The sequence below is a fragment of the Urocitellus parryii genome, chromosome 9, assembly GCF_045843805.1.
Source record: "Urocitellus parryii isolate mUroPar1 chromosome 9, mUroPar1.hap1, whole genome shotgun sequence".
NCBI lineage: Eukaryota > Metazoa > Chordata > Mammalia > Rodentia > Sciuridae > Urocitellus > Urocitellus parryii.
Window position 1 is genome coordinate 30,643,352 of NC_135539.1, and position 72,089 is coordinate 30,715,440.

At 38.6% G+C, this 72,089-nt stretch overlaps 1 protein-coding gene across 1 annotated transcript; it reads right to left on the minus strand.

The window, feature by feature from the left end:
* Nucleotides 1-19,318: 19,318 nt before the first annotated feature.
* On the minus strand, nt 19,319-49,672 carry LOC144256852 (cytochrome P450 3A9-like). The gene is made up of 13 exons (XM_077802499.1): nt 49,602-49,672; nt 47,400-47,493; nt 46,313-46,365; nt 44,782-44,881; nt 42,466-42,579; nt 42,114-42,202; nt 41,288-41,436; nt 34,955-35,082; nt 33,326-33,392; nt 30,907-31,067; nt 29,328-29,554; nt 20,039-20,201; nt 19,319-19,414 (listed from the first exon to the last, which is right to left on the minus strand). The coding sequence occupies exons 1-13, from the start codon at nt 49,670-49,672 to the stop codon at nt 19,319-19,321; spliced, it is 1,512 nt and encodes a 503-aa protein (XP_077658625.1).
* Between the last annotated feature and the right edge of the window lie 22,417 nt (nt 49,673-72,089).

The following is a 72,089-nucleotide window of genomic DNA, read 5'->3' on the forward strand; positions in this document are numbered from 1 at the left end:
ATGGCCAAATTTTTTTTATGGGGGAGGAAGCAACTACCTCCATTGATGGTCTCACTGGACTGATTATTGCACTAAACAGGCTGAGAGAAACCGGAAACAAGGCTTTGATGCCCCTTTGAAGATGTTAACTGAAACTGGAGAATTTACAGATCTGGAAAGGCAATTAAATTATGATCTGGCCATATATGATCAAATTACTGCATGTGCCGAAAGGGCATGGAGAGAGCTACCTAATCAGGGTGAATCAACTTTGGATTTTAGTCATATCAAACAGGGATCAGAGGAGCCATTTTCAGATTTGGAGGAATATTTATACCAGGCAACAAAGAGATCAATAGGAGACTTGGATGCCTCTGAGTAACTAGTCAAGCAGCTAGAATTTGAGAATGCTAATAAAGTTTGTCAGGAAATCCTTCAACCCCATTGAAAAAGGGGGATGAGCTCCACGTTCATTCGCCTTTGTGCGGATGTGGGTCCCACACAGCTACAGGGCTTAATGCTCGCTGCGGCTTTGCAGCAAGTATTACAACCTCAGTCTCAGAGGTGCCATTCTCTCAGGAAGTGTATCAATTGTGGTAGAACTGGTATAGGGCTTGGGACAGTGGATTTCTGCACAAAAGGGCAGAGACCTCTCCCAGTTTGCATAGATGCACTACCAGGGAGATGACCCCATGGCATGGGAAGATTTGGATAGATATGGTGGCAGCGGTGATTCACAGGCAATTCTGCCTTCACCTCTGCCTTGTTTGGGGCCAGGAAACTGGGAGCTGGGCCTTTCCTGGGCCCTCCAAACAGTAGGGTCACAGCAATATACACTGGAAGAGGAGTCACAGGCTCTGACATCATCAGGATTGTCCATGCCTGTTAGCCACTTTACCAGCCAACTCCATCAAGACTGTACACTTATGGCCAACCTTGGGAATTACTTTAATGCCTGAAATGTGGCCAACTGAGTCCCTACTAGGGTTCATGGGCCATTACCCCAAATACCACAGGCTGATTTTGGGGGTGAAAAACTTATAAAAGGGAATTCAGGTGCTGCCAGGAGTGATTGATTCAAACTTTAGAGATAAAATTGAAATTATTATGCAGTCAGAGCCTGATACTCTTTAAGAGATGATTGGCACAGCTAATATTCCTGCCTTGTCACTCCATGGGAGGCCCAGAGTAGACCTCAACTTCTGGGTCCCCAGATCAAGTGTACTGGGCTCAATTAGTTCAGCAAGAATGCCCTCTACTGGATCTTAAAATTAATCATAAAAAATTCAGGTATCATAGATACTGGGGCTGATAGATCTGTTCTATGTAATAGATTATGGCCTAAGGGCTGGCCTTTACGTATTGCACCTGCCAACATGGAGGGGATAGGTCAGACCTCTCAGCCAGCACAAAGAGCTCAATATCTTCACTGGGGTGATAAAGATGGTAACTCTGGAATTTTCAAGGCTTATGTTTTAGACATCTTGCCAGTAAATTTGTGGGTCTGTGATATTCTAAGCAGCTTAGGTTTTTATTAGTAACTTCAAATTTTATCATGTTTTTTGAGAGACTTAATACAAAAATTTTGCTAGGAAAATTTACAAGGGTATTTACCTACAACTCAATCTTCCCAAGAGAGACTTATTAATGTATCCAGTCAAAACTTTTGATAGGCCTCCTAACTTGATCCTCAACCCAGAGAACAGCAGAAAATATTCGTTGGCTCATAGAAGAGTCAATCTGTGTTAGTCAGTAGCCCTTAACAGGGGAAGAACTTAAAATAGCCCACATGTTAGTTCAGGAACAATTTTAGGCTGGCCATTTACAACCTATGCTCAGTCCTTGGAACATCTTTGTAATTAAGAAAAAATCTGGCAACTGGAGATTATTACAAGATCTCAGGGCAATTAATTGTGTTATCAAGCCCACAGAGCCTTACAACCAGGGCTTCCTTCTCCTACAGCTATCCCTTTGGATTTCTTTTAATAGTAGTAGATTTTAAAGATTGTTCTTGTATTTTTTTTGTATACCATTATGCCCAGACGACTTATCTTTAGTGTCCCAGCAATAAATTTTAAAAACCAATTAAAAGATATTGCTGGAAAGTGTGGCCTCAGGGAATGTGTAGCAGTCCTACCCTTTGTCAAAATTTTGTGGCATACACCATCATGCCTGTGAGGGAGAAATTTCCTGATGCATATATTATTTACTATATGGATTATATACTTTGAGCTCATATTAATCCAGATGTACTCCTAAATTTCTTTACCCAATTATAGACCTCACTCACAGCAATGGGTTTGTGCATTGCACCTCAAAATGTACAGAGGATATCTCCTTTTCAATATCTAGGTCATATGATTGAAGGGCAGACATTCTGTCCTCAAAACATACAAATTAGAGTCAAGGAGTTTCACATTCTTAATGATTCTCAAAAACTATTAGGTGATATAAATTTGCTGAGGCCATCTTTAAAGCTAACTCCTTCTGATTTAAGTCCTTTATTCCAGATATTACAGGGAGAGCCTTCTCCAACCTCTCGTCAGCTCAGAGCAGAAGCAAGAATGGCTTTGAGGAAAGTTAAAATTGCTATTTAAAATGCTCACCTTATTAGAATTAACCCACAAGGGCCTATATATTTATTGATATTCACCACTACTTAATCTCCTACAGGGGCAATATAGCAATCATTAGGAGTTATTGAGTGGATTCATTTAGCCTACACTTCTAAAAGGTCATTAACTCCTTTTCATGATTTTGTTCCTCAAGTAGTTATCAAGGGAAGAATTTTATAGCTGGTTGGATCAGAACTTAATATTATAATCATTCTATTTTCTGCTCAACAGAATGATTGGCTTTTCCAAATTTAATATTACTAGAGAGCAACTTTGTCAAATTGTACATCACTGCCCCCAATGTGTTGCACACACTCCATTTTTACCATCTGGGGTAAATCCCCATGGATTAAAACAAACTCAGTTATGGCAAATGGATGTAACTCACATTCCTCAATTTAGTAGGCAATTTTATGTACATGTAATTGTAGATAGTTATTCTAGGTTTATCTTTGCCATGGCCCATGCAAATGAAAATACTCACCATGTTATTTCTCATTGCTAGCTGCTTTTGCAGCATTAGGATATATTTTACAAATTAAAGCATAATGCACCAGCTTCTGTTAGCTCCTCTTTTCAACAATTTTTCCAAGGGTTTCATATTGACCATAAAACACATATTCCTTTCAACCCTCAAGGTCAAGCTATTGTAGATTGAGCTCATTTATCGATTAAGCTGCAATTACAAAAACAAAAAGTGGGAGATAGGACTAAGACCCCCCCCCAAAAAAAATAACCTCAATCAGGCTCTGTTCAATTTTAATTTTTAAAACTGTGACTCAGAGTGTCACATTTCAGGTGAGTGACACATGTCTTCCACAGCAACAAGCTCTTTAGGCCAAGTTTGGTGGAAAGATTTACAAAGTGGTCAATGAGTACCAGATCCAGTCATAATGTGGGACAGAGGCCATGCTTGTATTTTCCCAGAAGTTGCTTTTCTTCCTATTTGAGTACTTGAATGTGTCAATCAGGCATGGAGGACCTAGAACCAAGGTTCAGATGACTGAGGATTGACCCAGAAATGCCAGACCTGATTCCCCACCAAGAGAAGCTCTTAAATGTAGAGGCGAAAGAAGATGGCCCAGAGAGACCAAATGGTGAAGCTACCTTCATGGAAAGAGCTGAAGAATCTGTTGCTGCAGGCTGAGCAAATGATTCAGCAGCTAGGAAAAACCAAGTCTCCAACAATGATGCTTGTCACAACACTAGCTCTATTGAGCTAGGTTTCCAAGACCTGTTGAGTTTTTAACATTTATATAAATTGTTGGGAGTCACACTGGCTCCAAAGACTAACATCCCCATCCCCGAGAAGAGCCGTCCAATGGTGAGCCCTGATGGCTCACATTATCCTTACCCACAAATCAGACTAGCCCTGCTGGCTCACATGATCCTTACCCACCAATCAAAATAGCCCTGCTGGCTCACATGATCCTTATCCACCAATCAGAGTAGCCCTGCTGGCTCACATGACCCTTACCCAACAATCAGACTAGCCCTGCTGGCTCACATGATCCTTACCCACCAAAAAGAAAGCACCCCATGACAACTGTCAAACCGTTCAACCATTAAACTGTCATAACTGTCAAACCACCCCCGGATCTATAAATATACATAGCTGTTACTCAATAAACGTGCATTTTCTCAGATGATGAGCCTTGTTTGTTCTTTCATAAATGGCATCAGGTTGCATGCATGTACTGTCAATTGTTTTTCTTTTGTGAACATTACAGCTTTGAGATTAATACATTTTAAGATTTTCAAATCCAGCTCATTCATTTTTAATGGCTGGGATATGTAGTACCTCCCATGATAGGAATAAACTGCAAAAAACTAAAAATTTTGTGCTTCAAAGGACACTATCCAGAAAGTTAAAAGATATCTATAGAACAGGACAAATATGCTACAAAGCATAATCTGATAAGAAACTGTGTAAAGAATATATGAAGAATTATTTTTCAATTAAATTATTTAAAAATTCTTTTTTCTTTTATTTTAATTTATTCCAATTAGTTACACATGACAGTAGCATGCATTTTGACACATTGTACACAAAAGGAGCACAAGATTTCCTTCCTCTGGTTGTACATGATACAGACTCACACCAGTAAAATTCTTAAGCCTCAAAACAAAAAGACAATTTCTTCAGATATATGTGGGCAAAAGACATGGATAGTTATTTCTTCAAAATAGTGAATCTGACTTATCTTTCCTATGGATATAGTTGAATACCTCATAGTGAATCTCCACATCATGTACATCTACAAGCCTGGGATTCGAATTAGAAAAAGGTATACTTTATGTTTTTATAAATATATCATGTATAACTAAAAAGGATAAATAGAAAAAGTGATTAACATTGCTCAGTATCAGTTACCAACAAGAAAATGCAAATCAAAACCACATAAGATGCCATCTCACATCCACTATAATGTCTAAAATAAGAGATGGAAACATGAAGTATTAGGAAATAAGTGAAGTAATTGGAAGTTTCAGACATTTTTGGAAAGAGTATTAAATGATACAGCTATTATGGAAAACACTGACAGAAGTACTTTGTAAGGCAGCAATTTCACTCCTGAGTATACACTCAGATGAAATTGAAAACTAGAGTTCACAAACAAGTTTCACACTAATGTTCATAATGGCACCACTCACAATAGCCAAAAGGTGTGAATAACACAAATGTCTACCAACTGATGAAAGGATAACTAAATTGTGGTATATCTATACAATGGAATATTGTTTGCCATAAACAGGAAGTACTGATATATATTTCACTTGGAAACAAAATGCTAAATGATATCACTTTGCATTACAAAAGACCACATATTACATGTCTCCATTTTTATAATGTATACATCATGTGCAAATCAACAGAGACAGAAAATAGAGTAGTGTTTGTTTCAGGAAAATGATTTTAGAAGCTGAAAGTTAAAAGATATTAGTTTTCTGAGTTTTGACAATGATGATGGCTGCATATATCATTCAACATGCTAAAAAATATGGAATTTTACATTATAAGGAATCATATAGTATGTAAAAATTTTTAATGAAGTTGTTATGTTAAAAGAAAAAAGAAACGGTAATCCACATACTAATTATAAGGAAAAAATAGATGGAGAACATCTGAACCAACGATGCTCTTGGCTTTTTTCACAAATAGATCTTGTGGATTGTTAAGGGAATTGACATTAACTCTAAAGAATGTGCTAATGATCACATCCATGCAGTAACTCCCAAACATTTTAAGTAGAGAAAGAAATGTAAAATCAAATCTGTACCACTTTACTTTCCTACTACACATGCTGGAAGAAGTGCTACCAGGAAGTACACACACAGTTAGAAATATCTGTTGATCAAATGACTAGTCCATGCTCCTGTAAAATGCCATGAGGCAGCTGCCCCTGTGCCAGGGGAGTTAGGGACACTAGGGTAGTGAGCTCAAGGAGTTCAGTCACAGAGAGACAGACACCCATAATCAGATAAATTACATCAGTGAGTGGAGTGTAGATGATAAAAGATGATTAAGTATGGAGCTTCAGCAGGACCAGAGTGTTATAATTGACTCCTGGTAGGGGATCCAAATAGGTGACCTTGACCTAGGTCCTGCCTAAGCACAGTCTGTACCCAGAGCTGATTCCTCTCTAGCATATCATATAACAGCAACACCCTGTTCTAAGAGGCAGAAACATTGTCCTCCCTTCTCTGCACCCACTGCTACAGCTCCTGAGAGGTCCTGTATTCCAGGACCCAAGGTGGCCCCAAGGGCAGAATCCTGCAAATAGGAAAAAGTAAGAATATCCTCATTTAAAACATTGAAAATCTCCTCCAAATGTACTTGGATGGTCTCACAACTTGATGAACATATTCTCTCAGATTTCCCAAGACAGTATCAGAGGTTGTACATGGGTCAAAATAACCCATTCTATGCAAAAAATTATGTGGTAATTGTAATCCCTATCTTTTCAGGACCTTATCTCTGTTGAGACTGGAGGAAGAAGTGGTGGGAATATTTCATATTTTGTATTTTGCTGATATTCTCAGTGCAACCATGAAGAGATTTACTGTTCCATAGCCTGCATTGTATCTTTCTATCCCTGCTCAATAGGTACCAGAAACTTCCCCCAACCAACATTCCCTATGTTCTACCCTTAACTTCTGAGTTATCAAGTTCTTCATTGTAAAACATGTGTTTTGACTTACATAATATCCACTTTGACGATCAAGCAGATAAACTAATTCTGTTTTCTGTACACAGATGTCCCAGCTAACCTGCCTTCTCCTGGGAACCTCTCCTTCTTGGGTAGTCCATTGTGGTTATGACACCACACACTTACTTTTGTCTGGTCAGGGGAGTAGCTCAACAGTGGTAATTTCAGTTCCCTCGCAGACTGCTGGAAGGTCTTAAAACAGCTCTGAACCCCAGAGCTGCCTTCTACTTACTCCTTCACAGTGACAGAATTGCATTTCTTCACTTCCTGGCTCAGGTACTTCACCAATGCATCTCCATATTGGTTTATGATGGGGAACATCTAAGCACAAACACAACTCCACCCACAGTTAGAGTAGAATCGAGTCCCTGAGACAGTGGTTTTCCCAGGATTATAAAGTATGAGATATTTATAATGAATTAAAAGTATCTCTTCTAGGACATAAAGACAAAAGGTCATTTGAAATTTTTCATTAGTTCTTTTTATTTATACATAACAATAAGTTTCATTTTGACATAATTAAAAAAGCATGGGAAACAATTTTGCACTTCTCTAATTGATATATATTCATTGATCATTTGTATTTATTCTTTTGAGAAGGGTCTGCTCAGTTCTTTAGCCCATTTATTGATTGGGTTATTAGGGTTTTTGGTGTTAAGCTTATTGGGTTGTTTGTATATGGTGAAAATTAATAAAATAAATGAAGTCAGGTGGAAAAGATTTTTATCCTCTTCTGAAGGTTCTCTTTTTTAGGCTTTCAATTGTTTCTTCTGCTGTGAAAGGATATTAAATTAGATAAAAATTGACTACAAGTAAATTATTAAGTTCTTACAAGTGCTTAAGATGCAAGAGACAGCTGAGCTTGTATCAGTGGGGACTCAGCCATGTGTGCTCTTTCCACTCAACCTTATGGCCTTTATGGGCCACCAGTGAGGCAGGATGCTGTGTCCAGCTCTGCAGATTTGAGGAGTTGATGAGAGAAGATGAAGAAGGAAGAAGAGGCAAAGCCATCTCCCACTTGCTTATAGAACACAAGAACAACAATAATACCTCTGGAGCTTCTTTCACCAAGCATTATTAAGAAAACGGCTGCTGAAATTAGCTGATTTACACTAGCAGATTATGACATACACAAGGTCATGGGAACACATAGGTTTAAAATATACTGGACATACATTCTTCAAAGCCAGTAGAATGAGGTAGGCAGAGAAATTCCTGTGTACGCTTCTAGTGAAAACTTCTAATTGACAGAGAAAAACAATTGAAATCCCCAAGACTTTACACTTGCAGACAAAGTTAAAATAAAAGAAAGCAGAGGTTAAATCATTTACCAATATGTTCATCTCCATCTCTTCTTTTCTTTAAAATGTACAAAATAACCCACAAATTTATAAAAAGGTCGCTTTTACTAAAGTGACAATCTTGAAAGGAGATAAAGCCATATATGGTGCACATTTTAGAAAGGTCTGAATTAATGCCTCCTATGCAGTATTAAAGGCTCCTAATAAAGAAAAAATTTAACAGGGGGTAGAGGCTGGACACTGGAAAGAAGGTAAGGCCAAGAGTTTTGGGGTCATCAGAGACTGAGAAAAGTCTGAAGTGAGACATTCTTGGCCATGAACCTTGACACCTGGTGAAATATGGGACCCTTGGCAGGAGAAGGAGCCTCTAAAGCTTTATGATAACTAATTCCCAGTAACAGGAGAAGGAGCCTCTAAAGCTTTATGATAACTAATTCCCAGGAACAGCTCTGGGCTGGCATTGTCCTCTTTCCCTGGAGTGCCTTATCCAACAAGTCTACCCAAGGGGAGTTTCCAAAATACTCACCCCCACATTTTCCCATACTTTTCATGACATTGGGGGTCATATTGCCAAAAACCCTGGGAGGAGAAACAAGATAATTTGTATTGTTATAATGAAAATATTTAACCCTGCTTCTAATTGAGGAACCAATGATTACAATCCCTTGAAATCAGACTGGAATATGGTCCATCACTGGCAGTTAGAGGGAAAATCTTATTCTAAGACCTCCAAAGGCAAAGAAGAGAAAATAAATGAGATATTTGAAAAGGGAATTTAGAGTCCATCTTGAATTTTCTTGAAGTATTGTACATATTGAAGAAATTATCCTTCTTTTTTTGAGACAAGGTATTGCCATGTTTCCTATATGGCTCAAGCTGACCTTGAATTTGTGATTCTCCTGCCTCAGCCTCCAGAGTGGTTGGGACTACAGGTGTGTGCCACAGTTTCACTAGTTATCCTTGAGTATGAATATGAAGCAAGCCTGACTTTCTGTATCATTTTCTCATGTGCATGGACTATTTATGATATCCTGCCAACTGTGAATCATTCTCTCCACCTGGATGTGAAAAACCAAAGCTGAGAGAAAGTGAGTGGGTTTCCCAGGGACATTCATAAGGACACTTCACTCATTTTTTCCCCAGATCTTTTTCATTTCTTTCATGAATCCTTCTAGAATACTGGGGAAATTAGGAAATTCAAGGCACCAGTCACCTCTAAGTTGACCATGTTGATGTGATTAGTTTAGCTGGATTTTCACTACTGTGACCCTGATAAGAACCATGTAGAAAACTAAGATTTACTTGGCTCACAGTTTCAGAGGTCTCAGTTCATACATCGCTTCTTCTGTTGCCGTGGTCTGAGGTGAGGCAGAATAACATGGCAGAAGAGTGTGACAGAATAAAGCAGCTCAGGACATGGCACCAGGAAGCAGACAGAAACTCCACTAATCAGGGACAAAATGTATGCCCTGAAGCCAGGCCCTAGTGACCCACCTCTTCCACCAACACCCTACCTGCTTACAGTTGCCCCCAGTTAATTCTTAATGAGGAAATAGTGTACCGAGTAGATTAAGGCTTTCACAATCCAATCACTTTATTTCTGAACTTTCTTGCATTGCCTCACATATGAGCTTATGGGGGACACCACCACCATAACAGTGGTTCTCATGCATGTTGTGGAGTGAGAAAGAATGAGTGAGGATTGACAAAATGGAGTCACCTTCCAGTTTTCCAATTCAATGTGAAAAAGATGGGGAGATGCCACTTCTACACATGAGAGTCAATAAATTAAGTACTTGCTCTAAGTTTTTGCTTCTAATACTTAAAAAGAAATTTTTCTGTTGCTATGTTTCAGGGATGATGTTTTCATGAAGCAAGGGGAGACCCCAATTATGTAGACCTTACAGCCTGTCTAATAAACAGTTTATCTGGGAAGTGTGAGGATTCAATGATTGTTTTTCCAAAGGGAACAGCAGTTAGGCATTCTCAGGTGGTCATCAGGCCTCCAAATTGTAGAAATAGAATCTAATCAAGAAGCCTCAGCCTTTGAAAAAGATAATCTAAGCAGAGAGCAGTGTATCCTCTGACCATCTGGATTAGAGCTCATGGATTTTTATCCAGTATTCAGGCCCTGAGTCAAATACCTAACCGGGTTAATCACAAATGCAAGCCATAAATTCACATTTCTTTTGGAACACACCATTCAATTGACTTACATTTTAATAATTTTTTAAATCAACCAATTTCTGTTCACTTTATATCACTAAATATGACCTTGTTGAAAAACAATACTCATCTTGTGGTTAATTATGTGAAGTCCATAGATAAGAGCTGTCTTATCTCTTTCATATTTTTTCCCTTCTAAGATTAACAGATAGGGTGTTATCTTTGAAGGATAATAAAAAATGCAGAATGCTTTTGTTTCATCTCTCAAATCCTCTACATGTACCTTCAGTAGTAAAATTTGGATAGTGCCATGGAAATAACCACAAATTTAGACATTAATAAATATTTGTGTGCAAATATCAAACTATGAATACTTGCATTGCTCAAGAAACTGTAGTTTCAAATATATACATGAACAGATTTTTTTTTAAAAAGCTACTCATGAGATTGTGTTATGAATGGAATGTTTGAATGTGCTTGACAAGTCTTCTCTTTCACAGATTTTTGCTCAAACACTAGGTACAATATAAACTTCCTGGAAATGTGCAAAGGCAAATTAAAAATCCCCTTTATGATATGAACAAGTCTGAACAACATCATGAGCATCAAATGCAGGTGTACTAGGAATCTGAGTATTTCCACTGAGGCTCTTGGAGCATTGACAGCAGAGCCCCAAGGAAAACCTGGCCATGCTCAGGTTGGGGCTTGCACACTGTTTCAAAAAGGATGAGAGCTGGGATCTTCCTCCCAAAGACGTGCATTTTTACCAATGACATTAAACTGGCATTGTCTTCTTGCCAAAGAAAAAGAGGGAACTCAACCATACTCACTTTGCAGTAGTGCAGAAGCATTTCAAAGAAAGGCAGATGTGTTGTCCCAGAAATTCCCAGCTTCTCACATAGCACATGTGAATAGATTCCATCTCTATAAAGTGAGAGAGAAAGCCAGGTCACTATGATTGTCATTCTGTAAATAAGGGCCTGACAAGTCTCTGACTCAGAAACTGGACCAGGCAATGAGGAAGGTAACATGTAGGTGATACATAACAAAAACTCCAACAGTACATTTGCTCCTTCCCAACTCCATTTAGAAAGCTCCAAAGGCACAATGATGAGCTAAGAGAAGTTGAGACTTCATGCCCCAATTCTTAGGTTCATACTCAATACACATTCCCAAACTTGAGTGCTCCTGCATGGTCCAGCCTGGCATTCTGCCAGGGCATTTCATTTGCATGTCTCTTTGGTATGTTGGCCCTTCCTTAATGTAGTATTTCCCAGTCTAAAAAGGGGGGTGATATTTTCATGTTTCTTTGATGAAAAGATTTTTGTTAATATAGTCCACTCAATCACAGAGGGTCCACTGAGAGCCTCTGGTGACATTTTTTTCTTACAACTTTGTCATAAAGCTTTTGGGCTTTTCCTTCTTTCCATGCCACACTCCTGGTTCAGCATCCAGCCCTTCTTTAAAATTGACTTTATATGTATCCTTGGAAGCAGTAATAATATTCTTCTGCTGAATGGCAAATGTAGCATTTTGAAACAATGAGACTTCCCTCTACCTCACACAAATGTGAGCCATGTTGAGTGTCACCAAAGTCTGTTGTCATACAATCTGGTTGGCTTGAGCCAGAGGGAAGGTTGAGTTCCCTATATCCTCTGAGTGCTACAACAAGGAATGAATGACTGAGGAATCATCTCCAGGGCATTCTCCCTCTTGTTGAGTCTGTTTCTCTGGTGATGCTCAGATGGCAGCGCAGAGCCAGGCATGCTCATGTTCACCAAGGTGGCCAGTCACAGTACAGTTTGTTTATTGCCTCCATGCATCAACTCCCTTTGTATGAAAACCCACAAAGGCTGGTGCTCTTTTGACCTGGCTGGAAAGCAACCCAGATGTGTCATACTCACAGCCCCATTCCAGAGTGTTCTGTGTCATACAACCCCTGCCCCACTGTTGAGAGCCACAACCAAGTCAAGATGATGCCTGGCACTTTGCCAGAAGGAGTGGTTTGAGAAGTAATGCCAGCAAGCCATTAAGATGATGGAGATTCCTTAATGACTGATTGCTGTAACTGGATGATGCTAAATTGAAACAAGCTGTGTATTCAGTTATGTATATATACCTCTGCAGTTTGACAGTAAAGGGGCTCCCGCTGTATTAACCTTCACCAGTTGCTTGTCACCCCCCAGTTACTTTGCCCAGCCAGACTGTGGCAGATGGTGGCCCATACAGGGAGCTCCGGGACACTTGGTGGCAAGTGACAAGGAAAAGCTGCCCGTCCCTAGAAATAGATAGGACGGGAGCAAATCTGCTCATCCCTAGAAGCAGACAAGGTGAGAGGAAGGATGGCCATTCTAAAAAAATGAAGAAGATTGATACAGTATGTTTTTGTCTTGTTTTGTCTTGGTGTGTTGTATTGTCTTTGTTACAAAAATATGGAAGGGGTGTTAAGTAAATTTCGAAGGGAAGGAGGCACTCCAGTGGAACCAAGAACAGTTAGGGCATACGTTGATAAAAGCCTAGGAACTCTAGTCAGAAAAAGGAAGAAAGTTCAGAGGAGGAAAAATTATCAGGGAAGGAATTATAACAGGAGGCTGGTATTAATCTCTTTTTGTCACCAGACGGTGTGTGAAGCGGCGCTGTTCGGGAGACTGCCGCATGCGCAATCTGGTGACAGGCGCAGCCAGGACTTTCCAGCTGATGGCAACAGTGGCTGTAGGCTCTTCCCCACCCCCTGCCATGGGGCTGCCAGAGGATGCTGCAGCTGGTGGCGGAGGACGCGCCTGGTGCCCCTGAAGTTTGGTCATTTCCAATGTTAATAACTACAATGGTTCTTCCACACCTAGAGGCTAATTAATAATGAGCACCACTAAGGCCTATTTCAAATGTAAAAAACCTTGAGATAATGTACTAAATTGTTTAGAAGGTTGCTTTCTTAGTGCCTGCTGGAATGCTATAGGATTTTCTTTTGCATCATTACTGGAGTTCCTGCCTTCATTCCAGTGCCAATGAGGACAGGGGTGGAGGGATTCCCAGTGTTGCTAAGAACCGGAGGAGACTTTGGAAGTTAGCTGCCTGCAGAACTTACCTAAACTGTGATTTAATTACCTGGACTGTGAACTTGCCTGGACTGTGATTTAATTAATCTATTGAGCTTTGAAGTTACCTGGACTGTGAATTTACCTGGACTGTGATTTACCTGGACTGTGATTTAATCTACAACAAATTGTAATGGTGCCAGTGTATCTTTGTTGATGGTGTCATCTGTGGTACAATTTTTCCAAGGACTTCTTACTTGGAGCCATCAGTTGGCTTGGTATTGTGGCATTTTGTATCCTCCCCTTCTGCTTGTAGCAGGTTATCCACAAGTATGGCTGAGTGTGTTGGGCCGATAGTCAAAGATGGGTAAGATCCAATTACAATGGTACCAACCTAAGACAGGAGGCTGACGATTTGAGGTCAGAAAATCCAATGTCGGGTAAGAACCATATTTAGTATTGGATAACCTAAAATAAGCATGGTCCCTAAGCCACATACTTGTTGTTTAATTAAACAAAAGCGGGGAGATGTTGAGAGCCACAATCAAGTCAAGATGGCACCTGGCACTTTGCGAGAAGGAATGGTTTAAGAAGTAACACCAGCAATCCATTAAGATGATGGAGATTCCTTAATGACTGACTGCTGTATCCAATGATGTTAATTAAGTTAAGCTGTGTATAATTATTAAGATGATAAGGATTCCTTAATGACTGATTGCTGTAACTGGATGATGCTAAATTGAAACAAGCTGTGTATTCAGTTATGTATATATACATCTGCAGTCCGACAATAAAGGGGCTCCTGCTGTATCAACCTTCACAAGTTGCTTGTCATCTCCCAGTTACTTTGCCCAGCCAGACTGTGACACCCAACCGTCCCAAAAGATGAGAGAAATACGGAAAAAAAAGAAATGGTGTTCAAGAGAGTCCTGGCCTATTTTAACCATCAAACAGCTAGTTCTGCAAAAGTGGCCCCATAGTGGCAGAGGAGAAAACTGTGGCATGGATAAATGGCCCAGTATGCCCTGTAATTCCTTTCATTTATGTGGAGAGGGACCTTCCAAAGTTCAGGAACTATTCTGTTAACTGAGAAGAAAATATGCAATACAAAATAAGAACCCATAATGTGTTCCCGACAGTTGTAATAAGAACTTGCTACTGCTTTTTAGAGGTGACTGTTTAAGGCAGTGTATGTTTCATGTATTCTGTACAAATCCTGTCATTTAATACAATAATATTCAATTGCATTAATTCATTAGAAAATGTCATCAGAGAGGATTATGTTGCCACAACACTCTGAATTCATAGTTTTCTTTTAGAGACTAAAAACCAGATCTTGTTTTCCTTTTCCATGATATTGTGATTCATTATTCTTAAAAGTGAAATTGAGCCAGAAGTCACAATGACCTGTGAGGAATCTCTACTACCCAAGCATCAAAATATCATCTTTCCCTCTGCTTCATGATACTAGCATCCTATCAAGAGCAATTTCCCTACCAGAGGATATAGATTCATGCTTTCATGCTGGAGTGTAGAGGGAAATAAAAAAGAAAAGCCCAATTGGGTTTGGGGTGTTTTTCAGGCTGCTAGTAGATATTATAGGGGGGTAAATAAGTCTCCTTACTGATGCTAATCTCCCAGAGAGATGAAGGATAATACAAAAGGAAAGAATAAAATTTCTGAAAATTTCTGTCAGTTTTTTTCTAATCTAGACACTCATCATTTAGACGTTAAAAGGTCTGTGAATTTCAGGATGGAAGAATTGAGTTCTAGGAGGGAGAGATGTGCTAGGATGTGCTTTTTGCAGAAAAGGGGGCATTGTTCAGTCAGACTCCCAGAGAGTCTGAGGAGCTATGGTGCATTGTATAAATGGTTCTGCAGCCAGGAGGGCACAGGAATCACCATATGAACAGGTACAGTCCTCCAGAATGTCTTTTTCCAGAAAGCCCAGAAGATGAAGAGACAAAATCCAATTAAGTGGTTTTCCTCAGAATTCCCAAAGCTTGAGAGGGTGAGGTTCCCACTGCATGTGATAAGAACTTATGCATTTGCTGTATATGGTGAATTCTGGTTTATCACACTATGTGCAAACTCAGAGCCAATCAGATTATTCCTGGGAACACACCTCACCCTGAATCCCCAAAACCACAGGAATATGGATTTCAGGACAGGGAGTAGCTCAAGCAGTGTGCCTAAGATCAATAGGAACTTCTTAAGGGTTTATAGCAATTTCAATTTCATCATCTATTTTGATCTTCCAAACAATTAAGGCAAACAGGAACCTGATTAAGCCACCAACTCCAGGATTCTGGTGGATAAAAGGCTGGACAGTGACTCACAGATAAAGAAGCATAAGGCTGATAGCCAGGAGGACCTGGGTCTCTACAGAAGAATTCAGGGTCAGGTTCTTCATCATTTTCTTTCATCTGTTTTGAATTATGTATTTTTCTTTCAGCTATGTGGGCTGCACTTTGCAGAACTGTGCCTGCAGAGTGTCCCTTCTGTGACAAGCTATGATTCAGTGAGGCCAGCTTTTGTGCTGGGGAAGAAGGTTGCACCAGGGACAAAGCCAGTGGAAAGGCAACTTTTGCATCTCCTGGAATTGGAGGGGTCAGGTGTCCTATTTGCAGTTGGCAAAGAATCATACACTCTCCTACTTTGACCTTTGTTTGAAAACAGGGACTTAAACAGGCTTCCTTGGGTAAAGACAAATGACTCTGAGGCCTGCAGCTGTACAATGAGTAACTAAAAGCAGGATAAAGCTTAGCATTCTGCCTTCATTCAGTATCCTTTACTAACTTAACATTTGTGACTGCTCAGCTCTGCACATAGACACGTTAATAATTTAAGGAGTGCTCATATAAAACCTAGCAATAGATTACAAATTTATCTAATCTATCTTATCCTCCTTGAAGACTGAGGAAATTTTGAAGGGACATTCAACTATCAGCTTTTATAAAAATTTTCTTTTTAGTTGTACATGAACAAAACACCTTTGTTTAATTTATTTATTTTAATGTAGTGCTGAGAGTCAGGCCCATTGCCTCACACATACCAGTCAAGTTATCTACCATTGAGCCACAACTCCAGCCCCTCAAGTGTCAGCTTTTACAGTATCCTGTTTCAGAACCCCAGGGTGGTTCCCAGAAGTCTTCAGTCATTATTCATTTCCTTCCAGGAAAGGCAGAGCATTTAGACAGATAAACACACGAATTTATTCCCTCAACAGGAGCAATCATCTCATGGGACCTACCCTGCCCCTTTTAGGATTCCAGATCTGGTAGATAAACATCTGGAAGAATAAATAAAATGTATTCCTTTCAAGTGATAAGGACTTCTCAGGAGCTACTTTACAGTGCTAGAAGTGAGATAGTAATCCTCAGACCTCAGTTTGGACAAGACTGCTCAACAATGCATACCTCTTCCCCACTGTCCCAATTCTGCTTCTATTTAAACCTTTGGGTCATGATAGCACCCGGAAGACATGACTTAAAACCTGATACCCCTGGTCTTTCTGGTGTGGCTGCACTGACTAAAGTTCTTTTCTTGATTTTTGCAATTACTTTTTGGATTTTTGGTGTGTGTGGGGGGGGTGTGGTGAGTGGCCAGATCTGGATTTTGTACCTGGCATGGGACTCCTGTAATTCTTTCAATTATTATGTTGTGGTAAATCAATAAATCACTGCATAATCAATAATGCCAAAAGTTATGTGATATTATGAGAAACTCAAGTGTAGTCACAGGCGTTAATCTCCTGCTGCTGTCTTTTTTTTGTTGTTGTTGTTGTTTAAGTGGACACAATATTATTATTTTATTTTTCTGTGATGCTGAGGATCAAACCCAATGTCTCACACGTGGTAGATGAGCATTCTACCTCTGAGCAAACCCAGTCCCATAGCTGCTGTATGTACAAATCATAAGACCTTTGTCAACACAAGCTCCATCCATATATCTTTGCCCACACAGGTTCCTCTGCCTAGAATACTTTTGTGCCTCATAAAAGACTCCTGCTGAGCCTCCAAAAGCCAGCTCTTATAGCACCTATTTTGGTAGAGTCTTTCCTTACTAATCTCAAAGAGTAGGACAACTTATTCCTTGGCTGTAATGTAGAGAATCAGATGTGACTGCGTTACTATTAGTGTCCTTGATGGAGTTTGCCTGCAAACAGGATACTCTGTCGAGATATAGAAAGGCAACAGCGGACATGCTTGCAAACGAGGTGTCTGCTGTCCTTGGGAGGGCTTGCTCGCAAACGAGGGGCCCCTTCAAGGTTTAGATAAAGTAACAGCTGACATGCTTGAAAACGAGATGTTTACTGTCCCTGGGAGAGTCTGCTCGCAAACGAGAGGCTTCTTCAAGGTTTAGATAGGTAACAACAGACATGCTTGAAAGCGAGGTGTCTACTGACCTTGGGAGAACTTGCCTGCAAACGGGATGTTCTGCCAAATGGGCTAGGAGGGCGCTGAGAAAAATTTTTTATCTGTTCTAAACAAAGAGCAGAGCTCAGCATACTCCAGGCAGAAAGTAGATTAGCCATGAGAAGCGGGTCACTTCTGATTAGAAAGTAAAACTTCTATGCTCTATGTTTAATTAGCTGAAAGACCTGATTTATTGATGTTGGAAGGCTGCCTTCTTTGTTCACAATACTATAAAAAGAATGCTTATACACAATAAAGGACTTTTTTTCTGCTGCTGCTTTGCTTGCTCTGCTTCTTCTTTTTCTTTGTTTTCCCATGCTGACCTGCAAGTGAATTACTGCAACACTGTAATCCTCAAGATTCTGTAGGCTGAGGCAGGAGGATCATGAGTTCAAAACCAGGCTCAGAAACTCAGTAAGACCCTGAGCATCCTAGCTAAAACTTGTATCAAAAGATATATATCATATAACATGTATAATACATAATATATAATATATATATATATATATATATATATATATATATATATATATATGGAAGGATAGTAGAAAGAATTGGTCATTACCCTATGTGCATATATGGTTACATGACTGGTATATGTCTACATCATGTACAAGCAGAAGAATAAGAAGTTTTACTCTATTTTTGTATAATGTGTCAAAATGCATTCTACTGTCATGTATAAATAATTAGAACAAATAGTAAAGTATTGGAGATGTGGCTCTGGATTCAATCCCCAGTACTTGAATAAATAAATAATAAAATATATGGATAAGGGCTGCACCATTAGGAGTTGAATATGGACTACAACTATGTTTCTTGCTTTCCAGAATCAACAAGGGAGATAAAATGGGAGTATTAAATCTAAGCTAGAGATATAGTAATAACTACACCTCAGTAAATTGTCACAAATTTTTTACTTCAAAAATGGCAGAAGGACACTATGAATATACTTTTCCAGTAATGGGAAAATTCACAGTGGGTTAACTTTATCTACCTTACTATTTAATTTGAATTGCTGAAAAAGCTCCATGTATTCACTGATTGTGATGATCAAAAGATTTAGTTTTGACTCTCACTGATTCAGTACTATATATCCCCTTAAATGGGCATAGAGGCTTCAGATAAACTTCTACAAGGACATGTTTATTGACTTTCTCATTATAAAACTTATCACAGCATATTTCAAAGAACACATCATATATCAATGTCACTACAAAAGCCACCACAACCACCCTCATTTTTATTAAAAATTGTTGACAAATTTGCTGATAATTGTTGATTCTCTGATCAGAGCTCAGGAGGAGCTGCCAGGACTAACTGTCGGTGAGAGGAGAGAGCCCATTAGACCCAGAAAAGGTGAGTTTTCACGTCTGGCACTGAGGTGCTCACCTCCTTACCATCAGAAAATAGATAATACTCTGGACAGACCCTGAGAAAGCTTAGGAAAGGTCCAGCATCTCTTATCATTCATCAATTGAGGAATATAGAGTCTATCTTCATTTTGAGTTTTCTTCACAAAATAAATTTTTGTTCTCTGATGTTCTGTGTCCCAGGCTCTAAGGACAACAATGCACAAGTCCTTAGGGAATTTCAGGCTCCACTTATTATCCCATCTCTGCACACAGCCTTCAGAATAATGGGCTTTTCAGATTGAAGAATTACTTGATCAGCTAATTTCAGGGGAATCTGAAACATTTCGACAAGCACATGGAGAAGCACTGAATGAAACACCAAGAACCAAAGCAGCAAAGTTGAGAAGATATATTAAGCACAGTGATGCTTCACAAACATAAAACTACTTTTAGTATCATGTACTTTGAATTCATCCTACTCATTCTCTAAGGTGGGTCATGATTAAATAGTAAAATTATTCATTTATCTGAAAAATTATTTCATAACATTTATCCTATACAAGGCCTGAGATGGGGAGGTTCTGTAAGTTCTGGTGAGGAGAGCTTCTCTCAAACATCAGAACCCTGTGGTCACCACACCTCACGACTGTGCACAGGGTCTCTCCAGGAGACTTACAGCTGAATTTACACTGTGCTCAAGTTCACAGTCCATACATACACATGGCACACTAATCTGCATTGAGTCCATACATTTTTTACACTTTGTTCTTCATAAAGCCATAGATTTAGAGCCCCCACAGTGAAGAACTCTAAAATCTCAAAGATGGTGAAGAAGAGATTCACTGGACTATACATCTAAGAATTAAATGATGAATGAGCATATATTTTTCTGTGACTAGGCCCCTCTGTTTGGAAAAACATCTTCAAATAAACATTATTTATATGAAAATCTACTGACCTGTGTTTCCTTACAAGGTTGGAAGGAGAAGTTCTGCATTACTTCGACAAGAGCAAGTTTCATGTTCATGAGAGCAAACCTCATACCAATGCAGTTTCGGGGTCCATTTCCAAAGGGCATGTACACATAAGGATCGATGCTGTCCTTGTTCTGCTTACTGAACCTGGTCAACAAAGATGACAAGTCAACAAAACATTAAAACTACAACAGTTACTTATTTCAGTTTGTGCCTTAGACATCCCCAAGCAATGGTGTAAAAGATTATTTCTGGGCTGGTTATTGAAATACAGCTGTGGTTTTGCTATAAGAATTGTTAAGGTATCGAGTTTTTCCACCTTTCTCCCCCTTAGCCTATAGGAGTTATTCCACCTTTCTCCCCCTTAGTCTATAGGATCTTTCAGTCTTTTTGAGATGAGATAAATTTTGTTTCAAAGGAAATCATGATAAGTTGAGACAGTAAAGGAAACAACACACATAAAAAATATAAGGAGTATTAGAGTGAATACATAAAATGAAATGAGATAGTGGTTATGTCAGTTATGGGACATGCTATGAAATTTGAAAACACAGACACACACACACACACTCACACACACACACACACATACACAGAGTTATGGTGCCATATCTGAGGAGAATTAGTTTTAGCATCAGAATAAACAAGATCCTGGGTGTTGAAGTCTCTTACAAAATAATGAGAAAATACTGGTATAACCTAGGCACATCCTGAAATATATTTTAAATCATCTCTGGATTGCTTATATTAACTAATAATATGTAAATAGTATATAAATACTTACTGTATTAGACTGTTTAGGGGAAACTGATAAGAAAAAACGTTTATTTAGTTAGTTGAAATTATAGATCCAAAAACCATACGTACAGGCTGAGCACAGTGGCACACGGCTGTAATCCCAGCGACTTGGGAGGAGGAGATAGTAGGATCCCAAGTTCAAAGGCAACTTCAGCAATTTAGTGAGGCACTAAGCAACTCAGTGAGACCCTGTCTCTAATAAAATACAAAATAGGGCTATGAATGTGGCTCAGTGGTCCACCGCCCCTGAGTTCAATTCCTGATACCCCCCCAAAAAAACCACATACATGCAAGAGGTTGAATGCAAAAATTATCAAGTGCTAGCAAAAATCATATAAAATGTGATACAATCTAGTTTTGCAAAAATATCTATATATGCATAATAAAGTTTATGAGAACATGGTCATATTATTAATTCATAATTATTTAGAGAATTTAACAAACTAAAAAGTTTATTCTCAGCATAAGAAATAATTTGTGAGGTGAATAAGGAGCCTATAGCTTGGGAGAAAAATTTTACCCCTCACACATTAGATAGAACACCACTCTCTAGAGTATATAAAGAACTCAAAAGCAAAGCACCACAAAACCAAATAACCCAATCAATAAATGGGCCAAGGACCTGAACAGACACTTCTCAGATGAGGACATACAATCAATCAACAAATATATGAAAAAATGCTCATCATCTCTAGCAATTCAAGAAATGTAAATCAAAACTACTCTAAGATATCATCTCACTCCAGTTAGAATGGCAGCTATTATTAGGACAACAATAAGTGTTGGTGAGAATGTAGGGAAAAAATGTACACTCATACATTGCTGGTGGGACTGTAAATTGGAGCAGCCAATATGGAAAGGAGTGTGGAGATTCCTTGGAAATCTGGGAATGCAACTACCATTTGACCCAGCTATCCCTCTCCTTGGTTTATAGCCAAAAGACTTAAAAAACAGCATGCTACAGGAACACAGCCACATTAGTGTTTATAGCAGCACAATTCACAATAGATAAACTGTGGAGCCAACCTTAGATGCCCTTCATTAGATGAATGGATTTTAAAAATGTGGCATATATACACAATGGAATTTTACTCATCATTAAAACAGAATAAAATCATGGCATTTGCAGGTAAATGGATGGCATTGGAGAAGATGAAGTTAGCTAATTCGAAAAAAACCCCAAATGCTGAATGTTTCTCTAATATAAGGAGGCTGACTCATAGTGGGGTAGGGAGAGGGAGCATGGGAGGAATAGATGAACTCTAGATAGGACAGAGGGGTGGAAGGGAAAGGGAGGGGGCAGGGGGTTAGCAAGGATGATGGAATGTAATGAATATCATTATCCAAAGTACATGTATGAAGACAAGAATTGGTGTCAACATACATTATATACAGAGACATGAGAAATTGTGTTGCATATGTGTAATAAGAATTATAATGCATTCTGTTGTCATTTTTTAAATTAATTTAAAAAACTTTAAAAAGAATTTAGGATAGTGAATGGACATAGCATTCGTTTTGTTCCTTGTCATAAATTCATATCATTTTGCAAGAAAATGTTATATTTATAACAGGAAAACTGCTTAAAATACAAAGACATATATGAAAATGATTACATAGGGAGAACCAACATGGTGGTAGGCATGGAGAGATCAAGTCTCTGACCTCTTCAGCTGTGCAGGCATAGGGAGCCTTAAACAGTCTAAATGCTGTTTGCTCAGGATCACTAGTCAATGCTGAGCTGACATGGATCTGGGGCGAACAGTCTGGGCCTCTCAGAACACACACTGAGCCCGGATTGGCTGAATTCAAGCTCCCGTTCGCCTGCTTCCCGCAGACAAACAGCTGTGACTCAGCACTAATCCATCAAGCTGAAACAACTGGTCAGCCCTTCTGATCCTATGGAGGTAAATGCCAACCGAGCCTTCATAGGTAGTGGCCACAGGATTGAAACGGGGCTTGGGAGAGACAGTAAGGACCCACCCGTTGCATTGGTCACCCGGCAAAGGGAAACAAACTGTCGCCATTTGCAAGAGATACCACCATGGCAGAGAACTGACGTCATCAGACTGCGGTGGAGGAGATAACTTCATTGAAACCTGTGGCTACAGGTGTGTAATCCCCTAGCCTTCCCTCTCCACACATTGGGGAAACCTTAAGGGCCCCTCCCAGCTCTCCCATGAGTGCCATGGCCAGACCCAGGGAATCAGAAGTGGTGCGGGACCCACGGTGCGGAACCCCCGGCTACTGCTCCCACCAGTGCTGACAACTGAGTTCTCTTGCACCAGCTACCGGGGGCATGGCTACCGGAGGGCAAGTAAAATTCGCTGAGGATTCTCAGCCCCAAGGTCTACAAACTTAGGGTCTGAGGGAATGGCAAACAGAAAGAGTGTGCCAAGTCATTCATGAAAACAGGGCTCCCAGGAGCAGCAGACCTGGCGTGTTGCCAGTATTGTGGTGAGCGTCACCGGTGAGGGGGGCCTGGCTAGAGGAAAAGTGGGGAAGTGACTAGACACAAGAGGAGGCCGTAGGCACTCAGGATTGGAGACTCGCCCAGTCTGAGAGGAGGGGCTTCTGCACAGTGATTGGTTCCCGCGTATTGACAGGAGAAGCTTGGCCTGGTGGGCAGAGCTCCACCTACTGGAAGAGAAGTTAATCAAACTCTAAGACTGCATTTATTAGTTTTTTTTTCTCTTTTTTTGATTTTTTTTCATTTTCATTTTTCTTTCTTGTTGATTTTTAAATTTTTTGAAAATTTTTTTTTTAATTTTTTTCTTCTAAATTTAATTTTAATTTTTTATTATTGTTTTTAAATTTTTTTTATTTCCTATTTTTTCTTCTTTTGTCTTTTCATTTCTTTTCAATTTTCTTATTCCCCATTCCTTGAATTCTACCTGCTTACTCTCATTCTCTTTAGTGACTTCTTCCCTTCCCTTCTAATACCTTTCCTCTCAAGCATCAAATAAATTTATAGGAGTAAACAGTAACTCAGCAGTAAAATAGAACAAGAAGTAACATGAGCAACATGAAAAAGCAAGAAAGAAAAGGAGTACAAAAAATGCAGGGCAGCCTAAATATTCAGGAGGACCTAGAGTCATCAGAAAAATGGTCATATAAAGAACTCAAGGAACACCTTAGACAGATGGAATGGAACCTTAAAGAGGATATGAGACAGCAAATTCAAACAGTGAAAGAACACATTGAAAACGAATTACATAAACAGATCAAAGAAGAAGTTAAGCATCTTTATCAGGAGATAGAGATTATAAAAAAATCAAACAATAATTCTAGAAATGAAAGAAACTATAAACCAAATTAAAAACTCAAATGAGAGTATCACTAACAGAGTGGAGCAAGTAGAAGCCAGAACGTCAGATAATGAAGACAAAATATATCATCTTGAAAAGAGTCTAGCCAACTCAGATAGGCTGGTTAAAAATCATGAGAGAAACATCCAAGAGATATGGGATAACATAAAAAAGACAAACTTAAGAGTCATCGGGATAAAGGAAGGTATAGAGATTCAAACCAAGGGAATGAGTAACCGGCTGAATGAAATAATTACAGAAAACTTTCCAGAAATAAAAAAGGAAATGGATATGCAAATTGTAGATGCATACAGGACACCGAGCATACAAAATCACAGTAGACCAACGCCAAGACACATTGTTATGAAGACATCCAATATACAGAACAAAGAGAAAATATTTAAAGCTACAAGAGAAAGAGGGCAGATTACATTCAGGGGTAAATCAATAAGGTTAACAACGGAGTTTTCATCACAGACGCTGAAAGCAAGATGGTCATAGACCAATGTATTTCAAACACTGAAAGACAATGGATGCCAACCAAGAATTCTGTATCCAGCAAAATTAAGCTTCAGGTATGACAACGAAATAAAAATCTTTCATGATAAACAAAAGTTAAAAGAATTTGCAGCCAGTAAACCAGCATTGCAAAGCATCTTGAGCAAAACACTACATGAGGAGGAAATGAAAAACAATAATCAAAACCATCAGGGGGAAGTGTCTCTGTAAAGACAGAGGGCGGGGGGAAAGCTAATCATGGAGAAACAAACTAAATTTAAAAAAAAGGATAAATAATCAAACATGGCTGGAAGTACAAACAATATGTCAATAGTAACTCTAAATGTTAATGGCTTAAACTCTCCAATAAAGCGACATAGGCGGTATCATGGATTAAAAAAGCAAATCCAACAATATGCTGCCTCCAGGAGACACATCTGATTGGAAAAGACATACACAGGCTGAAGGTGAAAGGATGGGAAAAAATATACCACTCACACGGTCCTTGTAAGCAAGCAGGGTTGGCCATCCTCATATCGAATAAAATCGACTTCAAGACTAAGTTAATCAAAAGGGATAAGGAAGGACGTTATATACTGTTAAAAGGAACCATTCACCAACAAGACATAACAATTATCAATATTTATGCTCCAAATAATGGTGCTGTGACATTCATAAAACAAATTCTCCTCAAGTTCAAGAATCAAATAGACCACAACACAATAATTATAGGTGACTTCAGCACACCTCTCTCACCATTGGACAGATCCTCCAAGCAAAAGTTGAGTAAAGAAAATATAGAACTCAATACCACAATCAATAACCTAGACTTAACTATCATATATAGAATATATCAACCATCATCAAATGGATATACTTTTTTCTCAGCAGCATATGGATCCTTCTCAAAAATAGACAATATATTATGCCATAGGGCAACCCTCAGTAAATATAAAGGGGTGGAGATAATACCATGCATTTTATCTGATCATAATGGAATGAAACTGGAAATCAATGATAAAAGAAGAAAGGAAAAATCATACATCACATGGAAAATGAACAATATGTTACTGAATGATCAGTGGGTTACAGAAGACATAAAGGAGGAAATCAAAAAATTCTTAGAGATAAACGAAAATACAGACACAACGTATTGGAATCTATGGGACACAATGAAAGCAGTTTCAAGAGGGAAATTCATCGCCTGGAGGTCATTCCTCAAAAAAAGAAAAAACCAACAAACAAATGAGCTGACACATCATCTCAAAGCCCAAGAAAAGGAAGAGCAAAACAACAGCAAATGTAGCAGAAGGCAAGAAATAATTAAAATCAGAGTGGAAATCAATGAAATTGAAACAAAAGAAACTATTGAAAAAATTAACAAAACTAAAAGTTGGTTCTTCAAAAAAATAAATAAGATTGACAGACCCTTAGCCATGCTAACAAAGAGAAGAAGAGAGAGAACTCAAATTACTAACATACGGGATGCAAAAGGCAATATCACAACAGATGCTACAGAAATACAGAAGACAATTAGAAATTATTTTGAAAACCTATATTCCAATAAAATAGAAGATAGTGAAGACATCGATAAATTTCTTAAGTCATGTGACTTGCCCAGACTGAGTCAGGAGGACACATACGATTTGAACAGACCAATATCAATGGATGAAATTGAAGAAGCAATCAAAAGACTACCAACCAAGAAGAGCCCAGGACTGGATGGGTATACAGCGGAGTTTTACAAAACCTTTAAAGAAGAATTAATACCAATACTTTTCAAGTTATTTCAGGAAATAGAAAAAGAGGGAGCTCTTCCAAATTCATTCTATGAGGCCAACATCACCCTCATTCTGAAACCAGACAAAGACACCTCAAAGAAAGAAAACTACAGACCAATATCTCTAATGAACCTATACGCAAAAATCCTCAATAAAATTCTGGCGAATCGAATCCAATAACACATCAAAAAAATTGTGCACCATGATCAAGTAGGATTCATCCCTGGGATGCAAGGATGGTTCAATATACGGAAATCAATAAATGTTATTCACCACATCAATAGACTTAAAGGTAAGAACTATATGATCATCTTGATAGATGCAGAAAAAGCATTCGACAAAGTACAGTATCCCTTTATGTTCAAAACATTAGAAAAACTAGGGATAACAGGAACTTACCTCAACATTGTAAAAGCTATCTATGCTAAGCCTCAGGCTAGCTTCATTCTGAATGGAGAAAAATTGAAGGCATTCCCTCTAAAATCTGGAACAAGACAGGGATGCCCTCTATCACCACTTCTATTCAATATAGTTCTCGAAACACTGGCCAGAGCAATTAGACAGACAAAAGAAATTAAAGGCATAAAAATAGGAAAAGAAGAACTTAAATTATCACTATTTTCAGAAGACATGATTCTATACCTAGAAGACCCAAAAGGGTCTACAAAAAAACTACTAGAACTAATAAATGAATTCAGCAAAGTGGCAGGATATAAAATCAACATGCATAAATCAATGGCATTTCTGTATATCAGTGACAAAACTTCTGAAACGGAAATGAGGAAAAACACTCCATTCACAATATCCTCAAAAAAAAAAATAAATACTTGGGAATCAACCTAACAAAAGAGGTGAAAGATTTATACAATAAAAACTACAGAACCCTAAAGAGAGGAGTAGAAGAAGATCTTAGAAGATGGAAAAATATACCCTGTTCATGGATAGGCAGAACTAACATTATCAAAATGGCGATATTACCAAAAGTTCTCTATAGTTTTAATGCAATGCCAATCAAAATCCCAATGGCATTTCTTGTAGAAATAGACAAAGTAATCAGGAAATTCATATGGAAAAATAAAAGACCCAGAATAGCAAAAGCAATTCTAAGCAGGAAGTGTGAATCAGGCGGTATAGCGATACCAGATTTCAAACTATATTACAGAGCAATAGTGACAAAAACAGCATGGTACTGGTACCAAAACAGGCGGGTGGACCAATGGTATAGAATAGAGGACACAGAGACTAATCCACAAAGTTACAAGTATCTTATATTTGATAAAGGGGCTAAAAGCATGCAATGGAGGAAGAACAGCATCTTCAACAAATGGTGCTGGGAAAACTGGAAATCCATATGCAACAAAATGAAACTGAATCCCTTTCTCTCGCCATGCCTAAAAGTTAACTCAAAATGGATCAAGGAGCTTGATATCAAATGGGAGACTCTGCGTCTGATTGAAGAAAAAGTTGGCTCCAATCTACATATTGTGGGGTCGGGCTCCAAATTCCTTAATAGGACACCCATGGCACTAGAGTTAACAACAAGATTCAACAAATGGGACTTACTTAAACTAAACAGTTTTTTTCTCAGCAAGAAAAACAATAAGAGAGGTAAATAGGGAGCCTACATCATGGGAACAAATTTTTACCCCTCACACTTCAGATAGAGCCCTAATATCCAGAGTATACAAAGAACTCAAAAAATTAGACAATAAGATAACAAATCACCCAATCAACAAATGGGCCAAAGACCTGAACAGACACTTCTCAGAGGAGGATATACAATCAATCAAGAAGTACATGAAAAAATGCTCACCATCTCTAGCAGTCAGAGAAATGCAAATCAAAACCACTCTAAGATACCATCTCTAGTATCTCACTCCAGTAAGATTTGCAGCCACTATGAAGTCAAACAACAACAAGTGCTGGTGAGGATGTGGAGAAAAGGGTACACTTGTACATTGTTGGTGGGACTGCAAATTGTTGCAGCCAATTTGGAAAGCTGTATGTAGATTCCTGGGAAAGCTGGGAATGGAACCACCATTTGACCCAGCTATTGCCCTTCTCAGACTATTCCCTGAAGACCTTAAAAGAGCATACTACAGGGATACTGCCACATCGATGTTCATAGCAGCACAATTCACAATAGCTAGACTGTGGAAACAACCCAGATGCCCTTCAATAGATGAATGGATAAAAAAGTGTGGCATTTATACACCATGGAGTATTATGCAGCATTAAAAAATGACAAAATCATGGAATTTCAGGGAAATGTATGGCACTAGAGCAGATTATGCTTAGTGAAGCTAGCGAATCCCTAAAAAACAAATACCAAATGTCTTCTTTGATATAATGAGAGCAACTTTGAACAGAGCAGGGAGGAAGAGCAGGAAGAAAAGATTATCATTAAACAGAGACATGAGATGGGAGGGAAAGGGAGAGAAAAGGGAAATTGCATGGAAATGAAGGGAGACCCTCATTGCTATACAAAATTACATATAAGAGATTGTGAGGGGAATGGGAAAATAAACAAGAAGAGAAATGAGTTACAGTAGATGGGGTAGAGAGAGAAGATGGGAGGGAAGGGGAGGGGGGATAGTAGGGGATAGGAAAGGTAGCAGAATACAACAGTTACTAATAGGGAATTATGTAAATTTGTGGATGTGTAACCGACATGATTCTGCAATCTGCATTTGGGGTAAAACGTGGGAGTTCATAACCCACTTCAATCTAATGTATGAAATATGATATGTCAAGAGCTTTGTAATGTTGTGAACAACCAATAAAAAAATGATTACATAGCTACCTGTATGTCATCTGTGATAAGAAATACAAGGACATGCTTGGACAACCCTAGCCCAGAGCAGTTCCCTTTCCCAGAGGCCCTGTACCTTTCAGGGCGGAACTCCTCAGGCTCTGGCCAGTGCAGTGGGTCTCGATGAAGAACAAAGCTTGGTATCATCACCACTGTCCCCTTCCTAATGGGCACTCCATTGATTTCAATATCTTTCTTACAGACCCTCTCAAGTCTGCCAGCAATTGGGTACAACCTGAGAGTTTCATTCACCACCATGTCCAGGTACTCCATCTGTAACACGGTATCATAGGTAGCAGGTGCCTGAAGAGAAAAAATAAGATTTTTTGGAAATGCATGTTTGGAACTAAATTTAAACTCAATCTACATAGTTTTATTAAAGTGTTACACTGTCCCAAGAATAAAAGGATGGTGAAGGAGAATAGTGCTTACAATTGACTAAGCATTATAATAACAATCATGTCCATTTGACAACCATATACATACGAGATCTTTGGGACAATCCCAAGTTCAGTGTATAATATCCTCAGAATCATCATGTACTACTTTTTCTCATACTTTTTTTCAAGTAACTAATAGAATATGACAATTACACTCAGGCAAAATAATGTAAAAGTCACTGTTACCTTTCTCTAGAAAAGTCACATGCCTATTTCAGGGAAACAGAACATAGAAAAGAGAAAATAACCCATTATACATCTGTTTTTTCTTGAATAATCCTGCTTTGAATATATATATATATATATATATATATATATATATATATATATATATATATATATTTTTAGAGATAACACTACATCATGTAAAAAATGAATGTTGGGAGAAACTGGTAACTTCCACCCTAATACCACCAAAAGAAGGCTAAGATTCGATGGCACCATGTCACACAATTTCAGTTTCAGAGGACATTCTAAGGAGAACAGAAAACCACTCTCAGCCCCACCCTCTGTTTCTGGACCATTCTCCTGATTGTTCTCCAGGGCTTCATTGTGAGCTCTGAAGAAGAGGCTTTGTGCCCACTTCACTGCCAAACCAGCCATGCCAGCCCCAGAAACCATGTGTCTTCAGATATGATAGACTCCCTGTTTAGGAAGAGGTGTGAGGACAGCAGGCACAACACGTGGATAATGCCTGATGTGACATTGGAGAGGACACAAGGTAGAAGTAAAGTGTTTGGCTTGGGAGCCAGAAAACCTGACTCATCCCTTGGCTGCTTCTCTCTAATACATGACTAGAGTGTGAAGATGTGTGGAGCAGAGCATAGTAAGCCTGCCCACCAAGCCAAGGATCACTCAGCAGACAGCCAGGCAGGAGCTCTTGCCATAGTTCATCAGATCCAATGATCTGGACACTTGAGTGACACATGCTTACACTTGCTAGGTATCATCATGGTAACTGGTAATGGATATTACTGAAATTACACTCTTCAAAATTCCTTGTAGTTTTGAGAAATTACACTCTTTTCAAAATTCCTTGTATTTTCCCCTCAATACTGTGTTTTACCTTTCATTTCTCTCTTCAAAACCTTTCCAAAAGAGCTGGTGAAAAGAATCAGTGACTATATTTTGGATAAAGCCTCCTAGGAAGTGATGAGGAGGCAGTCTTGTTGAGGCTCCACCTCTCTCCTCCCTCTCCAGGTACCATCTTCTCACCTTATTGGGCAAAGCCGCATCAATCTCCTGCTGCAGTTTGGTCTGGGCATCAGGATGGGTGGCCAGTTCATACAAAATGAAGGAAAGAGCACTGCTAGTGGCCTCATAGCCAGCAAAAATGAAGATAATTGATTGAGCCACAAGCTCCAGATCAGACAGGACTAACGGAAGAGGAAACACAATTTAGATAAATCCAGCAAATCACAACATCAGGGTTTAGATGAAGAGAAATCCCATTAAAACCCACCGATCACTAGGCAGGACCGTGGAAAAGCAATTCAGGGTCATTCTCAGAGTGGTTTTCACTCTCATGTCTATCCAATAGGGGAAACAAAGGAAAACTTTTTTAAATCCAGTTTTCTTGAGGTCTACACCACTCTTGGACTTAGCTACTAACTGTGCCATTCTCAGCACCACCAAAGATAGGTAATTTCAAGAGATACAATTTCTATCTAAGATACACAGTATGATCAATATGGACTTTTAGATACCTGGGCCCTGAAATAAACATGGTCTCTGTGCCAAACATGCAATTCAAGATAAAAAAGTATACATAAAACAAGTGTTTGAATGGTCTACAGAGTTCAGATTTACTGATTATGATTTTCTATGATGATGTCATGAGAGCATTTAATTATCAAATCTTTTATCCCAGTGAGTATGGACCCCATGAAATAGGACTATAAAGTCAAGGTTTAGGCCAGGTGCAGCGGCACACACCAGTAATCCCTGCAGGAGGCTGAGGCAAGAGGATCATGAGTTCAAACCAACCTCAGCAACAGCAGGGCACTGTGCAACTCAGTGAAACCCTGTCTCTAAATAAAATACAAAGTGGTTGAGTGCCCCTGAGTTCAATTCCTGGTAACCCTCTCAACTACACCAAATAAAAGTCAAGATTTGGAGCGCAAATGTTGGCATTCATAGCTACCAGCCACCTGTGGGGGTTTAGATTTTAATTAATTAAAAATCAATATACTTCAGTGGCACTAGCCACATGTCAAGTGCTAAGTAGGCACATGTGTTTGGTGGCTATTTTATTGAAGAGTTAAACTATAGACTGTTTCCTTTATCTTAGAAACCTGAATAGAACTGGGTAGATACATTCAGGATAGATGGATGAATGGATGGATGGATGGATAGACAAATAGATAGATAGATAGTTAGATATATAGATAGATATATAGAAAGATAGATGATAGATAGATATATGATATGTAAATGTGAACATAAAAATATGTACACTGGGTCTGGGGTTGTAGCTCAGTGGTAGAACACTCACCTAGCACATGCGAGGCACTGGGTTTGGTCCTCAGCACCACATAAAAATAAAATAAAAGCATTGTGTGCACCTACAACTAAAAAATAAAAATATCTTTTTAAAAAATATGTATACTGTCAGGCTGTAGTAAGTCAAATGTTCATCTTTAGAATTAATTGCTCAACATTCAGGAGTTGTCAAGGCACTAGGTACCTCAAATTAGAACTGCAATGGGAGTATTTGTGTATTACAGAAATAAGCAATAAACTAGGAAAAATTTTTTGAAGGAGAGAGAAAAATAGTTTATATTACTGGATGTGAGTAGATACAGAAATATTTCTTTCCTCTGTTCCATGTAGAAGTATTTCAATTTAATAATGTTGTCTACTGAGAGTATCTAAAAGCAAAAATTCACAAGATGATCACAAATTTTGATTTCTAAATTCAATTAATTGGAAAAACAAAAAAACAAACCTGTCAGGGGAAACAGAGCAGAAACCTAGAATATCTTAAATTAGAAAGCAAGAAAATACTTAGAAAATAAATGAAAAGAGCACCGAATACACTGTGTGCTACTATAATGTGGATACATGTCATAGAATGTACAAGACCAAGAGCAAACCCTAAGGAAATCTGTGGACTGTGAATGATAGAAGTGTGTCAACACAGGTTCCTGAACTGTAATAAATATAACTCTCTGGTGGTGGATATTAGGAGTGAAGCAGTGTATTCAAGACTACATGAAGAACCTCTGTGTTTTCAGCTCAATATTGCTATGGCCAGAATAAACAGAAGCTACTTTTAAAACAATCATTTAAAAGGTGACAATAATAATAGAAGACTCAGGAGCCTACATGAAAGGGATTCCAGTGGACAAATATGGGAGAATTGAGCATCAAAATAAAAACAGTAAGAAAATATGTTGAATGAAAATACCATGCTGGTAAAAGAAATACTTGTTTAAATCAGCTTCAACATTGAACATGGCTCTAGGTGTGCTTCTCTAGAAAGTTCCTCAGGCTACTGTATATGATATCCAAGCATGCACTTTATGCAACTTGGTAGAAATACTCTTCTTCCTGGAAAATCTCCTGCACATTTCCAGAACAATTCTTCCCTCTGAGTTTCCCCATCAGTAGACGAGATAGCAACCTTGTTTACCTTTATGAGACTCCACATCTTTGGAATTCTGAGAATTTATCAAAAGCTGAAGAAAATCCACCCGATGCTAGAAACAGAGAGATTTCAAAGATAGAAGATCAATTATGAAGTCAGAAAAAAATTAAGTGTGCAGAACTTATCTTCCCTTCTGAGGCTATGACTTCTTCAAGTACAAAAGTCCAGCTGGAGTTTTCTAAGTCATCTTTGAAGAAAAGCATCCATCTATAAACTTTGGACAGTAGGACGTTTCCCTGAGTGAAAACAGGCTATGGTGTCCAATAGCTACTGGCCTTTGCTCTCCCTGCTTGTGAGCTCCTGTGGATTCTGAACACAGCCTCCTGGCCAGAGAGTGGCTGGCTTTGTCTCCTGTTACATTTATTTGCTCAGGGAGAAGTCCTGGACTGTACTACTCTTCACCAAAGACATCACAAATTAATCTCCTGCCATTTTTAGAGTTCACCATCAGATTTTGAGCAAGCTTCTTGAAAGATCCCACCATGCTTGAAGCTATGAACTTTGTACTGACACCTGGAGGGCCCATCCTGGTCCCTGGCCTGCACACATCCTTGTGCTGGGCTTTGTACATGAGGCAAAACCTTCACCTAAAGAACCCCATGCCTGCTCCATGAGGGGCCAAACAGTGCCAGCTAGCCTGAGGATGCCTTCTGTGGAGAGTTTGTAAAGTGAGAGGTTTGGAAATGCAATGATTCTTGACCATATAAATCTGATAAAATTAAAGCACCAGGAAAAAAAAATTATGTTGAAATTGTATCTTTTGAGGAGAAGAAATATGATAAAACTTTTTTCCTCTATTTAAAAAAATTATTTCAAAGAGCAAACCCTAAGGTTTATAAAAAAATTAAGTTCTACATATGAACAAGGTACCCTATTACTTTGATATATGTATATGCTGTTTGATGTTTATGTCAGTTTAGACACATCTTTAACTGCATTTATCATTTCCTGATGATGAATATTTTCAAAATAGATTTGGCTCAATTAATAAGAACAATTTTAACATAGTGTTGCAATAAACATGGGAGTGCAGATTTCATTTCCTGTGATTATACACTTAGTAGTGAGATTGCTGGATTATACCGTGGGTCTGTATTTGATTTCTGAAGGCCCTCCAGACAGTTTTCCATAAAGGCTATCCTAATTTACAGATCTATTCAACAATGTACAAGAACTCCTTTTTAGAGCATTTGGGACTTTTCCTATCAGCAATATTTATGCCTTGACAGAATAATTACCATGCCCATTATTTAATTGTAAATGATTTCTCTCTGGTTCATTATTTTTTCAGTATTTGGAATATATAATTTTATTTATTTAAGTCTTTTTTATTAGTTCTTTTTAGTTATATGAAAGTAGAGTCCATTTTGACATAATTATAAAAGCATGGAATATATCTTACTCTAATTCAGTTCCCTCTCTGATTCATTCTTGTTTCTCAATTACCAGATGTTAAATTCTTTATTCTCCCCAAATGGAAAGCTTCTACTACTCTCAACCAAGAGTTCTTCTTCATCTACCTTTTAAGAATATACAAAGAAGTATGGAAGTCATACACCCATAGGCAAATAAATTATCAAAAATGAACCTCTGTGACCACAACCAGAATTTTACCTGTTGTTTCTCTTGAAGGCGACTTTCTTTCATTCTGTTTATAGCTTTCTTTAAAAAATTTGTGACATCCTTTGGAAACAGAGAGATATTCATTGCCTCATAAACTGGAGTAAGGAATGGAAAGATTGCTGCAGGGAAAAGAAAAAACAAAGGACACTTCAGTGAAAAATGTAAAATTTACCTGAAGCAATTACATCTTTTCTACCAATCAGAAAAGTGGAAGTCACAAGGGTTCCTAAAGAGGAACTGTTCCTGCTGGGACCACCGATTGGGCTCCAGTACACTGGCTGAGCAAGAGGATGTCATATATAGGGCCAGCACCATACCACTGAAATCAGTGGCCCCTTCTATCTCTGTGGAGTGACCAAAGGAGCAAGATGGAAACCCTGACCCCTTTCCCCTTCGTGTACTGGAATAGCGTGTCTTTGGATAAAACTAGGCTTTAGACTGATGCTGCAGTTAATCATGCTCTTCAAGAAAGAGCAGTCAGGATGGGACCAACAGAGCATGTGTTTCTCAAGCACCATGGGAGGAATCCAGAAGGCATTATTAAAAAGAAAATTTTGAAACTCAAATATGGGCAAATTGATCAATATTCACCTAAATAAACACTGGATGAAAGAATAAATATAAAGTGAAATAGATAGTGTTGAAAGGAAAAAAGGAGGCATAATATGTAAAATTTGTGTAATGGAGAAAAAGCCATCACTGTACAGAGGGAAATTATTATCTATTACATAATACAAAGATCAGAAATGAATGATCAAACTTTACACAATAAATCATAAAAAAAGGAAGAGCAAATTAAACTTAAAGGAAACAGAAGAAAAAAATATTAAGGATCAAAGTGGAAACTAATCAAATAAAAAATAAAATAAATAGAAGTAATTAATGAAAACAAATACAATTCTTTCAATAAAACCAACAAAATTGGCAAACTAATAGCTACACTGACCAAGAAATAAAAAGGCTACAATTAGTAGCATTCAAAATAAAAACTGGGGAAATACTGAAATTATAAATATAGAAAGAAATATAAAGATATTGTAACAATCAGATTATCAGAATAATTATATAAATTACATAAATGAAATAGACAAATTCATAAAGAGACACAAACAACAGAAACTGACACAAAAAGTAATATAAAATATATATTGACATACATCATGTGATGAGACTAAGTTAGAAATTAAGAACTTTTCTACAAAGTGAAGCTCAGGTCCAGATGTTTCATGGACAATTCTACCAAAGACTAAAAGAACTAATACCAATTCTTTACCTCTTTCCAAACATTCATAGAAATATCTATTGTTTTCTAAATATAGAATACAGTGAACACTGTATTAGATCCTAAAATGCCAGTGTTAACCTAATTCTAAGAATTAACACAAAGATAACATAGAACTACAAAATGATATATCTTATAATTATGGATGCAAAATCTCAACAGAATATTGGCAAAATAATTTGTTGTTCTAGCCTCTTCCTCCCTCCCTCCCTCTCTCTCCCCTTCCAACTTATCTATCTCCCCAAAGTCTCTTTTCTCCTGCTACTATCCAACATCTTTTGATTCCTCCTTTATGTTTCCTAAGATCTAATAACTCTATATCCTCATCTCCTACCTCCTTAACATCTCATCCTAAACCCGCCCCCACTTCTCTCTTTGTCCATCATTATAAACTGTAGGTCCTTTTGCAACCTACTGTTTATATTGTTAATAATAATCAAACTCACCATTTCTGTCTATTTTGACAAAACAGGAAACATCTCAATGAAAGCTATTTGGTTTAATTAAGCCTGCATATTGTTTTCATTGGTATATGTTAATATTGATCTCCTCCTGAAAAGAGAGGTCATGGAATTCTGCAGGGACACTATAAATCTATTGGTAAAAACTGTAATACCTTGGATCTACACTGCTAAAGGGAAAGACAAACAATATGAAAAATACAAGGGAATAAAGTGCCCCAAACAAACCAAGATACATTACTAGAACCAATGGCCAGCACAGCAGAAGAGATGTCCAAGAGGAGTTCAGGATGTATGTAATTAAAATGTTCTGTGAATTAAAGAAAGCAAACATAGGCAACAAAAGGTCAATTAAATAAAGAGCTACACGGTCAAATACAGGAAGCAAAAGATTACTTCAATAAGGAGATAGAGATTCTACCAAAAAAGGAAAAGAAATCTTTGAAATGAAGGAAACAGTAAACCAAATTAAAATACTCAATAGAAATTATCACCAACAGACTGGATCACTTGAAAGATAGGACCTCAGACAATGAAGACAAAATATACAAAATTGAAAGTAAAGTTGACCACACAGTGAAGATGGTAAGAAACCATGAGCAGAACATTCATGAATTATGGGATAACACGAAAAGGCCAAATGTAAGAATTATTGGGAGAGAAGAAGGTATAGAGTTCCAAAACATAGGAATGAATAATTTATCCATGAAATAATATCAGTAACTTTTCCAAACCTGAATAATAAATTGGAAAATCAAATACAAAAGGCTTATAGGATACCAAGTGTACAAAATCATGACAGATCTACACTAAGGCAATAACAATAAAAATGCCTAACATACAGAATAAAGAAAGAAATTTAAAAGCCACAAGACAAAGGAATCAGATTACATATAGGAGGAAATCAATTGGGATCTCTCAGATTTCTAAACCCAGAGCTTCATCAACAAGAAATAACAATTATAAATACTTATGCCCCAAACAATTAATTACAGGATAACATGAAAAGGCCAAATGTAAAGGCCATCTACATTCATCAAACTCTTCTTAATTTCAAGAGTCAAATAGACCACAACACAATAATACTGGGTGACTTTAACACACCTCATTCACCACTGGATATATCTCCCAAACAAAAGCTAAACCAAGAAAATATAGAACTCAATAATACAATCAATAACTTAGACTTAAGAGATATAGAGAATATTTCATCCATCAATGAGTGAATACACTTTCTTCTTTGACAGTACATGGATCCTTCTCTAAAATAGACCATATATTATGCCACAAAGAAACTCTTGGCAAATACAAACAAATACTACCATGAATGCCATCAGATTATAATGGAAAGAAATTAGAAATTAATGATAAAATGAAAAAGAAGCTACTCCAACACTTGGAGACTAAATAATATGCTACTGAATGAGCAAGGGATAGCAGAAAACATCAGAGAGGAGATTTAAAAATTCTTAGAGGTAAATGAGAATACTGATACAACATATTGAAATCTCTGGGATTCATTGCATGGAGTTCATTCCTTGAAAGAAGAAAAAATCAATAAATAAAGGACCTAACATTACATCTCAAAGCCCCCCCCCAAAAAAAAGAACAATCAACATCAAAAGTAGTACAAGACAGAAAATAATTAAAATCAGAGCTGAAATCAATGAAACTGAAACAAAAGAAACAATTGAAAAAAATGACAAATCAAAAAGTTGGTTCTTTGAAAAAAATAAATAAAATTCATAAACCTTAGTCACACAAATAAAGAGAGAGAAAACTTAAATTACTAACATCTGTGATAATAAAAGAAATATTATGATGGACACATCTAAGATACATAAGATAATTAGAAACTATTTTGAAAATTTGTACTCCAATTAAATAGAAAATATCAAAGACATTGACAAATTTCTGGAGTCATGACCTACCCAAACTCAATAGAGGTAATATACACAAGTTAAACAGATCAATTACCAGCAAGGAAACAGAAGACACCATGTAAAGCCTACATACAAAGAAGAGACCCAGCCAGACAGATTCTAACAAGATCTTCAAAGAAGACCTAATACTAATACTCTTCAAATTATTTCATGAAATAGCAAAAGAGGGAATACTTCCAAACTCATTCTATGAGGCCAGTACACCCTGATTTCAAAACCAGCCAAAGACACATCAACAAAAGAAAATTTCAGACCAATATCTTTAATGAACATACATGCAAAAAGTCTCAATTATGTTCTGGCAAATCCATACTACCAAAAGTGTTTTACAGATTTAATGCAACCCTATTAAAATCCCAATGGCATTCTTCACAGAAATAGAAAAGGCAATCATAAAGTTTATTTGGAAAAATAAGAGACCCAGAATAGCTAGCAATCCTTAACAAGAAAGTGAAGCAGGAAGCATCACTATACCAGACCTTAAACAATACTACAGAGCAATAGTAACAAAAACAGCATAATATCTGCACCAAAATAGACTTGTAGACTAATGGTACAGAATAGAGGACACAGAGACAAGCCCACATTAATATGGTTATATTATACTATACAAAGGTGCCAAAAACATTCACTGGAGAAAAGAGCCTATTCAATAAATGGTGCTGGCAACACTGGAAATCCATATTGGCACCAAAACAGACATGTAGACCAATGGTACGGACAGAAGATACAGAGAAAAACCTACACAAATACAGTTATCTCATACTAGGCAAAGGTGCCAAAAACATTCACTGGAAAAAAAGCCTCTTCAACAAATGATTCTGCAAAAACTAGAAATCCATATGTAGCAGAATGAAATTAAGTCTCTCTCACCATGCACAAAATTTAACTCACAGTGAATCAAGGACCTAGAAATTAGGCTAGGGATCCTGAACCTAATAGAAGAAAAAGTAGGCTCAAACTTTCCTTAAGACTCCTAAAGTGTAAGAAATAAAAACAAGAAACAATAAATGGAATGGATTCAAACTAAATAGCTTCTTATCAACAACAACAACAACAAAAAAAAAACAATCAATAAGGTGAAGATAGAGCCTAACGAATAGGAGCAAATTTTTACAACATGCACATCATATAGAGCACTAATCTCCAGGATATATAAGGAACTCAAAAAAACTTAACACCAAAAACCCCACAATAACAACAAATAACCCTATCCATAAATGGGCTAAGGAATTGAACAGACATTTCTCAGAAGAAGATTTACAACTGATGAACAAATATATGAAAAAATATTCAACATCTCTAGTAATTACAGAAATGCAAATCAAAACTATTCTAGGATTTCATCTCACTCCAATAAGAATGGCAGTTATAAAGAAAACAAGCAAAAATATATGTTGGTGAGAATGTGGGGGGAAAGACACTTATATTGCTGGTGGGACTGCAAATTGGTGCAACAACTTTGGAAAGCAATATGGAGATTCCTCAGACAAGTTGGAATGGAACCACCATTTGACCCAGCATCTCTCTTCTTGGTTTATACCCAAAGGACTTAAAATCAGCATACTGCATTGATGCAGCCACATCAATGTTTATAGCAACTCAATTCACAATAGCTAAACTGTAGAACCAACCTAGATGCCCATCAACAGATGAATGGATAAAGAAAATATGGTACATATACACAATGGAATATTATTCAGCATTAAAAGAGAATAAAATCATGGAATTTTCAGATAAATGGATGAAGTTGAGAATATCATGCTAAGTGAAGTAAGCCAATACCAAAATACAAAAAGCCAAATGTTTTCTCTCATAAGTGGATGCTGATTCATAATAGGTGGGACAGTCATCAGAGAAATGAAAGAACTTTGGATAGGGCAAGGGAAATGGAGGGGGGATGGGTGTAGGAGTGATGGTGGAATGAGATGAACATCATTGCCCTAGGAAAATAGATGATGACACAAATGTTGTGAATCTACTTCATGAAAAGTTCATAAGTGAAAAGTTGTGCTCCATTTGTGTATTATTTAGTGAAATGCATTCTGATGTCATATATAATTCATTAGAACAAATAAATAAACAATTTCTTTTAAAAAAGAAATGAAGGGCTGGGACTGTACGTAGTTCAAGCAGTAGTGCACTCGCCTGGCATGCGCAGGGCGCTGTGTTTGATCCTCAGCACCACATAAAATAAAGATGTTATGTCCATCGAAAATTAAAAAAAACATATTAAAAATTCTCTCTCTCTCTTTCCCTCTCTCTAAAAAAAGAAATGAAGTACTCACACATGCTTAGGATGGAAGAATTTGAAAATACAATGATAAATGAAAGAAGTCAGACATGCAAAGCCACATATTGTAGGATTCATTAATAGAAAACTCACAGTATCATCAAATCTATAGTCAGAAAATAGATTCATGGTTGCTTAGACTTGGAAAATTGAGAGTTGATAATGAAATGGTAGCCTGCTTCTGAGTTGACAAATGGTCACTAGTGATGGTTGCATATATCTTTGTACTGAAACCCATTTAGTTGTATAAATTAAGTGTATAAATTAAAAGACATGTTAATTACATAACAATAATGATCTTATTTAAATGGAGAGAAGGAACTAATAGCATGGTAGGCCACATACTTATTGAGAGGGGCAAAGGGTCAAAGAAATCAAATTTTAAGAACTTCTTGACTTTCTCCACAAAGGGATCTTGTGGGTTGTTCAGGGAATCGATGCTCACTCCAAATGATGTTGCAATGATCACATCCATGCTGTAGGCCCCAAAGATGCTGAATAGAGAAAGACATGGAAAAGTAAAATCAGTGCCTTTTCCCAATCCTTCCACTACACATGCAGCAAGAAGTAGGAGTAAGTCCACATACTCAGACAAGACAAGCAGAGAGCCACACACACTCAGTTATCTGATGGACTATCAGATGAGTCCATGATCCCTTCAAACTTACTATGAGGCCTTTATGAGTTGCAAATGAAATGCTGACCTTGTGCCAAGAGTGATGGGGACAGTGAGTTGAGTTAGACTCACTTCTGAACTCAAGAAGTTCACCCACACAGGGATAAGTTCCATAATCAGACACACTACAGTAGCAGAAGTAGAATGAGGATGATGGATAGTTGTGTACAAACTGAGCTTCAGCAGGACAAGAGTGGAGGTACTGACTCAAAAAAGGTGACCTTGACCTTGACAGTATTTTTTCTTCTAGTATATTCAAAGTCATAAATAGCAGGGAAATAAACCTTGGCAGATAGGAAGAGATCCTTTCTCCCCCAGCTGCCCTGTCTCCTCCTGGGAGCAGCTCCTTCTTGGGTGAATAGTTGGAGTTGTGACTCCAAACTCTTGCTTTGTTTGCTCATTGCACTAGCTCAGCAGTTGGAATTCAGTTCTGTGTCAGGCAGTTGGAGGGGCTCCTGGTGGAGCTTGGAATGCCCGAGCTGCCCTGCTACTTACTCTTTCAAGTTGATCAACTTGCCCTTCTCTGATTCCAGTCTCATGTTTTTCACCAACACAGCTCCATACTGGTTAATGATGGGGAACATCTATGCACAAAACACAAGATTGTCCATAGTTAAGTGAGGAGACTCAGTCCCCAAGGCTATGGTTTTCCCAGGATGAAGAAGTATGAGACATTTATAATGAATCTTTCTATATATCTTCTAAAACATAAAGACAAAAGAACATTTTTAGGAAGTTCAAATTCAGAGGGCTATCCCTTGGAAAGGGACTACTATGTATCTCGCTTTCTACCCATCCCCAAATTTATTCTTCAAGTTTCCAGTGAAAAGCCCTCCTATTTTATTACCTCCTTGAGTTTTCCACTGGTGAAGGTCGGAGACAGAAGTGTTCTTATTCTCTTCCACTCTTCATCCTCAGACAAAGAGATGGCTTTTTTCATAAATCCCACTGGAACAAAATTCTAGAGTCCAAAGGAAAAGAGATTTTGTCCTATATAAATGAGGAGGTCTCCACAGTTGCAAAAGTTTGTAAAAACAAGCATCATTTATTTAAAAAAATGTTTAGTGACTGCCTACTAGGTAGCTAGCCCTATGTCAGTCACTCAATAGTATTTATTCCAAGTGCCTAACCTCCTGTGAGGTTGGAAGAGACACCCAGGGACCTCACACTGTTTTTGGACTTTATATTCCAACCTTTGTTTAGATGAAAAATTTTCACTCTGTTGAAAGCTTTTTCTAGGGGAATAGACATAAAGAAGACCTAAGAAAACCTAGTACAACCCCCAGGGCTGTGCAGAGCAGAAATCAGTTGGTTACAGATACCAGGTGTTCTTGGTCAACTGTATGTTACCTAAGAACAGTTCTGTCTTTATATGCATTTACAGCATAAGCATCTTGAAAAATGGGTGGTTAGATATGATAATTTTAAAAATACAAATATTTGAAATTAAAGGATTGGAATATAAGTGTAATACAGAAAAAAACAAGTTATTAATGGAAGTTCTTCCAATATTTTCTACAAGGGCAGAAGGAGAAAGGAAGATAATTCTTATTTTCACCTAGGTGCTAGACCATCAAAGCAAAACCCTTGAAATTTACTTCTATGATCTAAAATATATTTTTTAATTAAAATGTATGCTTCCAGCTGGGCACAATGGTGCATATCTGTAATCCCAGCAGCTCAGGAGTATAAGACAGGATGATCACAAATTGAAAGCCAGCCTCAGCAACAGTGAGGTGCTAAGCAATTCAGTGAGACTCTGTCTCTAAATAAAATACAGCATAGGACCAGGGATGTGGCTCAATGGTCAAATGCCTCTAAGTCCAATCCCCAGTACACCAACCCCAAAATGTGTTTCCAGAACTCATTCACTATAAAAATTTAGGAGATTAGGAACAGAGGGAAGCTTCTTCAACTTGATAAAGAGATTCTTTAAAAATCCACTTTCAGCTATCAATACACTTCCTGGTGGCAAACTGAATGCTTTCTCCCAAGCATCAGGAATAATTCAACAATATCTGCTCAGCCACATATAGAAAGACAAGTAAAAACATTAATCTGAGTGTAGATTAGTGATTTGGACATGTTGGGAAGTAAATAGAGGCTGGATTTGGGCAGAGTGGAATATATGTGTGTATTGAACATAGCAGCAAATCCTATTATTATGCACAAATGTCATACATTAATCAAAGTTTTAAAAAATATTTTTGTGATGCTGGGGATTGAACCCCAGAATTTGTGCCTGCAAGGTAAGCACTCTACCAAATGAGCTAAACCCAGCACCCAAAGTTTTTAAAAAGTGAAGATAGAGATTGTATGGGAATCCACACACTTACACACCAGCCTCATCTAAAATTAGGGTAAACTTTGGAAGATTAAAGTCTATATCCTTCAAAAGAAATGTTCACTCCTCTGGCTCTTATTCAACCTCACACTGGAACTCCCAGCTAATATCAGAGGAAAATAAAAACAAATAAGTGAAAGAAATACAGATAGGATTTTCCCTATTTATAGGTGCAATCTTTGTCCAATGTAGTTAGCACACAAGAAACCGGGCATATTTCTGAGGTTAATGAAGAATTTGTGAAAATACATTAAAAACACAATATAAATCTATCTACACAAATTGTAGGCATGTGATACATTTGCACAGAGCTGCACACTCATACATATAGGCACACAAAACAGGAAAAATGGAAATAAAAAGCCTAGATTGTATCAATTTCCTGTTAGTATAGACAAAGGAACTTTATAAATTTATAGTCATGTAAGAAATTATCATTGGGTAAAACAGATTATACATGCAACTGCCTGGTAAATTTTTTGGCAAAGAATGCCCTCTGAATTTATAAATATCTCAGAATAAAAATTGAGTTAATAATAAATGTTACTTTGGATTAGACAAAGGGAAACAAAGAAAAGGGTGAGGGGGTGGGAATAGGAAAGACTGTAGAATGAATCAGACATAACTTTCGTATGTTCATATATGAATACACAATCAGAGAAACTCCACATTATGTACAAACACAGGCTTGGGAAGTTGTACTTTATGTATGTATAATATGTCAAAATACATTCTAGTGTCATGTATAACTGAAAAGAATAAATTAAAAACTTTAAAATAACCAAATAAATGTTAAAATGTTGAAAAGTGAATGCATACCCGCCGGTTAGTGAAGGCAGAATAACATTCCTTGATGAGCACTGTTTTGATAGTGCTTGGCTCCATAATAACCAAAACCGGCTGTCGACCATCATATAGGCTGTGTTAGAAAAATAGGGCTGGTTAAATCTAACAGGCCAGATTCTGCAGCAGAAATCCAGACTTTGATCCTGATGTTACCTATTCTAACTGCCTAATCTACAGTACATAGAAAAAAAAATCTTCTAAGAGATCATAATTAGAAATAGCATTGGAACACTTCTTAAATCTAGATGGTGAATACAATAGTATTGTCTACACTAATTTCCATAACTTATTTATTTATTTATTGTAATTGTAGGTGGACAGAATGCCCTTATTTGTTTATTTTTATGTGGTGCTGAGGATCAAACACAGTGCCTCACACATGATATAGGCAAGCGCCCTGCCACTGAGAGCCAGCCTCAGCCCGTAGTCTATATAACACTTTACATCACAAAATATTGGATTATTCAAAAGGCTATTAGGTTAGTGAAGAAAAAAATTAAGGTAGATAATTGACTTTCATAATTACTAAGTTTTTCAAGTGGTAGCTGAAATGGGGGCTTTGGAGATCCAGTGGGGCATGTTGTGTCCTTGGATCACATGGTATCTATGGGCATGTCAACTGAGCAGAACACTCTAGCCAGCCCTGTGGCTTTTGGGAGATTGACGAGAGAAAATGGAGAAGAGTCAATGTCTTCTACCACTATTTTTAGTGTAGAGCAAAATGATTACACCTCTTCTATGGCTCTCACCAAACTCCCGCCAGCTCTGAAGGGAATAGTTGCTACAATTAGCTAAGACCACCCTCCAATATAAACCCCATCAATCCACCAGGGAACTCTGTGGTGTAACTACATCCTATGTCTGGTCTTAACATAATGGATGAAGGAGAGAAAGAAATGCTTGGGTCTACTTCATTGAAAAGTCAATGCTGAAAACTTAAAAATGGCATATGAGCAACAATAATGATGACAAATAAAAAGAAGAAAGAAAGTAAAGGAAATTAAAAAAAAAGATGAGCAGAAATGGTTTCCCATCTACTTCCCAGTACCTCCCAGCCTTTTGTTCAAAAGCGTACATTAAATCTGAAATTTAAATAAGGGAATTTTGTCTTTAAATTAAAAGGAAATCAATGGAGGAAAGAGATGATGCCATAGATTTGTAAGCCCATGATTTAAAAAAAAAGTTCTCAAATAATACATTTTATTCAGCTAAAGGGGTCAAAAAGAAATAAAAATGGGGAAGATAGGACATTGGACACAAAGTAAGGATGGAGTCTCTTGGTCATCAAAAGCAAGAGAAAAGTGAAAACATGCAACATTCTCAACCTAAGTCAGACTGTAGACCCAGACTCCTGGTGACATGCAGGACCCTTGGCAGGACAAGCCTCCAAGGATTGTGCAGCACAGAGGGTTGCATCCCAAAAGCTCCGGGCTGAGGTTGTCCTCACGCATTGGGGCACCACATCATAACAAGTCTTCCAAAGAGAAATTTCCAAAATACGTACCCCCATGTTTTTCCATACTTTTTATAACATTTTGTCTCAAAATTAATCAAACCCTGGGAAGAAGAACAATATGAAATTCCATTATTATTATAAATGTACTGACATTGCATCAAATGACCCAAATCCCATGAAATCAGGCTTGATGTTCCTAACAGGTGGTTAGAGAGAAGCTCTTACTCAGAGGCTTCTGAGGAGAAAAGAGAAAATATGCAATGTTTGAAATGAAATATGTAAAGTCACTTGAATTTTCTCTAAGTATTATTTATACTCAACCAATTACCCTTGTCTATGAATATGACATACTTCTCTTCTGCAGTACTTCTTCTCCTTGTGTTGTCTCAGAAATACTGGGACCTTCTGAATGATCACCTCCATGAGCACATGAGGAAACCCAGGCTGAGGGAAAATGAGTGTTTCCCAGGGCTATGAATGATCTTTTATCTCCTCGTTGAGTATCATTTTAATTTATCTCATGTTTTCTCTAGAATTCTGGTAGAATTAGGGAGTAAAGGCACCAGGAACCTCTTCTAGCCTAGGAGATTTATGTTATCACAATCATCTTGTTGAGTAAGTAAGTGACATAGTGAGCAAATAAAAGTGGGCTTGCCTTTCTGTATTGGAGCTCAACTTGGAAAAGGGAAGTTGCTACCTCTCTGCACATAGGACACAGATAGGTAGACACTGGCTCTGAGTTTTCATCACAAAAACCAAGCAATCAATGTTCCTCTTGCTAAGTTTCATTTGTAATATTTTAACTGTGAAAATAAAGCATCCCAGAGGTTTGAGTGTGTCTTCCTAGAATCTGCACTGAGAAAAATGAAAACTCTGTGAGAATGCTCACAGTCTGCTGAACATAAAGTCCACAGCTTACAGTGTGGATGTGCCAGAGTCCTGAGCTCATCAACAGAAGTGAACCTGAGGCCAGGAGGAGTTGTAAACAGAGCCCCAGGGTAAAACTGTGCTTTGGATGGGGCCCTCACACAGTTTCTGAAGCTTAGAACTCTTAAAACTTCCCTCACAGAGTTGAATTTCTACTGATGTAACTAAGCAGATGTTTGCAACCATAAGAGGCTCAAATGACACTCACCTGGCGATAATTAAGAATAGTTCCCAAAAAAGGCAGAGGTGTTGGCCCTGGAATTCCCAGTTTCTTAAAATATCCATGTGAATAGGTCCCATATCTAAAAGTGGAAGAGAAATCCAGGTCAAGGGATTGTGACTGTGTGTATATAGTGGCTCATGAGTCACTGATCAAGAATGGGAACAGTGAAGCCAGGCAGGTAACATGTAGGCCCTAAATAACAACAAAAACTCCAGTGCCCCTGATTACATCTGCTCATCATCTCCTCTCTCACATTCCCTGAGAGACTCCAAAAGTCATAATAATTAGCTCAAAGTAACTAATTCCATCATTAGGCTCCCAATGCTACAGTGAATATCTGATATAAGTCCCCAAACATGAACTTGAAAAGAGTAATTCAGCCTAGATTTCTTCCAGGTCACTTCACTCACTGGTGTCAGTTCAGGAAGATGACTTGATACCATTATGTTGGCCCCTCTAGTGGCCTCCAGTGGGGGCCGTCTCCACTCTGGGCCTTCTTCTCTGAACAGAGAGGAATATTCTTCCACTTTTTCGTAACTCATATCTGGATGCCTTTTATTGTATTCCTGGTCCACATTCTGTCTTACTCATCTGATGTAAGAGATTAAGAACACTGGTGTATGGGAAACTGTTGAGTTAGTATATTTAAATATACCTGGGCAGGTATATTTAAAGACATGTGCAATCTATGTCATGGATGTATGTATTAGATTAATATTTCTTCAAATGTTCAAAAAAGGTGAGGTAATTGGGCTGGGCATGTGGCTCTAGCGGTAGCGCGCTTGCCTGGCATGCGTGCGGCCCGGGTTCGATCCTCAGCACCACATACCAACAAAGATGTTGTGTCCGCCAAGAACTAAAAAATAAATATTAAAAATCTCTCTCTCTCTCTCTCTCTCTCTCTCTCTCTCTCTCTCTCTCTCCTCTCTCACTCTCTCTTTTTTTTTAAAAAAAAGGTGAGGTAATTTTTAAACAGGTTGGTTTTTACATATACAGAATCCAAGAGTCCTATTTTGACCTTCAAAAGAAACATGAGGAACTTACCTCAAAAAAATTGTACTATTGAAAGAATGAAATTAAAACATTTCCATTAATTTTAAAATGCCACTGGAGGGAAAATAGATGCAACAAAAGCCTGAATATTATCCTTTACTTCAATTGTTACACAACCAGGTTTATATTTTCTATTTTCACATCATTATGAATGCCTACTCTTGTAAAAGTGGATTTAAGATAGAAGTCAAAGGTCTCCTTGGGGCAATGTCTTCTACCCTTCGTCAGAAATAACTGCTCTCTTCACTTGCTCCAGGAAACCAGGAATCCCACTATTTTTAATATTTTTTTTTAGTTGTAGGCAGACACAATACCTTTATTTTACTTATTTATTTTTATGTGATGCTGAGGATCAAACCCTGTGCCTCACACATTCCAGAGGAGCTCTCTAACACTGAGTCACAATCTCAGACCAGAAATCCCACTATTTAAAGGAATTCTTCTACTAGATGGTTTTATTCATGCTCCTGTACTGGAATATCATGGGAAAATGTTTAAAATACAAAATTGGCTTTTTAACTTCTGTCTCCTGAAGCTGCCATTAGGTTTCATATCAAGGAAGAAACAAATCTCTACACTGATGCTAACTTAAGGAATAAAAGTTCCAAATTTCTCCCAGGTCTTTGCTCAATACTTTCATCATTCTGCAGTAGTTGCATATTGCAAGGTGGAGGAATTGAGTTTTTGGAAGGAGGGCTATTTCAGGGAAAAGGAAGAGAACAGAGGGAAGAACTGAGTCTGAGCCTATGGTAGCACCTGGGGTGCACTTGATGCATTTTACAAATGGTGCTGGGACATGGAGAGGAGGAGCAGGAACCACCTGTTCCACAGGAGACAAGCCTCCTACACATCTCTTTTAGTTCACATAGAACACAAAAGATAAACAATGACACAGAAACTTGTGAAGGCCCCTCTTTACCTCCAGAATTCTGAAAGTTTGCAGAGCATGCATCACTTTTCAGAAGGTGTCCAGTTGTTTGCAATCTGCATCTACTGAACTCTTCTGGTTGATTAATCTAAGTTCAAACTGAGACTCACTCCAAAGTTCATCCTCCAAATCAAATCATATCACTAAACCTCCTAGTCACAGAAATGAGAGGTTTGAAGAGGATAGAAACTGGGATAGTTACTCACAGATAGAGGAGCACCAGGCTGATTCCCAGGAGAACCCAGGTTTCCATGGAAAAGTTTGGGATCATTTCCATCACTACTTTCCTTCCAAAATTTTCTCCTCTGAGTTTGACTTCCAGCTATGTGAGCTATCTTTTGACAGGGCAGAAGGTTCCAAGCTTTCCTTCTGTGAACAGCTGTGAGTCAATGAAGTCAGTCTGGCATATTTATATGCTGGGAAAGGAGGTGGAGCTAGATGTACAGCCAGTAGAAAAAAACACCTATGCCCCACCCCCTATTGCAGACTCTAGGTGCCCCCTCCACCTTGGCATTTGGCAGTGAGTCATGAGACATGCCCATTTTGATCTTTGAGTTCAGTTTAATAAAAATTATCAATCAAAATTCGATCAGAGTTATCATTACGCACAAAAGTTATTGCTTCTTATCAGAAACTCAAGTGAAACATTAGAATTAAATGTCCTCTAATCAGTTTTGTCTCCTTGGGTGTTCTCATTACAAAATCCTTGAATTCCACCCAAAAAGGTTATATCTAAATAACTACTCATGCACTTTCCTCTGCTTAGAATGCTCTCATGCTCATAGAAGACTTTTTAAAAAAAATATTTTTTAGTTTTTAATGGACCTTGTTTCCCTCCTTTCTTTCTTTCCTTATTTATTTCTATGCAGTGCTGAGAATCAAATCTAGGGTCTCACACATGCTAGGCACTCTACCACTCAGCTCCAGCCCCAGCCCAGAAGACTCTTGATCATCCTTCAAAACCCAGCTCAATCAAAACTTCATCTGCTAAAGGCTTTCAACACCACCTCCTCACACGGAGCCACTTCCTCCCCTGTACAATTTCTAGTATCCCTGGAACACATTTCTCTTGTTATTGTTCTCTTTACTGTCCTACAACATTGTTGGATTACACCTTTGTTTCAATTTCCAAAATGTGAACTTCCCTGGAGCAGGGTCTGTGTAGTATCCACTATTATGCCCCTAGTCCCTAGCAGAGTTCTTTACAAAGAGCTGATATCCAGGATGTTTGGTCATTGAGTCAGGTGAGATTGCTGGGCCTCTGCAGGTTCTTTCCCTGTGAGTCTTTGGTGACCACTTCATCTCCCTGGTTTATACAGGAAGATGATTTGGCTTGTTTGGGCCACAGGCACCTTCCCAGAACATTCAAGATGTTGTGCCAGTACCCTGATGGCCAGAATTCCCCTAGAAAAAAATAGTGGGCATGGCCACAATGAAGCTGATGGATGCACTGAGTAATGTCAATCCAGAATACATCCTGTGAAGCCATTAAGAGATCCCTGCAGTAGCCAGCACATAGATTTTAGAGCAAAGAATAGCCTCTGTCTCTGAAAATAATGCATATCCATGATCAATGGGTTTGAAAGGACAGAAGAGGAGAACTGCATCCTGCATGGCCAGGTGAACTGCAAATCTCTACCCACCCATCTCATGGCAGATATCACCACAGAGAGCACATCAAGTACCAGAACTCCAAAAAGATGATCCCAGATTTTTCATTAGGCCAAGAAGTGTCTGAGAAGGTGGCTCCCTGCTTTTTGGTAAATGGGTGGTTGTGGATGGAGAGCAGACCCTGGGAGCTGGGAAGAGGAGGCTTGTAAGAACAATTGTCATTATGAGACTCTCAGCAGATTCCTGATGTGAGTGATGCCAGGTCTGAGTGTTTGTAAATCATATAAGCTCACTAACTTAACTCTGAGTCAAATTCTTTGTCTGATTTGCCTGAGAAACTGAGGATTAGGTAACAAAGTATCCAAGTTCTCAAAACATAACAGAATGAGAAGACATTCAAGCTGTGCTTGTGTGCTTCCTTCTCTATTTCTTCTGACTCTGCGCCAACTGATACTCACCCTTCACCAACCCTTCCCACATCTCTGGCGTGCATTCAAACAAGGAGAGATTACAGTGTCATTTGAGAACTGTTGACAATTAATAATCTTGAAACAGACTGAATTCAGAGGCACCTCATCTGAAATTGGGAATGACTTCCTCATGCTGAGAGTAGAAGCTGGGGGCCATGGGGCTTCCACCTCTCACCCTGACAGGCACCAAAGAAGACGAAAGTGGGGATTTCCTTCCTCTGGGACAATACAGACTAACTAAATCTGTATGTGTGTATTTCCTGCCTTTTTTTCCTCAGCTTTCTCTGTCTTCAGATTAACCAAATATACACACGTATATCGCCTGGCTTTTGTTTCTGTAAATTATAATTATGTCTGTGGGATAGGTAAGGAGAAGAAATCTAACTGCTTCCTCCCAGGTTGATCAAGTTCAATACTCATTTTACCATCTTTTGTCTATTTATTATGTGGGCAGACAGCCAAATCCAACCAGCTGGGATCAAGGCAGGTCCCAAGTTTAGGCTGTCAGTAACAATCTCACCATAACCCAAACTCTTTTATATACTTTTAGTATGTAAAACCTCTATGGAAATATATTATTTCATCTTTTTTCAAGACACATATTTGGCTAAGATGATGAAATAACCAAGGCTAATATGATTTTTGCCCTGTCCTGCTTAGCTCTGGTCCTGGTTGGATTGTTTGGCATTTGTACCACCAAGGACGGGTTAGTCATTCCTTGGGATGAAAAATGCATCCAGTGCTGGGGCCCAACCTATGCAAAGGTTCTTGTTCTGCAAAGGGCAATCAAAGAAGTCATGCTCTACCAGGCAGGGTGGCAAACATCTGCAGTGCTAGTTGTTCAAGAGGCTGAGGTTGGAGGATCACTTGAGCCTAAGAGTTCAAAGCCAGGAAACACAAGGAGAAGGGAGAAGTTATCACACACACACACACACACACACACACACACACACACACACACAGAGAGAGAGAGAGAGAGAGAGAGAGAGAGAGAGAGAGACAGACAGACAGACATATTCACATATTCCTCATGAACTTAATTCCATAGAGGGTAATATTTTCAAACACAAAATGATTTGCATACTAAATTTGTGCTGCACCAAGGCAGGAAAGCATTATGTGCCAGAAGAGAGCCCTCGTGACCTCTGGCCTCTCCTCCTCACACATATTTAGTAAAACACTTACCATATACCTTAAAAGGTCTGTTCTAAATATTAAGTAACTCACATGACTAATGCCCAGTTATTATTCTGGTTGCAGATAGAGACAAATAAGGACATAGCATAAATAAGGAAATAGGGCAATAAATAAGGGGAAAATCATATTAGCCTTGGTTATTTCATCGTCTTAGCCAAATACAGGTCTTGAAAAAAGATGAAATTATATAGTTCCATAGAGGTTTTACATACAAAAAGTATATAAAAGATTTTGGGTTATGGTGAGATTATTACTGACAGCCTAACCCTGGGACCTGCCTTGATCCTAGCTGGCTGGATTTGGCTGTCTGTCCACCTAATAAATAGATAGAAGATGGTAAAATGCGTATTGAACTTGATGCCATTTGATCAACCTGGGAGGAAGCAGTTAGATTGCTTCTCCTTACCTATCCCACAGACACAATTATAATTTACAGAAATAAAAGCCAGGTGATATACATGTGTATATTTGGTTGATCTCAAGGGGGAGCAATCTGGAAAAAAAGCAGGAAATACATATCTTAAAAGATCTGTTCTAAATATTTAAGTACTCAGATGACTAATTCCCAGTTATTATTCTGATTGCAGATAGAGATAAATGAGGACATAGTTTAAATAAGGACAGTCCAGCCACATAAAATGGATCATACAGGTATGAGAAACATACAGTCCTTATCAATGTGAATGGTTTATCTCCTTTCTTGTTCTCATTGACAACATGTAAAAGTTCCATCTAGATAACATTCAGGGAGGCATCAGGCTGTTATAAGTGTAAATGAACAGGTGATCCACCAACTCAGTGATGTAAGGATGACATCATTATGGCATTTCCATCCTTTCATAATGGTGGCCCAGGTGGTTCCTCCCATGGGAAGCCTATCTTGACTTGCACTGTCTGAGTGAATTTCTCTGGGTATAGAGAGGCAGAGTAGTGCTCTGGAACAATTTGTGTATGAGGTTCAAAATCCACAATTCATAATTGTGATTATGAAAAATATGCAGGCAAGATAACTTATCTAACTTAGCTAAGTGCACATTCTTCTCAGTTGGGCAAAACTTGATCTTGATAATTTGGGGAACCAGGTGGTATCTAAGCTTTGGTGGATGAATGATGGGGTCTCATGGTTGGGAGTGCCAAGGAACATATGGGTTCCAGAGACAGTTCCTCATGGCATTGGAGGAGGTGTGTGATGCACCTCAGTGTCACTGTGGATTGGCAGGGCTGCCTGTCTGCTGTGTTTAGGACATGTGCCAAATACCACCGACAAGCCAGTTAGAATCTTTGCCCTTATGAGTCTCAACCTTGATTAATGGTGAGGGATGCTAACCAAGTAAACACAAAAAATAATATTAAATTACAAATTGAGATAATTATTATGAAATAAAAGAAACCTTTGCTCAAGTTCCCATCAGTTTTTGACACAGGTGACCTCTATTGTCAGGTTTTTGTTGCTGTGTTAAGAGTTTAAGGATGAAACCAATATATGACCCAGCTATACCTTCCTCCATATTTGTCCAATAGAATCAGCACACTATAGCAGCACACACATATCTGTGTTTATGGCAGCATACTTCACAATAACAAAGTTTATAGAACCAACCTAGGTGTCCATCAACAGATTACTGAATAAAGATAATGTGGTATATATATATATCCAATGGAGTTTTACTCAGCCATAAACACAAATGGAATTATGTCATTTGCAGGAAAAGTAATAGAAATGGAGAATGTTTTAGTTGCTTTTTTGCTTCTATGACTAAAGGACCCAACGAGCACAATTGTATGGGGAGAAAAAATTTATTTAAGGGCTCATGGTTTCAGAGGGCTTAGTCCATAGACAGCCAGCTCCATTCCTCAGGGTACAAGATGAGGCAGAATATCATGGCAGAAGAGTGTGGCAGAGGGAGCCAGCTCATATGATGATCAGAGCAGAGAGAGAGGTGTTCACTTGCCACATACAAATATATATGCCAAATCCATGCCCCCAATGTACCACACCACCTGGCTCCTGTTACCACTCAGCTAAACCCATCAGGAACTAATCCTCTGATTGGGTTAAGGCTATGCTATATCACACAATCATTTTTCCTCCAGACCTTCTTGCATTGCCTCACACCTGAACTTTTGGGGGACACCACACATCAAAACCATAACAGAGAGCATCATACTAAGTGAAATAAGCAAGATTCATAAAATCAAGGGTTATACATTTTTATTATCTGTGGAAGATAGAGAATGAAAAGGAAAACGTGAGAGAACAATAGAGTAGAGAATTGGAATCAGGGGAGGGAGAAGGTGGTGCAAAAAGAAGGGGTACATGAGAATGAAATAAACTAATGTATGCTATGTGTATACATTGTATGTATGGATATATCACAATGAAAGCCACTATCATGTATAATTATAGTGCACAATATAAAATTTAAAAACCACAAGAGAAAAAATAACTGAGAAATATTAACTAAAGAAGAAAAGATATATTTTGACTCACAGTTTAAGAGATTTCAGTCCATAATCACTTGGATCCATTGATTCTGAGCTGTGGTGAGGCAGATTGCCATGGCAGAAGTGCACCATGGTGCAAAGTCACTCCCCTCATGGTGACTGGGAAGCATAGGGAGGGCAAGGTAGGGGCCAGGTATTTGATAAACTCTTCCAGAATATACACCCAGTGACCTAACTCCAACTAAGCCCTAGGCCCTGTCCTCTCTACCACCTTCTGATAATGCCATAAAATTATGAATCCATCTATGGATCATTCACAGATGAGGTTAAGGAAGCTCATGATCAAATCACCTCCCCAAAAAGGCTGCATTAGAAACTGAGCCTTTAACACTTGAGCCTTTAGGAATGTTCCAGATCAAAATCATGCCATGACTTTTACTTTACCCCTTAACTCTCTCCTACTTTGAAAGTTATGAAAGCAGAATCCACAGGACTTGAGGGGTGAGGTTGTAAGCACTTGGGTGTGCATAGCTCTGTTTCCTCATCTTTGGAAGAGGCTCAGTCAAGGTCCTTCAAGTCACAGGACCCCACAGGACTGCCAGCCTCTCTTTACTCTATAATTCTCTTGAACTTCCAAAAACACACCATCTCCTCATTATTCTCTTTATCTTGCATATCACTGAGAGTCCCCCAGGCCCTCCTGTCCAGCCAGGAACCAAGAGCTCCTGGGGGCAGGATCAAGCACAAAGATGGAATAGACAGGACCTTGGAGAAGACATCTGCTAAGGAGGTCCTAATTTTAAAATTCTAGACTGGTTTCTCAACTAGGACTACAGAGGAAAGGGCAACACACACACACACACACACACACACACACACACACGCCTACAAACACACAGATAACTTTTTTAGTATCAATTATTGAACCTAAGGGTGCTTAAACACAGAGCCACATCCCCAGCACTTTTTATTTTTTATTTTGAGACAGAGTCCCACTAGGTTGCTTACAGCCTTGCTAAGTTGCTTAAACCTTTAAACATGCAATCCTCCTACCTCAGCCTCCAGAGCCCCTGGGATTACAGATGTGCATCACTGTGCCCAGTACACTCATAGAATTTACCTCGAGTAATAATAGTGTTACAAAAAGCTCAGTCTTGTTCCTGATGCCAATTCAATAACAAGGATGATTTTGAGACAAAGGAGGAAGCTTTATTGCTCTACTAGGAAAGAAGCACAGGGGACTCCTATCCCAGAGGCTATGATTCTGCCCATCAGAGAAAACAGAAGGATTTTATTTATTTTTTTGTGGTTATAGATAAACATAATGACGTTATTTTGTTTGTTTATTTTTATGTGGTGGTAAAGATTGAACTCAGTGCCTCATACATGCTAGACAAGTGCTCTGTCACTGAGTTATAGCCCCAGTCCAAGAACAGAGGGTAATTAAAGAAGTGATCCACCCCAGATTTTCCCTGTGAGAGGTTCAATTCACCTGTTAATGGAAGACAGTCATTCTTCTGGTACCATTTTTGAAGTCTGAATTACTTTTTTCCTGTGGTGGGTATGTGCTTGCTTAAAGAAAGATCACTCCACCTAGGATGGGTAAAAGATAGTTTCCCACCCCCAGGTTATAGAGGGAGAGAGGGAGGAGAGAAAAATAAAATCACGTCCATTTTAAAGTAATCCTTAGTGGCAGAGAATCCAAAAGCTGTATTCAAAGCATGAGGTGGATCACTGTTACAATAGGTGAAATTTTTGTCTAAAAAAATTTACCTCTGACAACCATAAAAGACAGGCACCATTAAGAATGCACAGAAAGCAAATGAAGTTCCAGTAATATCAACTGATCCTTGCAAGAACATATAGGTAATTACATACAGAGTCACAATTCAAATTTAGATAGTCTAGTTTTAGAATTTCTGGCCGTAATCTTTTAACACCAGCTCAGACTTGCCCAATGCCACTCAGAATTAGTGGATGATTGGCACTTCAGCACATGTCTTCTGAATGGGTTATGAACTGACTCTTCCCATACACAGGGTCAGCGTGAAGAACTACCGTAAGTTCACTGATGAGGGATAGAGTGAGGGAGAGGGTTGTCCTTTCTGACCCCCTTGCCCCAGGGGGTAAGCACTTCTATTGATTTTCTGTCAAAAAAAATGGAACCAAACCTAATGGCTTTGGACTTTGGTGTTGGAAAACTGATAAGCACAAGGCAGAGATGAAATGGTGAAGAAAAGTTTATTACTTGCAGCAAGTATGGAGAGCATCCTGGATATGGACAAATCCCAAGGCTATGTCCCCCCTAACAAAAAGAAAGGGTCTTTTATTGGTGAAGTGAATGTCTGTTCATATTGTAAGACTCCTCATCACAGAGCTGGGCACAGTCCTGCACAGGCTCAGTGACATACCTGCCTATTCATGCATCACATTTCAAGATGTTGTGGAAGGAAGCTTTATAAGGAGATTATAATGAGAAAAGTTTACTTTACTTCACCTGAAAGAGAAGCTGAACTGCTTTGGCTAGTTTGGCAGGTTTTTTGTGGTTTTCTACTTTAGAGCCTCATGCAGAACAATGTAGAAAGCTTATTAACAATTACTTAAAGAGCAGTAGCTTCTCCTGTCCCCACAAGCATAGGTAATTCCCTCTAAAAGTAACTGCCAAGCAGCCAACAGAAAAAAAAGGGGAGAAGTTCATGGCTGCTCACCTTCTACTCCATCCAGTGTCTATCCTGAGAAGCTATCTGCTAACACCTCCACAGCACTTCACAGTTTACAAAGTGCTTTCACATCTCCCTTCATGGATCCTTATGGTGTTTCCATGAGCTGAACATGGTGTTGCCCCCTCTTCCATCAAAGAATCTTAAGCTTCTCCAGAGACCCTTACCATAACTGTTCTTATTAACAAAACATCAGAAAAAAAATTTCACCTATTGTAACAGTGATCCACCTCATGCTTTGAATACAGCTTTTGGATTCTCTGCCACTAAGGATTACTTTAAAATGGATGTGATTTTATTTTCCTCTCCTCCCTCTCTCCCTCTATAATCTGGGGGTGGGAAACTATCTTTACCCATCCTAGGTGGAGTGATCTGTCTTTAAGCATACACCCACCACAGGAAACAAGTAATTCAGACTTCAAAAATGGTATCAGAAGAATGAGTTTTAACAGGTGAATTGAACCTCTCACAGGGAAAATCTGGGATGAATCACTTCTTTAATTACCCTCTGAAATAAATGAATTTGGGAAAGAACTTCCTATTGTTTTGTGAGGACTAAATTGCTCTTTCTTGCAAAAGTTAGGATTGGCCAAAGACTTGATGGTGCTACTTCTGCTTTTGTGATAAAACTTGGAACATCTCTGATTAATCTAAAAAAAGGGACAAAAAGCACTTTTCATGTACACCGTCAACCTCTCCCCCATACAAAGTTCCAAGAATTTCCAGACTCAAGGTCCAGAGAATTTTTCAGGTGATAGCCCCTCTGGACCCTGTAGCCAATAAACCTGCTAACTGAAAATTCCTTGTGTGTTCAGCCTCTTTTTTTCCTACATCAGGAGTAGAACTGGGATTATTTTAATGAGCACTTACACATGTGGAAACAGAGAAATGGGGGATAGACCTGCCAATGAACTAAAGCAGGAATCCAGGTCCTGGAACCAGACCTTGTGATTCCAAATTCTGCTGCTGTTATGCTTGTTTGCATATGAAGCAGCCTCCTGAATAACCTGGCAGGTTACCTCTCTCCCCAACTGGATAAATATTTCCTTATGAACCTCACAGAATACACCCAATGTAGTTACAAAATGTTACCGAGATGTTACAAAGAAACATCCATAAACATAAACCCACTATGAACTTGCATATTCCCTGAACTCCTGGTATCAGGAGAAAAACAGACATCACAAACAGTTATATTTCCCAACCAGAATCATTTAGGGTGCCAGGACAGCATAAAATAAAAGGTGATGAAATCAACAAGTCAAAGAAAAACCAGAGTGTTGACCAATTTCATACGGAAATAAATAGGCAATATTTAAAGGAAAAGATGAGCATTAAGGTATGTGCCCTCAGTCCCCCTATAATGAATAAGGATAGATAATGGTCAGACAATGGCTCACATTAAGGTCTTATTCAAAGGCAGAGTCTCTACCAGGAGGCTAACCAGTAGAAATATTACTAGGCACCATCAAGGCCTATTTCAAATGGAAAAGACCATGAAGCTCACCTGTGAGAACACTCCAGTCAACTCCTTTTTCCCAGAGAGGTGGTGAGTGGAAATGGACGGTGGGAGTGAACCCTGATGGGAATTACAGGAAGGATTAAAACTCAAGCTAAAGATCACAACCAATAGCCTTGATATTTTTTCAATACCTTTTTTAACATAGATTTTGATTGATGCTTGTAACCCCTAAGCTAGCACACCGAAATGGGTTTTCCTGCTCTCTTGCCCCCTCCCACATCAGGAGTTCTATCTCTTCTCATTTAAATAAATCTTACGCCATTTACTCTTCCCTTCCATAATTGTCCATGGATTTTATTCTTTAAATCTGTGAGAAAAGAACCCAGAAGAAAATTGGTGAAGTGGGGAATCAAATCTCATCTCAAAACTCTGGTTGCAATAATTCTGACAGTAACCTCCTAATCAGTTTTTTTCTGAACCCAGGAGTGAGATATCCAGGGAATTCTCTGCTCAGTCTCAGTCTGAGTCTCCTGAAATATAGATCTTATAATGTTCCTTATTTGCGCAAATCCTTCCAACTGCTCCCCAAACCATGAGATAAAATTTAAATGCCTCAGAATCGTAGCACTAGACCCCTCTCCATCTGGCAATAGCTGGTTTATTCAGAGATATGTGATGTTTTAAGAAACTGGAACATTTTTCCAATTGCCACAGTTCCCAAAAGTGGCATGGCCTTGTCTCTTTAGTTTGCACAGATGGTTCTAGAGCCTGACATGGACCCAAACAGTTTTCTATCTATGGAATTCCTATTCTTCCTTCAGGAGTGAAGCAGGACATCATCTTTTCCAACCACCCACTTCCACTGTCTCAGCAGGCAGCTGATAGGGAGGGTCCCAATTCTGCTCACCCACAGGTCCTATAAAGCACCACTTAGTGACAGTCAACCCAGGATACATATTAATGTCAATGTATGTGGATTTCTGTATTTAAACAAATACAGAATTTAGGGACCACCAGGTTATAGCAAAGGAGAAGAAATTGCACAAAAACATAAGTCCTAGGACACAGGGCCATGGGCAACCATCTAGAGGCTGTGAATACACAGGTGAAGCCAAGAGACACCACAGTGTCAATCAACCCAGAGACTTGAAAAAGAGGGCACTGTGACCAACTCATTCTAGGGGAAACAGCAACTAGATCCAAATTACAAACAAAACAAAACAGAACAGAACAACAAATTCAGGCTAATTGCCTGTCTCTGTCATGAGGCTCAGTGCAAAATTTTTAAACAAAATAACAAACCAAACCCAGTAGCAATGATCAAAAGATAATATACCATGATAAACTGGATTTAACCCTGGAACAACAGGGTAGTGTTCCAGAGAAAGAAACACAGAGGAAAAAAAAAACAGCCCTTTGCATTGCTGATTCTGCTTTCTGGAATGCTCTTTCCCTGGCTGCTCATGGGACAGATGCTTAATATTTAATGTCCCAGCTTAAAATCCCTTGTACTCAGAAAGGCTTCACTAACACTTCCAGGCAACTAGATGCCCTATTACTTGCTCTCTCAACATCCTATTCATTTCCTTCCTGGCAATTAAGCAATGGGTAGATCCTGAGTTTGTGTTCCTGCCTGTTGGCTGTCTCTCAACCATAGCATGTGGCCCTCTTGAGGCAGGGATCTTTTATCTATTTTACCTTTGTATCTTCAACATGGACAAAGCACCTGACACACAGTAGAACTTTACAGATATGGGTTGATTGTAATTCTAAGGATCATATGCAAGATACTCCAGATGGTGTCAGTCTGTTTTCACAAAATCTATTACTTCCAAGAGGAATGCATATCTGGCACAGGCAGATTTCCTTCAAGAACAATGCCTACTTTTACTCCAGATGGGGGGACTGCTCAGGTGTCTGCAAGTTCTCTCTGCAAAATTTAGAATAATTTTCTTTTGATTCAGTACCATTTCCTTCTTTAGGAGGACAGCCTAACAGAAGTGAAATATTAGCAGTGTTCAAGGACAGAACCCCTGTGCCCACAGTCCATACCACACTCTTGTAGAACATCAGTCTAGTACCTCTCTGTAGGGAATGCATTTTCAGGAATAATTCAGCAAAGAAAAACACACAATGGCCAACATCGACTACACAACAGGAAGCATTTTATATGCTTTTTGTGTTTAATTTACTGAGTCTCCAAATAATTCTATGAGGTACATACTATTACCACCCTCATGTTCCAGATGAGGAAACCAAGGCCCAGAGGAGTAAAGAAACTGCTCCCATGTCACACAGCTGGTTCATGTTGGAACCTGATTCAAATTCATGATATCCAATGCCAGAGCAAGGATATGTAAAGATATCTATCATCTATGTAAAGATATCCCTTGTGACAATATTTGCAGTAGTAGAAATCTGCACACAGTCTCTTACTCCACTCATTTTCAATCTGTGGCTGTAGTCACTTGAAATTAACCTCCAAGATTTTTCTACCCTATCACTGCTTGTCCAGTCCCTGGTCAATTATCAACTCTCCTTAGGATTTCTCTCATTTCCAAGTTAAAATTAATCCTGCATTGTCTGATGCAGTAGGACCTTGTGATTGAGCTCTTGAAATGTGGTTGCTCCCCATTGATAGCTGCTATCCAATGTCATGTGAATTTACTAGAGTGAGAGACTCTGAGTGAAAAAATAGAAATAATGTATTAAAAATGTTTATAGTTACCATATATTGAAAATTATAGTGCTAAAGTTTGGATTTGGTTTTTACCCCAAGGGATCATGTCAGAAACTTGGTCCCTAGTGTGGTGATGTTATCAGCAGGTGAAACTTACCACTAGTTTGGCATAGCAGGAAATCATTCCTGGCCTGTCCCCATGGTCTGGCATCCTATCTCTTTCTGTCATTTTGAAGCCAGAATTAGACAGGCAGATAGGCAAGGGTCAGATCCAATGAATGGAGAAAATGAAATGTTAATTACTTCAGAATGCTTTCTCCACCCTATCAAGGTAGCTTCTCACCTTTTGGCCATCCTACCAAGCATCTCTTGGGCCTAGTCACATACAGAGGAAAGAGAAAGAGATAAGGGGAAGAAAGCAGAAGAACAAAGGAAGTCTATGACATATTTTTTTTTAAAGTCAGAACATCTCACTCCTTGGAATACCAAGATACCAGCTATCATTCCCTTGGAGAAGTCTATGTTATACCTTTTTAAGTAAACCCTGCTTTATATGCTTGCCTGGACATGCTTCTCTAATGTTATACTTCAACATGTGGGGAAGCAGGACTTGTCACTGGTAACCAATGGTTTCAATTTCTCCCTCTTTCAAATGCTTCTACCATGATGAGACCTGATGGATGGAAGCCAGAAGAACTCTCACAAGAGCCAAAGCCATGCTGATGGAACTTTCAGCCATAAAAACTGAGCTAATTTGAATAATTTTTCTTATCAAAATTATTTTAAGATTTCATCTCACTTCCAGTCAGAATGGCAATTATCAAGAATACAAGCAACAATAAATGTTGGTGAGGATGTGGGGGGAAAAGGTACACTCATACATTCCTGGTGGAAATGCACATTGGTGCAACCAATATGGAAAGCAGTATGGAGATTCCTCTGAAAGCTTGGAATGGAACCACCATTTGACCTAGCTATCCCACTCCTCAGTTTATACTCAAAGGACTTTAAATCAGCATACTACAGTGACACAGCCACATCAATGTTTGTAGTATCTGAATTTTTAGTGGCCAAACTATGGAACTAATCTAGGTGTCCTTCAACAGATGAATGGATAAAGAAATTGTGAGTAAGAGATCCAAGATAGCAGGCTGGAGGGAGTCTGCATTCCTTGTCACTCCATGACCTAGGATTCAAGCAGTGGGAATACTGTTTCTCTGTGAGTTATTAAAGGACCCCTGACAGCTCTCCCATGTAGGAATCCTGGCTGCCATGTCCACACAGGTCCTCTGACTTCAATGTCTGTGCAGGACCCCCAGCATCAGTGCCTGTGCAGGATGCCCAGCTGCCACTTCCATGTGGGCCCCCATCTTCCAGCATGGGGATCCCCTGTCACCTCCATCTTGAGGCACTGCAACTGTTGCCATAGCCACTTGCACCTGGGGACAACTGACAGGGTCTAAAGATAGCTACCAGCAAAAACACTGCATGCTACTGAGCAACATTTCTGAGCATGCTGCCCCAGGCCACCGCCTGGCCCTACTTGACACCCCATCTCTGAAAGCAGCTGCTTCTATCTCGAAACACTTTTGTTGTCATCTTTAGTTGGGGCAACTCCCAGATTGGGACACTGGCTGAGGCCTAGAAGCAATATCAAGGTACCTTTAGTTCCACAACTCCCCCTTCACCCCCACAACCACTAACCTGGCACATGTAGGTACATGACCGGTCAGTAGCTCACAAAGCCTGGTCCTGATCTGCCCAATACAAAACAGATCTCCATGACAGATGCACAGGCCCCAGAGTGCAACCCACAAGAATTCCAGAGATGGCCAGTGTTTCAAAAACTATGTTGAATAGAAGTGGTGAAAGAGGACATCCCTGTCTTGTTCTAGTTTTTAGAGGGAATGCCTTTAATTTTTCTCCATTTGGGATGATGTTGGCCTAAGGCTTAACATAGATAGTCTTTATGATATTGAAATATGTTCTTGTTACCCCTAGTTTTTCTAGTGTTTTGAACATGAAGCGATGCTGTATTTTCTCAAATGCTTTTTCTGCACATATTGAGAAGATCATATGATTTTAATCCTTGAGTCTATTGATGTGATGATTACATTTATTTATTTCCATATGTTGAATGAACCTTGCGTCCCTGGGATGAATCCCACTTGATCATGGTGCATGATCTTTTTGACATGTTTTTGTATTCAATTTGCCAGTATTTTATTGAGAATTTTTGCATCTATGTTCATTAGAGATATTGGTGTCTTTGCCTGGTTTTGGGATCAGGGTGATATTGGCTTCAGAGAATGAGCTTGGAAGTGCTGCAAGGACAGTCTTTCTAAAGATGGCGCTGGAGAAACTGGACAGACACAGGTCAACAAAATGAGACAACAAAACCAAACCTCATCTTGTTTAACAATGAATGTGACATAGATCATAGATTCAAATGCAAAACATAAAAGTACAACTTTTAGAAGAGAAAAAAGAAAAACAGAAATCAGAAGTAAAGAATTTTCAGATATTATGCCTAAACGACAAAGAAATATTAATATATTAGTCACCTCCAAATAAAACCATATTTGCTTTTATGAAGACCCTGTTAAGAGGAAAAGACAAGATACACATAAGGACTCTAAAAGACTAGTAAGACAGAGCCTTGGGAAACACTTTGTCTGGACTAAGATGATAGTTACATGAATCTATCCACAGTAGCAAATTTGCAGACATACATAGGCACACATGCATGAGGCACGCAAAAAAAAAATCTCGTGAAATCTAAATGTGTTCTCTGAATTGTATCAATGACAATTTCTCATTACTATAATAAGAGGACTAGACTACATTCATAGATAAGCAATGTGCTCATAAAATATAACTGCTAGAATGCAGGAGAATAGTATATGAAACCTCCCTGTATATATTTTTTAGCAATTCTCTATGAAAGTATAATCATTTTAAGACAGAAATTTAATAAAAAAATCTCATTTTAAAAAATGAATGCTTACAGCTGATTTATGAAAACAAACCATCACTGTTTTGATCTTCTCTGGAACTGCAATAACCAACACAGACTGTGGATCATCAAACAACCTGTAATGGGAAAGAAGAGCTGATTAAAACTAAAAAGCCAGATTCTGCAGTTAGAGCGACCCCCAGGAATCCAGACTGATGTTCCATAACCCATATCCCTAACTCTATAATGCACAGTGACACTAGATACAAAGTCAAATTAGGGTGTGATACACAGCGAGATTCTGGCCACAGAAACCACTCTGATTTTCATAAAATGAAGGTCATATAACTGAAGTAGGAAAGAGATATTTGAAGGCAAAAAAATTCTTCATAAGGAGAGGCTGGTCAGATAAGTCTAAATGGTGCATATGTATTTTTCTCTTCCATTTGTAACAATTTTGTATTTTAAAATATTTCATTATCAGTGGAGTTTTAAGTTTGCATTTCTCTAATTGCTAGAGATGTTGAACATTTTTTCATACATTCATCGATCATTTGTATTTCTTCTTTTGAGAAAATCTGTTGAGTTCCTTTGCCAAGTTTGGATTGAGTTATTTATTTTTTTTGGTGTTATTATTGAGTTCTTTGTATATCCTGGAAATTAACACCATGAATGAGATACAGGTGGCAAAGATTTTCTCCTCTTCTGTACATTCTTGGTTCATGTTCTTGATTGGCCTTTTGCTGTGAAAGAGTATTGGATTAGTGAAAATTTGAAGGCAAGTAATTATTAAGTCCTTACAAGGGCTTCAGATACTGAGGTTGTATCAGTGGAGATTCAGCCCTGTGTGCTGTTTCCCTTTGACCACATGCCCTTTATGGTCCATGCCAGTTAGGCAGGATGCTGTGGCCCACCCTGCAGTTCCTGAGGACTTGATGAGAGAAGATGAAGAGGTAGGAAGAGGCAAAGCCTTCTCCCAGTTGCTTATAGCACACAAGAGCTACAATTATACCTCTGGAGCTGCTTTCATCAAACAGCATTAAGGAAACAGCTGCTAAAATTAGCTGTATTTACTCTAACAGATCCTGAAGTACATAAGCTCATGGGGAACACAGTGATTTAAATGTACTGGACATCCATTCTTCATAGTCAATAGAATGATGTTGGCAAACAAATCCCTGTATACACTTCTGCTGAAAACACTTGACAATTAAAAACAAATTAACCACCCCAAGATTTTACACTTGTAGATAAAGTTAAAATAGAGGACAAATCATTTCCCAATCTGTTTATCTCTGCCTCTCATCTTTTCTTTCAAATGCACATGATAAACCCAAAATTTATATAAAGGTGTTTGACTTTCAATCAAAGTGACTATCTTGAAAGGAGATAAAGCCATGCATAGTGCATATATTATAAGGGTTTGAAGTAAGGTCTCCTATGCATTATTAAATGTTTTGTAAGGAAGAAAAATTGGAAAAGGGAGGATTGACTGGGCTCTAGATAAAAGGTGCGACCAGGAGTTTCTGGGTCTTCATAGACTGAGAAAAGTCAGGAGTGTGGCATTCTTGGCTTTGAGTCCTGACACCAGGTGACATATGGGACCCTTGGCAGGAGTAGGAGCCTCCAAAAGCTTTATGATAATTAGTCACAAGTAATACATCTGGACTTGCATTGTCCTCATGCAGTGGGGTGTGAACGTCTAGTGTGTTCGGGTCCCTGGGTAAGGGTCACGAAATCACCGGGACACAGGGGATGCAGAGCCAAGGCAGCAATTGCAACTGCATGCTGAGGTTTATTTGCATGTTTCTTTTATATTCTTCTTCTAACAAAGCAAGCAATTCTTCAGTAACATTTCATCTACATTGCCCAAACATCATGTCTCAGTGGGTACACAGAGCTAAATTCAGATTGTTCCTGTTCATTTGATAAGTACCCTCCCAAAGTTCTTTGTAGACATTATCTAATCCCTGAATGTACTGTTCCCAGGTCCAGTATGCAGGAAGCTTCTTCCTCTAGGCCAAACCATGCAGAAGCTTGTGTCTTGTGATAAGGGGAAGAGGACTTTTCCTCCTCCTAGCTGCGGCATGCCTTCAGCTGACCTAAATCACAGCCACAGCTTCTTGCAAAGTGTCAGGCTGAGGGAGCTAAACTCTGCACACTTAAACCCCAACAGTGGGGTGCCTCATGATAACAAGTCTATGTAAGGAAACTTTCCAGAATACTCACTCCCACATTTTCCCATATTTTCATGACATTGGGTTTATATTTCCAAAAATCCTGGGAAGAGGGAAAAAAGAAATTATATTGTTATTTTTAACATATTGAATTCTGATTCTAGTTAGTTCCAATCCCTTGGCATCAGACTTATTGTCTGTCCAATGCTAGCAGCTGGAGAGAAGCTCCTATTCTAAAACATCTGAAGGCAAAGGAGAGAAAATATAGGGGATATTTGAAAAGGGAGTTTAGAGTGTATCTTGAATTTTCTTGAAGTATTGCACATATTGAAGGAATATATATATATATATATATATATATATATATATATATATAGAGAGAGAGAGAGAGAGAGAGAGAGAGAGAAGGTCTTGTCATATTTCCTATGTCGCTCAGGCTGTCCTTGAATTTGTTATTCTCCTGCCTCATCCTTGAGAGTAGTTGGGACTGCAGGTGTTTGCCACTATTTGGATAGTTGTCTTTGAGTATGAATATGAAGCAACTCTGGGTTTCTGTAGCGTTATTGTGTGAGTTTTTTGCTTCTGTAATCCTGCCAACATTTGAAGTTTTTCCTCCACATGAATATGAGAAAACTAAAACTGAGGGAAAGTGAGTGAGTTTCCCAGGGATATTCACAATGACACTTCACTTGTTTTTTTTCCAGATTTCTTTCATTTATTTTATGAATCTCCTAGAATACTGGTAAAATTAGGAAGTTAAAGCACCAGTGAATTTAATTTTACAAAGTTTATGTGATTGTTTTAGTTCATCTTTTCATGCTATGACCAAAAGACCTGAAAAGAACAATGTAGAGAAGGTAAAATTTATTTGGCTCACTGTTTCAGAGGTCTCATTTTGAAGATGTTTGATTCTTTTGTTTTGGTCAAACGTGTGGCAGATCAACATGGCAGAAGAGTATGATGGAAGAAAGCAGCTCAGGGCACAGCACCAGGAATCAGACTGAGAACCCCACTCACCAAGGACAAAATATAAGCTGCAAAGGCAGGGCCTAGTGACCCACCTCCTCCAGCCACACCCTACCTGCTTACAGTTATAACAGTTAATGCACTGATCACATTAAGGCTCTCATAAGCCAATCACTTCATTTCTGAGTTTTCTTGCATTGTCTCATACATGAGCTTTTGGGGACACCTCATATTTAAAACATAACAGTTGTCCTCAAACATGTTGTCGAGTGAGAAAAATGAGTGATGAATGACAAAATGGAGTCACCTTCAAGTTTCCTAGCTCAGTGTAGAAAAGAAGGGGAAATGGCACCAATACACACAGGAGTCAGCAAATTAAATACTTGCTCTAAGTTTTTGCTTTCACATTTAAAAATAAATCTTCCTATTGCTAAGTTTCAGAGGTGATATTTTCATGCTGCAAAGGGAGTCTCCAATAATATGGATCCTAGCTCCTGTCTAGTAAGTAGTTGACTGGGGAAGTATGAAAAGGAAATGATTGCTTTTACAGAGAAAACAGCAGTATAGAATTCTCAGGTGGACATTAGGTCTAGAATTATAGGATTAGAATCTAATTTTAAAAAGTCTCAGATTTTTGGGAGAGGAAATCTGAGCATAGAGAAGCTTTTCTTCTCATCTTCTGAAATATATAGTAGATCAACAAATATATGAAAAAAATATTCAACATCTTTCATAATCAGAGAAATGCAAATCAAAACTACTCAAGATTTCATCACATGACAGTCAATATGGCAGTCATCAAGAATACAGACAACAATAAATGTTGGCAAGGATGTAGGGGAAAATGCACAGTCATACATTGCTGGTGGGACTGCAAATTTGTGCAACCAATCAAGAAATCAGTATGGAGATTCCTTAGAAAACTTGGAATGGAACCACCACTGGATTCAGATAACCTACTCCTCAACCTCTACCCAAAGGACTTAAAATCTGCATACTATAGTAATGCAGCCACATCAGTGTTCATAATAGCTCAATTCACAATAGCTAAATTTTGGAAGCAACCTAGATGCCTTTAAATAGATGAATGGATACAGAAACTGTGGTATTTATACAAATGAAATATTACTTAGCCTTAAAAGAATAAAATCATGGCATTTGCAGGCAATTGGATGGAGTTAGAGAATATCATGCTAAGTAAAGTAAGCCAATGCCCCAAATCCAAAGGTTGAATGTTCTCTCTGATAAGTGGTTGCTGATCCAAGACAGGGAGGGGGGAGACATGGGAAAAACTGAAGAACTTTGATTGGGCAAAGGATAGACAGGGTGGGCAGGGTGTGGGAGGGCAGGAAAGATGGTGGAAAGAGATGGACATCAATACCCTAGATACCCTAGATACAACAATCACCTTGTAGTAGTGCAGAAAGTTCCAAAGGGATGCAGAGGTGCTGGCCCAGAAATTCTCATCTTCTTAAATAGCCCATGTGAAGATGTTCTGTATCTATAAAGTGAAGGAGAAACCCAGATAACCATGACTGTCATTCTATAGATAAGGGACTGGCCAGTCTCTGACTCAGAAACTGGACCAGGCAGAGAGGGAGGTAACATGTAGATGACACATAATAATGAAAACCCTATCAGCACATTCTCTTCTTTCCAATTCCAGTTAGAGAACACCCCCTCCCGACCCCAAAAGCACAATAATTAGCTAAAAATATTTAGTCTTCATGGCCCAAATTCTTGAGTTCGTACTTGCTAAACATTCCCATAAGTGAGTGCTCCTGAGAGGTCCAGGCTGGTGTTCTGCCAGGGCATTTCATTTGCTATGACACTTCCTTAATGTAGAGATTTCTAGACTAGGTAAAAAAAAGGTGGGGGTCTGATGTTTTGACATTATTTGATGGTGAGATTTTGGGTAACCAAGTCCATTCAATTTTAGGGAATCCACTGAGAGAATATGGTGACATTTTTTTCCTTGCAATTTGTTCACAAAACTTTTATGCTTTTTCTTCTCTCTGCCATGTCCCTGGTTCAGCATCCAGCACTACTTTAAATCTGACTTCACATGGGCACTTGGAAGCAGTCATAGTATTCTTATTTCTATTGAATGAAAAATGTGTCTTTTTTTAAAAAAATGAGACTTCCATTGGCCTAACACAAATATGAGATCCATTGAGTGACTCCCAAGTCTGTTGTCAGACAATCAGGTTGACTTGAGCCATAAAGAAGGCTGATTTCCCTTACATCCTTTAAGTGCTACTTTGAGGAATGAATGACTGAAAAATCATCTCCAGTCTATTCCTCTTCTTGTGTAGTGTGTTCCTCCAACTGGTGATGGTCAAATGGCAGCACAGAGCCAGACATGCTCATGTTCACCAAAGTGGTCAATCACAAAGAAATTTGTTTATTGTCTCAATACATAAACTCTTTTTGTAAGAAAATCCACAAAGGCTGGTGCCCCCTTGGGCTGAATAGTCAGCAACTAAGATGTGTCATGTTGACCAGCCCCCATTCCTGAGTATTCTGGATCCTAAAGCTCCTGCCCTACCCCAGCATTACTCAAAGATGAGAGACCAGGGGAAGAAGAAAAGGTGAAGAAGAGATTTCTGCCAGATGTTTTAATCATGAAACATCTAGCATGAGAGCTATTCCTTTTACATTTGTTTTGCAGAACACAGAAAACCCAGAGGATAAAGGCAAAACCCAAGTAAACTGGTTGTCCCTGAAATTCCCAAAGCTCGAAAGGGTGAAGTTTACACTGTACATGGTAATAACTTATTCATTAGCTGTATATGTTTATTTCTGGTTCATTAGACTAGGTGCAAACTCAGAGCAAATCAGATCATCCCCAGGAACAAACCTCACCACCAAACCCTCTACCCACAGGAATATGGATTTAGAGGTGGGGAGGAGCTCAAGAAGTCTGCCTAAGATGAAGAGGAACTTCTTAAGTGTTCATAGCAATTTCAATTGCATCATTTCTTTGATCTTCCAAACATAAGGGAAACAGGAACCTGATTAGGCCTCCAACTCCCGGGTTCCAGAGGAGAGGAGGCTAGACAGCAATTAAGAGTGAAATTCAGACAGAAGTCAGATCTAACCTGTGTGGACTTCTGTCTGAATTTCACTCTTAAGTGCTGCTAGCCTCCTCTCCTCTGGAGTTGGGGGCCTAATAAGGTTGGTGCTCCTAATGGTGCTCCTTATAATGGTGCTTCCATTCTCTATGGAAGAATTTCAGATCAGATCCATCACCACTTTCCTTCAACACTTCTGTCTTCTGAATTTTCCTTTCAGCTCTGGGGGATACTGTTTGGAGAACTGTGCCTGCAGAGCATCCCTTCTGCGCCAAGTGGTGTAAAGCCAGTTTATGTGCTGGGAAATGAGGTGAGACAAGAGCTACAGCCAGAAGATAGGCCACTCTCTCCATTTCCTGAAATTGGAGGGTGAGGTGTCCTCTTTGCAGTTGGCAAAGAATCATGCACTGTCTTACAGTGTCCTTTTATAATAGGAACTTCAAAAAGCTACCTTTGGTAAATGCAGTGACTCTGAGGTCCACTGCTTAATGGGTAACTAAAAGCAGAATAAAGCTTGGTGTTCTGCCTTTATTTGGTATCATTTACTAACTTAATATTTTTGACTGCTCAGCTCTGCAGATAGGCATGTTAATCATTTAAGGGGTGCTCATCTAAAAACTGGAAATACCACATTTATTAACCCAAATTTACCTAATATATTTGATACCCCCTTGAAAACTGAGGCAAGATGGAGGGAACATTTAATCATCAGCTTTTACAGTACCTTGTTTCAGAGACCTGGTGTGGTGCCTAGAAGTTTTCAGTCATTGTTCAATTCCTTCCAGAAATGACAGAGCATTATAGACAGATCACCATGAGGAGATTGTTCCCTCAACAGGAGCAATCATTTAATGGGACCTACACTGCCCCTTCTTGCATTCCAGGTCTGGTAGATGAACATACTGTGCAGTAAGTTAAATTTACCCACTTCAAGTG

What these genes read in the sequence shown, in the direction of transcription:
- LOC144256852 (XM_077802499.1), bottom strand. Translation starts at nt 49,672, where the DNA reads ATGGAAATGATCCCAAACTTTTCCATGGAAACCTGGGTTCTCCTGGGA. An exon ending in AAGTATGGAAAAACATGGGG is followed by an intron (nt 44,882 to 46,312) that starts GTACGTATTTTG and finishes TTTCTAACACAG; the next exon opens with CCTATATGATGGTCGACAGC. An exon ending in AGATGTGGAGTCTCATAAAG is followed by an intron (nt 31,068 to 33,325) that starts GTAAACAAGGTT and finishes CTCTTCCGTTAG; the next exon opens with TCCTGTCTGATCTGGAGCTT.